The sequence below is a fragment of the Schistocerca cancellata genome, chromosome 9, assembly GCF_023864275.1.
Source record: "Schistocerca cancellata isolate TAMUIC-IGC-003103 chromosome 9, iqSchCanc2.1, whole genome shotgun sequence".
NCBI classification, from domain to species: domain Eukaryota; kingdom Metazoa; phylum Arthropoda; class Insecta; order Orthoptera; family Acrididae; genus Schistocerca; species Schistocerca cancellata.
This window is the reverse complement of record NC_064634.1, coordinates 391,646,170-391,718,258: the sequence shown is the minus strand read 5'-3', so window position 1 is coordinate 391,718,258 and position 72,089 is coordinate 391,646,170.

Below are 72,089 nucleotides of genomic sequence, written 5' to 3'. Positions count from 1 at the left end.
GTCGTCATCAGTCCCCTAGAACTTAGAACTACTTAAACCTAACTAACCTAAGGACATCTCACACATCCATGCCCGAGGCAGGATTCAAACCTGCGACCGGAGCAGCAGCGCGGCTCCGGACTGGAGCGCCTAGAACCGCACGGCCACCGCGGCCGGCATTTCAGTAAGAAAGTTAAGTGACCTTCACATAATGTGTCGAGGGCGCCCAGCTGTTCCACCTGCCTGGAGAAAAAGCCATTAGGTGGAGAAAAAGAGACCATAACCTGCTGTTGACATTCCTTCGTAGAAAGCATCGCAAATTCGACATGCTCATTACTTGGAAACATATCGTACTTTGTGCTACTTACTGAAATGCTTATGAACTGATGGGAAATATTTTTACATCTGCACTCCTGATTATGACAAGTGCCTTTCTACGAGAGTTGAGAGAATTTCTACTAACTTATGAAATGCCACATGACTATTGAATGATATTTTTATGTTTCGCTTTAGACAGTTGCTTATTTCATTTTATATCTGGTTTCCAGCTGTGTTGCAGCATTGGTTTTATAAAAGAAAAGTAAATGCATTTCCTAATGTGAACACTTTCTGTCAACAGATCTATTAAATAATAATTTTATGATCCACATTCTTCGAAAAAGGAGCACTTGGAAAGGAAAGACAATAAGAAGGGGCTACTAACAGTAACTGCATACATAATTTTCTTTTCAAGTACTTGGTAATATTTTTTGTGGAATAAGTTGTGGTGCACCACTTTAATTAAATAGACATTAAGACGTGAATGTACATTTCCCTTATCTGCATTGTTGCCTATAGTGTACTATTTTTTCTGCTTGTGGGTTTGTCATGTTTAGATATAAGTTATTGCTTTTGTTGCTGCTGTTTGCCAGGCATAGTGCTACTAAATTTCACTTTGTATTACTCTGTTAAGCCTGTTTTACTACCAATTTATTATTCTTGTTGCTGCACATTGGGTCATATTAGTTGTAATGTTGCATTTGCTCTGCTAATTTAGATATACTGCTGCTTGCTTTGCCAGTTTGCATTTTTTGTCTTGCTGTTTGTGTTAATTGTTTTGTGCTGCTGTATTGCCTCATCCCTTAGTTTAGCATCTGAGCTCAGTAGATTTAAGTTACCTTAAGATGGGGTAGGCTATATAAGAGGAGAACGAATTCTTATGAATTGGAAGATATGCATTGAGAAGCTATAAGAAAATGGTTTGGCCAAAAAAAGTATTTTGAAGGAGGATATGAACAAAAAAGTAGGGTTTAGGGACAACAGGCTTAGGTAGGATTTTCTTGGAAATAAGCGATGAGGTAAGATGATGGAAAATAAATAAAGAGGTAAGAAATATGTGAACATATAAATACAAAAAGCATGCTTGGATAGGATTTTTTTGGTGGAAACAAATGTTGAAATAAGAGGAAAGATCTATGGAATGAAGTTTTGAGTTGGACTGCAGTACCAAATGTTACACTGAAAACAAACCCTGTCCTTTCCTCCTGTGATATTCTGTTATGTTTTTGTGTACTCTTGTGTATTTGTGTTTTTCCCATCTTTATGTGTTTAGCTAATAAGATTTATGTTGTAGAATTTTTCTAGTACTAAGCTACATTCACTATGATGAAGTATACCGTTATCCTCAAATATAATTTGCATTTATAATATGTTATTTACTTTGTAAAGATGTTTAGACATTATTTATTATGTTCTGTTTCAATGCTCATGTGTGAAATTAATGTTTCGAAAACTATTCTCATTATTTTATTTATTTATGTCATAATTCCTGTAACACTGATGTATATGTTTATTTCTATCCTTTTGTAAAGCCTGTATTACTACAAATAGTATCTGTATTGTTATGTTCTTTAATGATGTATTTTGTACCTTTGTTATTGCATTCTCATGTTATAAAATTGTAATTGACGCCAGTTCATCAAATTAAGTAACTTGTAACATTAATTTCACTGCACATATTTCTGTTGGTCGTAGTATATTCACAATATGTGAAAAAAAGAGGACTGTTAGTGTTTGCATGTGTGTTAATAATTCAGCCAGGGACTGGTTAACAGCATTTCTGGTTCTAACGTCAACTCCAAAAACTTTGTGAGTGCACAAGTGGCGGTTTATGGACTTGCTATATTCTCCGCAAGACTCTTCAATGGTGATTGTGCACCCGCACAGTCACAACAGATGGCTGCTGGCCATCTCTACAAGGACTATAGTGGGTTTACATGTTTGATGGCCCACCAATACCGTTATTTCTACAAGAACTACAGTGGTTCTGCACCTATGGTGGCCCACCAATACCATAATCTCTACCAGGACCACAGTGGGTCTGCTCTGTGATGACCTACCTACCAGTATTCTTCAAAACTTCGACTGACTCTGCTGTGGGTTTGCTCTGTTGTGGCATATTACCTGTCTGCATGTCAAGCGTCAGCACTGTCTTTCCGTTGGAAGGACAACACTACTTCTTCAAGACTGTGTGGAAATTCACTACTTCTGTGTGCATTTTCTTTCACTGCTCAGACTTTGAGAAAAACACTGCAATTTTACTGTGATGAACGATCAGGACTATCTTTATGGACTGTGAGAAAATTTTAGCTTTTGAACAACATGGTATCAATAAGTGTGTGCATTTAATTAATTTTGTTATTGTAATTGCGAAGAAATTTTAACAAATATGTATTGGTCAGTGCCCAAAACGATTTGTAAAATTTTTTGTGGGGAATATGGTGGCTATTATGAAACGTCGCTTTAGAAAAATTATCAATGACTATGCTTAAACTGACACACAATCTATTTTTAGCGCAACGCAGTCTGACTTTCAATAATCCCAACAAGAGAATGACCCTGACTAAATTAACCTATACGTTTCAAAAATCACTTACCTCACAAAAATCTTCGTTACTTGCACTACTGCAATACAGCGAGCGCCACTACTGCCAGCTAAATAAAAGATTCAAACTACCGAAGGCACTAACTACTGATAAGCATAGTTCGCAAAAGAAAGATTTTGATAGAGAACAAACAATATATTTACCTTAATATATCAGTTCATGATATCCAATATTACAAATTTACGTTTTCTGAAGGACACACGTCCAGATCGTCCACTCTCAAAATTCCGCCATTTCTCTCTCCACATCCACCACTGCTGGCGGCTCACCTCCAACAGCGCAACGCTACGCGATGTTAACAGCCAACTGCCCAACACTTCAATAGCCAACAACAATGCAAACCAGCCACAGACTGCACACAGCACAGCCAATGATTTTCATACAGATCGCTACGTGGCGTTACCAAGATAACACCTAAACAGCCTACTTACAAAGTAAATAGGTGTATCAAAAAAGATCAATAAATAATGGAAGAGATGAAAAGCAGTTACGAGCGAGCTGTAAGACAGATATGATGCAACATAAAGTTTATGACGTTTATCACATAGAAAAAAATAGAGTTACCTTATTCTTTTTATATTTCCAGATAGGGGAAGGCGAGGAATGTGGTTACTCAAAAGGAAATTTCATTTTCAGTAAAACATGGTTACTCGTAGGAGACTGACGATTAGACATTTAAAATGTCCTTGTTATAAGGTTTTACATCAAATATGTGTAAGGGAAATAGAAAATAAGATATGTTAGTTATAAACATTTTTCTGAAGGCTTTGATGGTGGCCACTTTTCCGTACATGGAGGTTAATCTGGCCAGTGTCATAGCAAAAACATCGTATGTTTATTGGTCTGATTATCGTTCATATTTTTAGGCATATTGATCCACCGTTATCTGAAACAATCCCAAGCGGCTATAGCAGACAATTTTCACTGGGGTATTATATCGTGCAAAACATGACAGAACAGAGACGACTTTAAACAATATGAATTAGTTAATTCAAAGCCATCACAAAAGAATAGAGTGATGGGTGGCAGTTTTGTCTATAAAAGAGTATGGAAGTCAGTTTGATTTGTAATATTACACTACTGGCCATTAAAATTGCTACACCACGAAGATGACGTGCTACACACGCGAAATTTAACCGAGAGGAAGAAGATGCTGTGATATGCAAATGATTAGCTTTTCAGGTCATTCACACAAGGTTGGCGTCCGCCGCTCGTGGTCTCGCGGTAGCGTTCTCGCTTCCCGAGCACGGGGTCCCGGGTTCGATTCCCGGCGGGGTCAGGGATTTTCACCTGCCTCGAGATGACTGGGTGTTTGTGTTGTCCTCATCATTTCATCATCATCCAGGAAAGTGGCGCAATTGGACTGAGCAAAGATTGGGTAATTGTACGGGCGCTGATAACCACGCTGTTGAGCGCCCCACAAACCAAACATCATCATCATCACACAAGGTTGGCGCCGGTGGCGACACCTACGACGTGCTGACATGAGGAGAGTTTCCAACCGATTTCTCATACACAAAAAGCAGTTGACCGGCGTTGACTGGTGAAACGTTGTTGTGATGCCTCGTGTAAGGGGGAGAAATGCGTACCATCACGTTTCCGACTTCGATAAAGGTCGGATTGTAGCCTATCGCGATTGCGGTTTATCGTATCGAGATATTGCTGCTTGCGTTCGTCTAGATCCAATGACTGTTAGCAGAATATGGAATCAGTGGGTTCAGGAGGGTAATACGAAACGCCGTGCTGGATCCCAACGGCCTAGTATCACTAGCAGTCGAGATTAACCGGCATTTTATCCGCATGGCTGTAACGGATCGAGCAGCCACGCCTCGATCCCTGAGTCAACAGATGGGGACGTTTGCAAGACAACAAACACCTGCAAGAACAGTTGGACGACGTTTGCAGCAGCATGGACTATCAGCTCGGAGACCGTCGTGGCTGCGGTTACCCTTGAGGCTGCATCACAGACAGGAGCGCCTGCTATGGTGTACTCAACGACGGACCTGGGTGCACGAATGGCAAAACGTCATTTTTTTTCGGATGAATCCAGAGTCTGTTTACAGCATCATGATGGTCGCATCCCTGTTTGACGACATCGCGGTGAACGCACATAGTAAGCGTGTATTCGTCATCGCCATACTGGCGTATCACTCGGCGTGATGGTATAGGGTGCCATTGGTTACACGTCTCGGTCACCTCTTGTTCGCACTAACGACACTTTGAACAGTGGAAGTTACATTTCAGATGTGTTACGACCCGTGGCTCTACCCTTCATTCGATCCCTGCGAAACACTACATTTCAGCAGGATAATGCACGACCGCATGTTGCAGATCCTGTACGGGCCTTTCTGGATACAGAAAATGTTCGACTGCTGTCCTGACCAGCACATTCTGCAGATGTCTCACCAACTGAAAACGTCTGGTCAGCGATGGCCGAGCAACTGGGTCGTCGCAATACGCCAGTCACTACTCTTGATGAACTGTGGTATCGTGTTGAAGCTGCATGGGCAGCTGTACCTGTACACGCCATCCAAGCTCTGTTTGACTCAATGCCCAGGAGTATCAAGGCCGTTATTACGGCCAGAGGTGGTTGTTCTGTGTACTGATTTCTCGGGATCTATGTACCCAAATTGCGTAAAAATGTAATCACATATTAGTTCTAGTATAATATATTTGTTCAATGAATACTCGTTTATCATCTACATTTCTTCTTGGTGTAGCAATTTTAATGGCCAGTAGTGTATATTGATATATGGAAATAACTAACTCTTACTTGGTTAAACATCTTGGCCACTGTTCCCAAAGACTGGTGTGGACCCTTGTCCCGATCGTCTACCATAGCGCCCATAGAGGATCAACAGAGGAAGTTACAAACCCAAAGAAGCAGAAAGTAACTATATTTGTAGAACAAACGACGTTGGTAGAAAAGTATTACCCTACTTACAAAGGAGGCTACAGGCGAAAAAGTCATACATACATACATACAGGTGGCAGCACTATTCCATTCACAAGGGATAAAAGGGCAGTGCACTGACGGAGCAGCCATTTCCACTCAGGTGATTCATGTGAGAGGGTTTCCAACGTGATTATGGCCGCACGATAAGTATTAACAGACTTCGAACGTGGAATGGTGATTGATCTAAACGCATGGAACATTTCATATCGGACATGGTTATGGAATTTAATATTCCGAGAACCACAGTGTGAAAGCTTAGCGTTAATGTGATATGGCAACAGACGACCGACGCGAGTCCCTTTGTTAACAGCACGACATTGCCTGCAGTGCCACTCCTCGGCTCGTGAGTGTATCAGCTGGACCCTACATGACTGGAAAACCGTGGCCTGGTCAGTTGAGTCCCGATTTCAGTTGGTAAGACGTGATGGTATGGTTCGAGTGTGGCGCAGACCCCATGAAGCCTTCATCCCAGGTTGTCAACAAGATACGATGCAAGTAGGTGATGGTTCAGTAATGGTGTGGGCTGTGTTGCACGGAAGTGGCTGGGTTCTCTGATACCACTGGAAGTGGTTATTTGCAGCTAATTGGAGACCGTTTGCTGACATTCATGGATCTCATGTTCCCAGACAATGTGGGACTTTTATAAATGACAGTGCACCATGTCCCCTGGCCAAAGCTGTTGACGACTGGTTTGAAGAATATTCTAGACAATTCTAGTAAATGATTTGGCCACTCAGATTGACCTACATAATAGACAGAACTGTTTGTGCATGAAGTCCTGCAGTGGCAACACTCTCTGAATTATGACTACAGATGAAGTATGGCTCAATATTTCTGTAGGGGACTTCCAACGACTTACTGAGCCCATGTCACGTCGAGTTGCTGCAAAACACCGGGCAAAACGAGCTCCGACACGATATTAGGAGGAAACCCATGACTTTTGCCACCTCACTGTCTATTACAGCTATTATCACCAAGTCAGTGGAGCTCTTCATGGCAAAACAATCTTATGGTGACATTACCACCCGACCTGTACATGTCTGTAGTCCTTCTACAGATTGAAATCACGGTGACATAATTCTGCATGGTTGCAATTTAAGTGATGCTGCAAGAGAGGTCCAGTGTCGGCTGTAATTATCGTTTAGTAGCGAAACTTCGTGAGTATTGCAATGCGCTAACGCGGAACCAATTTAGGCTGGAAAAAATCAGCTCCACCTCGGGTCACCAGATATCTACATCTGTATCTACATCTACATCCATACTCCGCAAGCCACCTGTGTGGCGGAGGGTACCTTCAGTACCTCTATCGGTTCTCCCTTCTATTCCAGTCTCGTATTGTTCGTGGAAAGGATTGTCGGTATGCCTCTGTGTGGGCTCTAATCTCTCTGATTTTATCCTCATGGTCTCTTCGCGAGATATACGTAGGAGGGAGCAATATACTGCTTGACTCTTCGGTTAAGGTATATTCTCGAAACTTTGACAAAAGCCCGTACCGAGCTACTGAGCGTCTCTCCTGCAGAGTCTTCCACTGGAGTTTATCTATCATCTCCGTAACGCTTTCGCGATTACCAAATGATCCTGTAACGAAGCGCGCTGCTCTCCGTTGGATCTTCTCTATGGCTTGTATCAACCCTATCTGCTACGGATCCCACACTGCTGAGCAGTATTCAAGCTGTCGGCGAACAAGCGTACTGTAACCTACTTTCTTTGTTTTCGGATTGCATTTCCTTAGGATTCTTCCAATGAATCTCAGTCTGGCATCTGCTTTACCGACAATCAACATTATATGATCATTCCATTTTAAATCACTCCTAATGCGCACTCCCAGATAATTTATGGTATTAACTGCTTCCAGTTGCTGACCTGCTATTTTGTAGCTAAATGATAAAGGATCTATGTTTCTGTGTATTCGCAGCACATTACACTTGTCTACATTGAGATTCAATTGCCATTCCCTGCACCATGCGTCAATTCGCTGCAGATCCTCCTGCATTTCAGTACAATTTTCCATTGTTACAACCTCTCGATACACCACAGCATCATCTGCAAAAAGCCTCAGTGAACTTCCGATGTCATCCACCAGGTCATTTATGTAACTGTGAATAGCAACGGTCCTATGACACTCCTCTGCGGCACACCATAATCCTGACGCTATGAATGCAGGAAAGGCACATGTAAAGGTTTCCATATGTAATGTATTAGGAACGGGAAGTGAGCAGCAGAATCCGACAAGTAAAAAAGGCATAAAATTTGTCTTATTATTAACCAGTCACTATGAGCACCAGAAACATCAATGTGATGCCTTACAGCATCTCATTTGCACCTAGGTGTAAAAGTTGTACCTAATCTGTTTTCCAGCGTAAATCGGTTCTCATTAAGGTTTTAGCATGTCTACCAAATTTCGCTGCCGTACGGTATTTAAAGCCCACACACGACCTCTGTAACTAGCGCTACTTTAATTATAGCCGCATGGTACTATAGCAAACCGCTACAGCGACTAAAACAAAATGGTAAATCCCATTGATAAAGTGGAGATGAATTGTGGCACCTTTTTTTCTGTTCATCTAGCGATTTACCACTCTAATACTGCGCGAGGATTCATATCTGTTGCAGACCTGTAGCTGGAAATATAAAAAGATCTTTATATAGTTCAAAATTTTTCAGATTATAGTTAAAACTTCATGACTATCCATCGTGACAGCTAAAGCTTCGTATCACTAACGGAGAGTTACGTTCGTGAAAAGTGCGCCACCTATTTCAATAATTTGCAATTCTATCCAAGAATTTCCCAGCGGATCTGGCATTGAACTTGATATCCGAGGAGTCAAACTGTTTCTATGCACCTATTAATGCACATCAAAGCAAGCAGTCACTGACAACTGGCGCCGTACTGGGATATTCTGACGTTGTTGCAGACTTCCTATTCTGTTTCTGCTCTGCTGCGCTAACGAGCTGCACACGGTTTTCATACGTTAATGAGGGAAAGTTCTCTTAGCGTGGGCGCTGTTCTTCTTTCCGAAGGTCGGTACATTCTAGCAACGGTATGGTTTCGCTGACAATCAATTTCAAAGGCCAGTTCGAGTAACCAGGGGTAATATTCTTGAAGACGTCAAAGAATAGCTAACGAGAGGGAAGTTTAAGCTAACGAAAAGGAAGCAACGCAAAACTTTAAACGCTTTTAACTCGCTACTGTATTTTTATATAGGCGGGAAACATATCTTGAGGAGTATATACGCTTTGGATCGGAATTTGATGCCGGAATTCTAATTTGTATTCTCTATCAGCGTACGTAACCATTCTGTAATATCTTCTCGTTGCACGCCTCTGTCTCTATGTTGTGGGAGAGGAAAATGACATTTGTTTCACGCCGGCCGCGGTGGTCTAGCGGTTCTAGGCGCGCCGTCCGGAACCGCGCGGCTGCTACGGTCGCAGGTTCGAATCCTGCCTCGGGCATGGATGTGTGTGATGGCCTTAGGTTAGTTAGGTTTAAGTAGTTCTAAGTTCTAGGGGACTGATGACCACAGATGTTAAGTCCCATAGTGCTCAGAGCCATTTGAACATTTGTTTCACTTCGACACAATTTTATGAAGGATAGCGTGGTAGATGGTAGACTCTAATACTTATGTTGTTTATTAGCAGTGCTGGTGGTTGATTCCCTCAACTGAATCGGTTGTTTCAGAAAGAGCGTAGCATGATAAATGCATATCTTTCAGCAAATATAAAAAAAATATTTTTGGAAGGAAGTTCAACACATATCAAAAGGTGGTTCGTTCTTGTGAAAGAATACAGTTAGGTGAGAAATATAACATACAATTTAATCCTCAGTTGTTGGTAGACTCAAACAAAACAGTGATCAAAATGACTGGAGTTAAGTTATTTCTAAAATCAACTCAAATGCTTCCAAAAATTTATCAGTGAAACGTGCTATTATAATCAATTCAATAATAATTTTGTTTCAAAAGCTATGAATAATATAAAAATTGATTTATACAGCAAACGTAAACAAATGTATGACATTAGTAACATGTTGTCTTTAACATTAACATTAACGTCAGGCACGTAACATTCTTTTTAATTACGCAGTAAAAGTAATCTGATAATGTTATAACTTGATAATGCAAATGCAAGAACGAAAACAGTTAATTGAATTTACCAATGATTTCCAAAATTTCTAAGTGAGATTACTGATATTCATCAGGTACATACTGCAAGATTTGCTTCAGGTTAGCACATTCAGCTTCAGTGATCTACAGCCGTCTGTTGTACCTTCTTGTTTTGCGGTTAACTCTCATTACGCAGTCCAGTACCCCAGAGGATGAATGTACGCTCCACCGTTGTGTTGATGAATGGTGATGCAACTACTGCCCTTTGATGACTAAATGAATACTTGAAATGCCTTAATGTTGATATGTGGAATTCAATACACTTTTCTCTTGACAGATGAATGTACGCTCCACCGTTGCGTTGATAGAATGGTGATGCAACTACTGCCCTTTGATGACTAAATGAATACTTGAAAAGCCTTAATGTTGATATGTGGAATTCAATACACTCTTCTCTTGACAGATGGTTCGTTTTCCAATGAATTTATTATATTCCTATATAGAGAAGGCCCCAAATACTTGCAATAACTTACATCCTCAACACCTACCATAGTAACCATAAAATTTCCAGAGAGTCTTTTCTGTTATCTCACACATTGATTTTGAAAAATAAATTCGATCGCTCTTTATTCCACAAGACCAAAATCATGGTCGTTGGGGAGAAAAGAATGTACTCTCACGGCGAAATAGTGCTGGATTTTATGGAAACGCTTACTTACTACAATAGGCATTAGAAACCTTCCTGTGGAGTGATTTCTGTTTTGACATCTCAGCTATCACTGAAAAGGTGCAGTTCCGTCACGTACTCCAGAATGCATTTTTCTGTGTTCTGCTGAAGAAAAGAAGTTACTTCATTTCGTCCTTTGTTACCCTGGGTTTCATCACAGAGGTAAATGTGATCTTCTCTTGATTTCGCATTTTAAAATCTTTTAGGGTTATCTGTAGAAGATGGTACAATTTCTTTACCGGAATGTTAGGCACTGACGTGGTCTGCATGTAGTCAAAAGTTATAACAGCCAGATCCTCCCATTCTTTGCAACGATTTGTTGAAGCTTGAAAAGTATCGTAAAATTTTTAACTCTTCTTTTGTGGTTCATTAAGTTTGCTTCAGCAACCGTCTTTGCCTTTTTCATGGAATGGGGACGACAGTTTCTGTTCCAGAACATCCCACGTGCAGCAACTATCTACGAGAGGCCTACCAAATCTAAAGCGTAAATGGTCATTGAAGGATTTAGCATAGCACTGCTATTTAACGTGTACGTCAGTATGTTTTTCCCTAAACAACATGTAACTTCACATTTTGGTAACTTTTCACCTTGTGGGAAAGATATTGATGAAGGAGCACCTTAATTTCGGCAGGTTTTAAATTTGTTCCGAGGTTTTTCCCTCTAAAACAATTGGAGACTTACCAGCTATCGACAATTCTACTGTCATCCTTAAGTCCATGGGAAGCTATAAATGCCTTGTGGAAGACCCCCTTCAGTTCATCACTGAGTGTGATAAAGTGTTTAGAGCTGTGACTAATTTAATGGATGGTGCATTTTTAGTCGGACGAGGTCTTTGTACATTATTACAAGTGATGAGACATTGGTTGTACTTATCCTGTTCGTCTTTTGTCTTGAAATTATTAAATCTATCTAACGAAGATGTCTGACGAAATATATCAACATTAACAAAACGTACTTTCTTACAATTGCATTTTCACCTGTTTTTCTTTCTGGAATTGGTTTTTCTGCATAGGTTCAGAATTAACTTTCTAGAACTCGTGGTCTTTTAATTACGTCGCTCTTATATTCAGCTTTATTCATCACACCCTCTTCGTTTTGTGGAGTTTTCCATTATCACATAATTTTAAAATAAAACTACAATCAACGTGTACCTTGTATCACATAAGATAACCAAGTCCAAGAATCTTCTGTTGTCTTCACCAGTGATAAATGTTTTAACTAGAATCACACAGCATTGGCAGTAGAATCAACAGTGCCGGCACATTACTCATATTCCAGGAGTAACGTTGTTTCTAACACTAACTCATACTTACCAGACACAAGAAACATACACAGGTAGATGGAAATTACATCAGAACGCTGTGGATACCCTTAAAGAAGACCTGGAGATATGTAATTCAAGCGCATAAATTGGAGAGTAAAGTTGTTTGGAAGAATCCGATTCAAATGCGTCATTATCAAGCACATGTGGATGAACTAGATGAGTTACTATTTAATATTGTTCAGTTATCCTACATATGCAGATAGGATATGTATGAATAATGACTTATACAAATTTATTTTATGTAGACAGACTGACGCGGCGAGCGGAAATTTGTACTTTCACCGAGAATCGAACCCGAGCCTCCTGCTAACTAGGCAGGTGCCTTAGCTATTAAGCTACCTTGGCACAGCTGTTCAAACCACTGTATGGATTATCCTGGCAGGCCGTCCTTCTCTATCCAAATTCTGTACGTGTGAAAGGAGGAATTAACAGTAGGCGGAGGAGGCAACGAGAATTTGGATCGAGGTAGGGGGCATGCCAGGATAGTCCGTCCAGTCACGTAATCTGCTGTGCCAAGTTGCTTAAGCGGCTAACACACCTGCCTAATGAGCAGGAAATCCGTATTCCATTCCTGGCCTTGGTACAAATGGTCGGTCGCCGCTGCTGTCTGTGTGCACAAAATCATATCAGTTTGAGGCCAACAAAATATTTGAAATTGTTTCTTTTCAACATTATTTCTTAGGTCCAGTGGGAAGATTTTGGGGAACCACTGCCGGTGGCCAATGTTCCAGCTGCAAGTGGAGCTCCCTCCTGGCGCAGTGGTCAGTGGTTACAAGGAGCATCCGATGTGTACACAAAAGTGATACTTTAAAGGCGAAAGTGTAACTATATTATCAGATTAACCTTTAATTTTTATTTTATATCAAAAAAGAAATGACAAAATTCACGCACTTTTCATTGATTGAGAGAGAGCTTCTCCCTTAACACGAGTTCCACTGAGGTTTACGGAGTTCTGTGGTCTTGCATGTAGTTACTCTTTCTAATAATACTGATACGAAAACACAGAATTATTGATGCTTATCATATTAAGACAGCTTAATCTTATATTTATACTGTTTTTTTTCACATCCGTAAGAATACCATGACTTCTGCTGGAAAATATTTAAACACTGAATACGCCTTTAAAATATTCTTCGCTTGAAAGTGAAATTCTGCAAAAGATTTCGTTACAGACATAACGCTAGAGTTCTTCCTCGTCTTTTGTGCCCTGGGAGTTGTGTCCTATAAGCACAATGCACGCTCGAGCAGAGAGTTATCATGTTCTCAGTCGCTAGCCGCGTGCTGAGCTGTTGTCGAGCGCGTCTCTCCGGGCTACGATTCGCCGCTTTGCTTAGTTCAGTTCGCACGGCGAATTAGTGCCATTAACGTGGTTCGGTTACCTTATTGTTCCCGAGTCAATATCGGCCTGAAGCACCGCACCGATCGTGTCGAGTAGCGAAGTTGTCACACCTCCTGCAGATTTTATAGATGTGAAGTGTGTTTATATCCTTCTGAATTTAGCATTTTCCTAGTGGACCACACAATAACCATGAAATAAGCAATAGTGTACAGCGTACTTCACCATTACTGGTATACATGATGGTAGGTAAAGTTCTCCAATCAGCTGCCAAACCCAAATTCTTCCATCGGATTGCAATGCCGTCATTCATCACTGCAGATCACTCCTCTATGGTCAGCCGTTGTCCAGTGGTATCTCTCCTTATGCCACCTGAAGAGTCGCTTAGCATTGACTACAGAAGTGTATAGTTTATGAGAAGCTTCTTGGCCATTCTGCCCCTTTTTTTTAAGCTCGCTACTCACAGTCTTTCTATTTGCTACACTACTAGTAGCATTTTGAAACTCACCTGTGATTCTTTCTGCTTATTGCATCGAGTTTCTACAACCACCCTCTGTAATGGTCGACTGTCTCTGTCCGTCAGACCATGGCGTCTGCTTGGTCATGGTTTACCTGTAGTCGTTCATTCGCTTTTCCACACCATCAGCAATCGACGAGAGCAGCATTAGACGAGTTGAAATGCCCCTCATTGATTTGCTACTTACGTGATATAAAGCCTCACATTCCGTTGCTATGGTACAGCGACTCTAATGACATATTTCCACTAATAAAACAGTTGTAAAGGACAGAAAAGCTTTATTTAGGAGTTTCGCCTTTTTAAGGCTTGTTCAGGATTTCTCTGTTAACTGAATGTAACGTATGTGTCACAAATAGTCAACAACGCATTTTCGTGGTACGTTCTCAAAAGTTTCTTTTTTTCTCTTTAATATATTTACAAAGAGCGTTCAAAAAGTTTTGCGCAGTAGTCTCTAACTTTTTTATTTTTTGCAGGAGGTGAATGAAAATTTTTGTGAACATACTTGGAAGATTTAGCTATAAGATGGTGCATAAAAGTATTTTCTTTCATTTACAGGTGTGCCACAATGGACCGTGAAGAAGATGTCAGGTTGCGACAACGGTCGGTGATTGAGTTCCTCTTCAAGACCCGCGATGACTCTGCCCCATCGATTCACAGGAACTTGCTCCCTGTTTATGGGGAGGACACAGCGGATCGCAGCAGTATCCAGCGGTGGTTGTAGAGGTTTAAAGAAGGTGATTTCTCTCTAATGGACAATCCACGATACGGTAGACCATCGACGGTAGTAAGTGATGTTAATAAGGAGACTATTGATCAAGTCATCCAAAATGACAGATGTGTAACGACACGACAGCTTGCTGAAATGACTCGCTTGTCATTGGGTAGAGTGGTATCATTGGTACAGTCACTAGGCTACAGAAAAATCTATGCAGATTGGGTTGCTAGATTATTGACAAGAGAAATGAAAACGATGGGGAAGAATGTGTGCGAGGGCCTCATGAGGATCTTTACAGAAGAGTGGAAACAGGACACGAGGTACTGGCAGAAGTAAAACTGTGAGGTCGGGGCGTGAGTCGTGCTTGGGTAGCTCAGTTGGTAGAGCACGTGCCCGCGAAAGGCAAAGGTCCCGAGTTCGGGTCTCGGCTCGGAACACAGTTTTAATCTGCCAGGATGTTTCAGTGGAAACAGTGTTTTGACGGCGTCATTACCCAGGATGAAACATGGTTGTTTTTGTCCAACATTTAGCCTGGACCGTTACTGTTTGCCATTGGGCAAACTGCGACGTGCCATCAAGACCTACAGGCCACGGCTTTAGGATCATCTCATCAGACTACTCCATGACAAAGCCAAACCCCACACAGCCCTTATGACGTAGGAGAAAATCAGGAAAAAGGGTTAGAAAATTGTTCCTCATCCTCCCTACAGTCCAGACTTGGCTCCGTCTGATTTTTACATCTTTGGTCGTCTGAAGGCCCATCTGCGGGGTACAACATTTGATAGTGAGACAGAACGTATTTCCTGTGTCAAGCGATAATTTTACCAAAGTGCATTTACATCGTGAAAGGAATGTTGGGCCAGATGCGTCACAGCTGGTGGAGGCTACACTGAGTAGGCTCTATGTAAAGCTAAATGTTCCAAGTATGTTGACAAAAATATTTTACTCTCCTCCTGCAAAAAAAAAAAAAAAAAAAAATTAGAGACGACTGCGCAAAACCTCTTTGAACGTCCTTTGTACGTTAATCAGTATAGAACTGTGTACTCTTACGAAGAGGTATTACATATTTTTACGGCACTCGAAGAACGTTGTTGGAGCCGGTCTAAGGAGAGAAATATTTGGCTTGTACAGGCCGGTCGCTATCTGTTTCACGATGGTTGTAGGCATGAATTAGAAATGGGTGCCATGTGCAACCAGTTTTCATTATTAATAAACAAAAGAAATGGCATGTTTGCTACGACATAGGTGCGAAGGGTGTTGCTGCAATAATTGTGGAGAAACATCTGTCCACGTGAAGAACAGCACGCGATGTCTGAGTGAATAGAAATATCACATGCAGGATTCTACGTGGTTTGTGCTCGTATCGCATCCCCCTGCGCTTTAGGTGAAGATGAACTGCAAACTAGTACCTGCTCCTCAACTGGTTTCTGAATAAAAATATAGACTTTTAGATTTTCACATTGTGAGCTGTTCAGACAGTGCTCGGTTCTTACAGTGGAGCAAATATAAAAAAAAGATCAGTCTAAAGAAAACACCATATGTTGCTTCAAGAAGACAAGTAAGAAGAGTAGATATTCTTATAATAGAAAGAAGCGCTATAGGATGGTTCTCGACTTCACGATTGTTATTGTGGTTGCAGCAAGAAGGATCTGCGGCACATTGTTTCTTTGACCAGGCGCGTCTTAAATGAAATTTTTGTCGCAGGGTCTTTTTCTTCCGACGACAAAATAAAGACAGTTTTTGTTAGACGTGCGCTTCAATGACAGTTGATATGAAAGTTCAAATTCACGAAGCATTGCAATAGGTACCATTTGCAGAGAGACTCACAGATTCTCAGAGTGAAAAGGAAAGTGTTTTTATAACATATCAGAAAGTATTTTAATATAATTTACGGTAATGCGAAGCAGAAAAAATGTCTTTTCTTACAATGTTTATGCGTGTAGACATTGCAGCATTAAAATGCATTGCTCAGGTGATCAGTTTCCGCAAAAAGTTATTGATAATATCATCTAATGGGCACAAGCAACAAAACAGTTCTTTCGACGAAGTATTTTCGGTATTTACAGTTACAATCAACCGTACTTATCTCTTCTCAGCAGCACGTTGCAAGGCATCCCAGACATGCTCGATAATGTACATCTCTGGCGAGTTTAGTGGTCAGCGGAAGTGTTTAAATTCAGAAGAGTGTTCCTGGAGCCACTCTGTAGCAATTCTGAACGCGTGGAGTGTCGCATTTCATTCCTTGTTCTCATCATAAATTCTTAAGTTCGATATGTTTTCCTCATTTCTGAGCTGCTCGTACTTATGGCGATTGCATTTCGCAGACATTTTCACTGTTGTGAATGTATTTTAAAAGGGAACTGGGTAACAAGCCGAATAAGTTATTACCAATGAATGAGCCACTGGACGCCACGGGTTTCGTTGTACTGGGTATTTATAAATTACTTGTACAACATTAGTCCCTAATTGTGAGTATGGTATTTTAAGTAATAGAACCGTTAATGCAGCACTGAATGCAGTATGCTGCATCTTTAAGATTTAGTCCCGTCTAACACTGATAGTTCCCGACATTCCCGCTGGGTGGATATGGTCATTGAGTCGTATTATGGTGCTGAGGGTTCACAGTATTGTTCATCGTATCATGAATCCTAATTGACTATTGCAATTCAGACACACTTCAGGGCTAAATATCGCAAGCCACTACCTCGAAGACGAAGTGTTACTAACTTGTACAATCGTTTCACCGAAACTGGCTGTGTCTCAGATAGGACGTTGGGTCATGATCGGCCTACTTCATACGATTCAGCAGGAAATTAATTACAGGTGTGACATTTGTCGTGTTACAAAAGTTCTCCACATTGAACATTTGCTAATAAAAGTGAAGTTATTCTGCACTAAGCTCTGTATCAAACATTTCTGTAACTTATTTACCTGTTACACAGTTAAAGGTTACTTATGTATAACTTCAAAATGATCCAAATGGCTCTAAGCTCTATGGGACTTAACATCTGAGGTCATCAGTCCCGTAGAGTTAGAACTACTTAAACCTAACTAACCTAAGGACATCACACATATCCATGCCCGAGGCACGATTCGAACCTGCGACTGTAGCAGCTGCGTGGTTCCGGATTGATGTGCCTAGAACCGCTCGGCCACAACGGCCGGCTATGTATAATTAGGTACTCAGAAAATATCCCTGGACAAACTTCAAAATTTCGTAGAGGAATTTCGGGTACACAGTGTAAGAAGTTTCACCACCAAAAGTTACTATAGATGTATAAATGTAGAACTAGTCCAAGAGACTGACAACCAGTTTCTCATTATTCAATATACATCTCAAGAAACGTAGAAGTCTGATGCTCCTATAACGTTAATTGGTACTCACATCATTAAAATATTTATGAGCCACATTCTGTAGAGCTTATCGCTAAAGCAATGGTCAGCCGTGGTTCCCTTGTACAATTCTGAGAAAAACTAGTCGCGTTTTTCCGTAGAAAATGCTGGAACACTTCTTGGGGACTACTGGATGATTGTCACATACATATTTTCTAAATTTCCGTATGTGAGACAAATGTTATCTATGACTTTGACGAAAACAATCCTAACACTGTTAAGGATTTTCTACATAGAAGGGTTTGCCGGCATCAGTAGTTAAAGGTGATCTAACTCAATTTTTGTAGCAGAATTTTCTGTAGTCGAAATAGCGTAGCACATTTCAAAACCGTACCTTTCCATCCGGAAGCAAACTGACTGGCTGAAACTTTTGCAAGAACTTTCAGATCTCAAATGTCAAAGCTGAGTCAGGACTACAATAAAGATAACGCATTGTTGATTTTTATTTCACAATACAGAGCCACGGTACATGGTACAAAATCACCAGCGGTAAGATTGCGTCATGTCAAAACTGAACCCTCTCATGCACCTACAGACATAGCACACACGACAGTCAAAAACAAAGTTTTTCAAAGTCAATAAGCAAGTAATAATTATCGTGCAGGGAAAAGGAAAGCAATCGTGGGCACCAGCGAAAGGTATACAATAGATCGGAAATATAATGCACAGATTCCAAATTAATAATGGCGTCAGAACACGTCATAGAGACCAAGTGAATCAATACCGTGCGCATGAATATATACATGGCAATGCTAAGCTGTTTTCCTTTACAGGTTCGCACACTTTCGATGCAGCCAGAGCAGCCGCATCCAGCATTCGCCACCGACAGCTTGGTTGAGCTGCGGCTACCCGACAACGCCGCGGATGGAAATGGACGTCGCGTCTCAACCCGCAGCCGAAGATACGGACGCTGACGTGGCGGTTCAGCTTGATCGATCGCCCTCTCATGCAGGTTTTGAGCATGGTTTGCCTCAGGTGCCGCGGTTAAATGCCGACGCGGCAACAATAGTGCGCATACCGCGCTTCGCACGCTGGGAAGTACTGAGATGCGTTAACCTCGAACTTTCATGCGTCTAGCTTCCTATATGAAACCACTAGCGCTCGCTGCTTCGCTCGCGTGGACTGTATAGTCTGCATAGATTTTTGTTTTGTTTTTCTTAAACAGGATTTTTACATTAGTCACAACCTGCAACGCGTAGGAGACTTTAGGCGCTAATTAAGGTCAAAGAAGCATGATCTTATCAGAATGCACTTCTGACCCAAATGCGATTCTGGTAACTATAGTACGAGGTTTCTGTTGATCCTGCCTTTCGAGATCTTATGATGGCATTTCCATAGAAACATTCATCCCATAACACGATAACTGTTTTCATACATGTAGCTTTAAAAATGTTTTAATATCACTAAATACTTTCATAAATATTTTCGTCCACTATTTCACTCCTTAGGGGACTGAATTTGCAAAAACACTAAAGCACGTATTGTTTTTATTTGTGACCGAGAACTCAGATACCAGTTTTCATAGCTTTAAAATGCTTTTTAGTTCTTTAATAATTAGCTATTTTCAGGAAACATCCACCATTTTATTCCCTTAGTGGCGGAATTTGCGAAAATTCTGAAGCACTTATTTCTTTATTTCTGACCGGGAAGCCAAATACCAGTTTCGTAGTTCTAGCTTCAGAATTGCCTTAATAGTGACGTATTTTGGATAAACTTCTCATCTCCTACTTTCCACTCCTGTCTCTTCGGTGAGGAATATTGAGAAGTCTGTTACTAAACGATACCTACAGTACAATATCAACACCATCTCCAAATTTCAAATTTCTCTCCTTAGCAGTTTCGACGGAGCAAGGATGAGTCGCCCAACAAATCAAGTCATATTTCCCCCTTCAGGGGTTGAGTTTACAAAAACACTTAAACATGTTACTTTTTGAAACTTCCTGACAGATTAAAACTGTGTGCCCGACCGAGACTCGAACTCGGGACCTTTGCCTTTAGCGGGAAGAGCACTTGCGGGCGAAAGGCAAAGGTCCCGTGTTCGAGTCTCGGTCGGGCACACAGTTTTAATCTGCCAGGAAGTTTCATATCAGCGCACACTCCGCTGCAGAGTGAAAATCTCATTCTGGATGTTACTTTTTATTTGTAATCGAAAAACCAAATACAAATTTTCGTAGATATAGCTTCAAATATGCTCTCACAATGAAATATTTCCATAAAAACTTTCCTACCACATTTCATAACCTGAGGAGTTAAATTTACAAAATTACTGAAACACGTATTTCTTTATTTCTGACTGAGAAACGAAATGCCAATTTTTGGCAATCTAGCTTAAAAATTGTCTTAAAAGAGATGTATTTTCAAAAAACTTTTCATTCCTAACTTCATCCCCTCATTTGGGTGGAATTTCGATAAATCCGTTCTTAAATGATACCTACAGTGTAACATCAACGTCCTCTCCAAATTTCAACTTTCAGTTTCTAACAGTTTGGAATGGGCGAAGATATTTTTTTCAGTCAAGATATTTCCTTAGACAGAGAGAGAGAGAGAGAGGGGGGGGGGGAGGGAGAGATGGAGAGACAGAGAAGAGCTTAAGTGGGACTATGAGAGAAACTTTCGTATTCCAGCTTCCATTATGTGATGCGATTGATGCATAACTGTATTATCATTATGCGTAATATTTATAATTGTATTTTAACTTCTAACACAGAACCACATTGCAATGTATCTCAACCGAACGAACGTTTACAAATGTAACTATGGAAGATTGTTGCATCATGAATGCTGTGAGTGCAGAACAACACAATATATTTTTATCACAATACTCCGAGATCATAGTACGTTTGACCTTACTAAAACATTTGACAGGCAAAAGGATAAACATTTACTGTAGCAGAAGGTAATCTGAATCTGGGTAAAACTAATAAAAGCTCACTGTTTATTAAACACATTAAACAATATCTGAACCGGGTCCTGATACGGCTTACCCGTGCACCAACGAAATCCGGCTCAAATATGCAGTACACGTCTACCTTGACTATAATCACCTACAACTCGTCCAGCTGGAAGAAATCACGCTACTTTTGATATTATGTAAATAAATTTCGCTAAGTGCAATGCAAGTTATGAAAGTCCCATTACGCCGTTCACTAATAATAATCGTATCACTGAAGCCGCATTACATGTCCAAGTAATCGTACTTTAAACTTCTGATTAGGCAAGTGGGATGTGTAGGTTCATTAAGGAAAATCTTGAAAACTACTGTGATTTGTCTATGAACGACTAACAAGAACAGAATTATAAAATGTCAATATGTCAATAGTGACCATTCTTGTGACTAACTGTTAGTGTAATCAAGTATAAAACAGAAAGCTAATGAAGTGAAAACTTTTCGACAAAACTTCTGTTTACTTTCAGTATCTTAAAGAGAAAGGGGTAGAGAACAAGGTGATGCTTTGCTGACTTCATACATTGTGTGAAGTGCTTAAGAGGTTCGAAATCATTTATTCATTCACTTAGGGACCATACCGGCAGCGAAACGGAAGGTAACTAAGAGAAGACCGAAGTACTGATCTTCCGAAATTCATTCTCCGCGGGGGATAATCACATAATTCCTCCTTTCAATCATCGCGTGGTAGTTGATGAGTCAAATATTGAGATCTTCCTCCATGAGATCCATAGCACTGAAGACAACGACGCTCCAGATGTTGTTATGATTCGAACTTCAGGACAGCATTTAACACCGTTCTGAACAGCCATTTAGTGAGGAAAATACAAGCTTATGGAGTAGAAACAGATATGCGACTGGATCCTAGACTTCCTTAAAGGCAGAACTCAGCGCATCGCTCATTATAAAATCGACAATTTGATAGGACAATTACAGTTTACATTTTATTTAATTTACAAGATATATAAATGATGTAGTGGAAAGCGTCGGATACACTTTAAGTCTGTTCACTGTCTGTAGCAGAGCAGCAACGCCGAAAGACAGTATCGATTTGCAGAATGACCTGCAGATGTTTGATGAATGGTGCAGACTCTGGCTGTTGTCCCTGAACGCAAATAAATTTAACATATTGCGCAAACATAGGAAAAGAAAGCGGCCACAGCTACACTGTTGATGAGAAACTACTGGAAACAACATCTGCCATAAAATATCTAATGGTAATTATACAGAGCGAGCTTAAGTGGAATTATCACATAAACAAAATTAAGAAGAGGTGAATGCCAGACTTGCATTCATTGCAAGAATCATAAGGAGATGTCACTCATCCATGAGGGTAGTGGCTTATAAGTCCCTTGTTCAACCTATTCCTGAATAATTTTCATCAGTCTGGAACCTTTACCAGGCAGGACTGATAGAAGAGACAGCGATAATACAACGAACAGCGGCGCGTTTCCTCACGGAATCATTTAGTCTGCGCGAGAGTGTTACGGAAATTCTCAACAAACTCCAGTGGTCAACGTTACAAGAGAAGTGTTGTCCATCAGGGAGAAGTTTACTATTGAAATTTCGAGAGAACGCTTTCCGGGAAGAGTCGGAAAAGTTATTACTTCCAGCCACATACATCTCACGTAATGATTACGGATAGAAACTTCGAGAAATGGAAGCTAATACTGAGGCTTACTGGCAGTCGTTCTTCCCACGTCTCATTTTAGAGAGCAAGAGGGTAGGAAGGGAGGGAGGAAATCAGTTAATGTTGCCGAAAGTACCCTCCGCCACACAGCATTAGGCAGCTTTCAGGTTATGATGTAGGTGTAGATGTAAACCGATAATGTTCAAACAGTCGAAACACAAGTTTCAGTACTGAAAATGTTTAAACTGGAAAAGCTCACTATACTCGACATTGCGTTTCCTGCAATATTAGCGCACCCGAAGATGTTGCCAGCTGCACAAAGTGCATTCCGAAATCAAATCTTTAGACCAACGCAGCCAAGACAACACGTTCGAGTCTAGCAAACACTCGATAAAGAAGTGCTAGTGAGCGATAACATTGTAAACTTGAATATACAAAGAATATCCTCTATACATGTACTCTGTGTGCCAATTATTACTAACAACACTGAAACCTCTCAAAGCTAAAGATGCAAACTTCATCCCAGCCCCCCCCTAGATGGGGGAAGGTGGCTCTGTGGGAGACACAGGACGCAGACATCGTAGAAGAGGGCGGAGTTGTCTACGAATCAAATGCAAAATAAAGTTAGTTTCCTAAAGAGAGCGCACTCTAAAACGAATGTGTTACGCTTCTGATTTACATGACACAAATAGTTCCCAGATACACGCCCATTCGCCAAGTGTGGATATAAGTAGACGCAGAACTGTACTCACCAATCAGTTAACCATTGACTATGTCAAGGATAGTACCTGTACAAAGGACCGTGTCTCAGCTTGAGCCTTAAGAATAATTTACAGCAGCCCCCAGAAAGATCATAATTGGACATTATAAAAATTGATATTAATCACCAGTCACTGTATCTAGGACTATATCACTGGTTAAAGACAGATCGATGCAAGTGGCCATTGATCTACATTGTACACACAATCTTTATACCACTGTAAAGCTTCTATCAATAAATCATTGTAATTTGTTGCTAATCTGTGTCGTCATCTGTTTCTGCCGCAGCCATAACCTATACCTATCTGGCCCAATGACAATGCCGAATACTTACTGTGGTGTCACCGCCAGACACCACACTTGCTAGGTGGTAGCTTTAAATCGGCCGCGGTCCATTAGTACATGTCGGACCCGCGTGTCGCCACTGTCAGTAATTGCAGACCGAGCGCCACCACACGGCAGGTCTAGAGAGACGTACTAGGACTCGCCCCCAGTTGTACGACGACTTTGCTAGCGACTACACTAATGAAGCCTTTCTCTCATTTGCCGAGAGATAGTTAGAATAGCCTTCAGCTAAGTCCATGGCTACGACCTAGCAAGTCGCCATTAACCATTTCTATAGAGAGTCTCACTTGTATCATCAAGAACGCTGTATACAAATGATGGATTAAAAGTTAAGTATTCCAGCAGCTACGTACTTTTCTTTATAGCATTCATTACGTATCCTGCTCCAGACCTCACGCCCGTCTGCGTTAGATTATAGCGTGAATTTCGGCCTCCTCTATCTACAAGGTGTTGGCACATTTGCCAACACATCACTTACAGTGTGCAAGCAGCCCACCTCGCAAACAGCAACCACTTTCGTTAGTAGTGGTTTATATTCCTACCATGTTCATACAGGGTGGTTAGGATATCCCTACCATTGTGTTTCATACAGCCTGCACTCCGTTCAAATACCACAAATAAATTTCCACATTCTCTCACTATGTGCAAACTATTAGTCCTACAGAGAAAATGAAAGGACCTTTTAGTAGGAAAATTAAAGTAGTTAAATTTTGTGCTGGGATACGTTCTACCTGACGACAGTGGTTTTCGAATTATTATAAAATTGTGGCCTCTATCGGGAAAGCATATCAGCACATAATTTAACAACATTAAATTCGTTACAGCTAGTAGTGTTCGTTTTTTCTGTAGGACGAATAGTTTGCATATAGTAAGCAAGTGAATATGAATAACTTGTGGGTGGTATTAGAAGGCATTGTGGGTTGCATAGAACCTAGCAATAGGGGCAGGTTAATCACCATATATGTTTGATGAGAAGCAGGCTACATTTGGCGAATACAAAAGTCTGCGGAAGCGACTACTTAAATAACACTAGTACGGCTCATAATTGAGCAGTGGTCAAGTCTGTTATGCAGATATCATCAGGTCAGGTGACATCGAGTATACAGATTGATAGCCGACTTGCTTCGTCGGCGAGAGATGTTGAGACATGAGAAAGCTTAACGGGCAGGCACTCGAAGAAAAAGGCTTCGCATCTCGAGATAATTTGCTTAGAACACATCAAAAAGAGTCTTTGAGAGCAGAATCTGTAAATATTGTTCAGTCCCCAGTACTCTACGTTGCACAGATCGTGCGGATAAAATTAATCAGGCGTGACGGATGTCATGGCTTCCACTCTCCAGCCGTGAATGTCATAGGAACAAACTTTACAACAAGCTGTACGAAATTAAACAGGCCAGCTTACATCATCTGCCCTAGATGCGGGTAAAGTAAGATGCGTTGCCTGTGTTAAGGTGCGTGAAATATTATTCAGACCAATTTTGTAGCGGGCGATCAAAGAGCTTCTGTATGACGGCGTTGCTCCAGTTATACGCAACCAGCGCGAATAAAATGCTGGTATATAGGCTCCGAAATGTAGGGAAGGGGTTAGTGTGGCCTTTGAACTGGAAACATTTTGACCGCCCCTTACAAAATGGTTCAAATGGCTCTGAGCACTATGGGACTTAACTGCTGAGGTCATTAGTCCCCTAGAACTTGGAAGTAGTTAAACCTGGCTAACCTAAGGACATCACAAACATCCATGCCCGAGGCAGGATTCGAACCTGCGACCGTAGCGGTCTTGCGGTTCCAGACTGCAGCGCCTTTAACCGCACGGCCACTTCGGCCGGCCCGCCCCTTACATTTTCACATCCTGTACAGGGTACAAAAACGTTATTCCTAAACACGTAGTTAATAGATTCGCAAAATATAGATGCAGGTGAATTGCGTTTCGCAATAACAGATTACGCATCTACCTTGAAAATTTTTTGATGTGCTTAGAGGTGTTCATTAATAGATATATGCATTGGACTAGTTGAGTGGCATGTCCAGAAGGATTGGTAATCAACAATAAAATTGAAGTAACGTGCATGAAATAATAAAAAAAAAAACAGCCGTCTTCTGTCACAAATAGTTGTTTTTATTTCAATGCACGTATTCAGGAGCTTGATCAGTCTACGTTATTTGTGGTGTTAAGGTTAATACTGGCTCTGTTAAGTTTACATAGGTATATTACAAAGGGACACATTGTTACTACAGTTTTTACGATACTGAGACAAAACAAAATAATTACTTACTGCTTCCAACAGTAGTCACACGGTTTTTATGTACAGTGTGAGTAGGCATATTAACATACGTATACATATTTATATGTTTACCCACACTGTACTTCAAAGCCATGTAACCAGCAGTGGTAACAGTAAGTAATTTTCTGGCGGTGTCTTAGTTTTGTAAGAACTATAGTAACAATGTGCCACTTGTAATATAGTCCTCCCTTTATAAGCTTAACAGGATCGATGTTGAGCTGAAGTCGAAAAATGTTGTGGGCTGATCAGGCTCCGGAAGATGAGCCCCCGAACGCGAAATGCTGCGTGTATTGAAATAAAAATCACGAGCAGTGACTGATGGCAATTGCTTTTTATTTTTTTAAAGTAATATGGTCACGGTTCCAACAATGACAGCATTGGACAAGACGAAGCAGCTTCTTTCCTTCACCAAATCAGAATACTATGAAGCCTACGCAGCAAACTAACAGATTCGTTGTGTGAGCGGGAACTGAGATTCTGACAAGTAAGTAACGAATTTCACTCGAGTAGCTTAGACGAATCACGGTTCTCGCTCATGCCACACACTACGGCTGCTAAACGCAAGCTATAATGTCTTGTCAGGTCTTACCTTGCCGTTTGAGGCGACCAGCGGTGAGGTAGGCGGCTACGAGCAAAACCAGTGGTCACTTGCAGTCTTTGAGTTCCATATGGTGTTGCCCGAAAGGTCACAACCGTGCTCAAGTAACGAGGGTACGTAAGTAACGCATCACTGAGGCCTACTGATGGCAAAGCTGCGACGTTAATAAAGTACGATCAGAGTCAATCTTGACATTCAGTATCAGGCATCATTCCGAGTTCCTCAATGGCCAGAAGCGACAGACATTAAGATAGCAGTAACAAGTGGCACTGCGTTACGTTTCGCGCCCACGAAGCACGAATTGTAGTTTTTAGGGTGATTGACATTTTACTAAGACCGACGTAAGTGGTTAGTCCACAGTAAGAGAAATACAGCTGGCTGATAACGTAATGTGTGGAGTGCTGTTTGGAACGTTCTGAACAGGATAGCGTTGCCTGTACGCCACGTGGCGCAGCGAGACGCGAGCGCAGGCAATAAGCTGGCGCGCCGCTTGCACTGGCGGCGGCTGAGGCGTCGTTGCTGGCGTCGCGACGGCCGCTGACTGGCGAGCCGCGTGCGGCGTCGACGACGGGACGGCGGCGCTGCCACCGGCGCGCACGCGCCCTGGCCAGCGTGGCTGCGTCCGCCTCACCTCTCGACGTCGGCCCAATCACCTTCTTTCACACACGGGAGTCACCCATTCAAAAGGGTCCTTATCAGTCAACAACTGCGAAACATCGCAGTGGCAGTGGGTGTCGCCTGCGTGGCAAACCTGTACTGAGTCGCAACGGACAACAACACTCTGTCCTGACTACTCACACAGGGTGTTAATACGCTTTCCATCAATGTAGTGTATCGTCACAATACCTACGACACTGTACCAGAGAAAAGTTCAAACAAAGCACTCTGATGAGGCAGCATTTCCTCAAAAGTATAGAGATCCATGGAAGAAACATTCCACACAAAACTAAATTGAAGAAAACATAAAAGCACAACACCAAGAAGGAGCTATGCGACATGAACGAATGTTGGCAGGCGTGTTTATTCATCTGAAAGATGATGTCTATCCAAACTTTACGCCAGCTGCATGAGAGTGGTACTAGCAGCGCCACTCTGAGGATGCAAATCATTTTCGCTTTAAATACGCGCTGTGACGGTCGTGAGCGTTAGTTAACAATGACATGAGATGATAACAATGAGCTTTTTCCAAAGCTGTTTCATAGAGGAAGACCGCACTGCAGTTCCTTCTCTAAATCCTCGCACGAACGAAAAAATGGTTGACATCGAAATAAGTGACCAAGGAATAAAAAAGCAACTGTAATCACTCAACAGAGGAAAGTCCACTGGAGCTGGTGGGATACCAATTCGATTCTACGCGAAAGAACTTGCCCCCCTTCTAGCAGCAGTGCAATGCAAGCCTCTAGAGGACCGGAAGGTTCCAAATGATTGGAAAAGAGCACAGGTAGTTCCAGTTTTCAAGAAGGGTCGTCGAGCAGATGCGCAAAACTGTAGGCCTATATCTCTGACATCGATCTGTTGTAGAAACTTAGAACATGGTTTTTGCTCGCGTATCATGTCATTTCAGGAAACCCAGAATCTGCTCTGTAGGAATCAACAGGGATTCCGGAAACAGCGATCGTGTGAGACCCAACTCGCTTTATTTCTTCATGAGACCCAGAAAATATTAGATACAGGGTCCCAGGTAGATGTCATTTTCCTTGACTTCCGGAAGGCGTTCGATACAGTTCCGCACTGTGGCCTGATAAAGTAAGAGCCTACGGAATATCAGACCAGCGGTGTGGCTGGATTCAAGAGTTTTTAGCACACAGAACACAGCATGTTGTTCTCAATGGAGAGACCTATGACGTGCCACAGGGGAGTGTTATGGAACCATTACTTTTCACAATATATATAAATGACCTAGTAGATAGTGTCGGGAGTTCCATTCGGCTTTTCGAGAATGATGCTGTAGTAAAGAGACCAGTTGCAGCATTAGAAAATTGCAGCGAAATGCAGGAAGATCTGCAGCGGATAGGCACTTGGTGCAGGGAGTGGCAACTGGCCCTTAACATAGACAAATGTTATGTATTGCGAATACATAGAAAGAAAGATCATCTATTGTATGATTATATGATAGCGGAACAAACACTGGTAGGAGTTACTTCTGTAAAATATCTGGGAGTATACGTACGGAACATTTTGAAGTGGAATGATCATATAAAATTAATTGTTGGTAAGGCGGGTGCCAGGTTGGGATTCATTGGGAGAGTTGTTAGAAAATGTAGTCCAGCAACAAAGGAGGTGGCTTACAAAACACTCGTTCGAGCTATACTTGTGTATTGACCCTCAGTGTGGGATGCGTACCGGGTCGGTTGACAGAGGAGATAGAGAAGATCCACAGAAGAGCGGCGCGTTTCGTCACAGGGATATTTGGTAAGCGTGATAACGTTACGGAGATGTTTAGCAAACTCAAGTGGCAGGCTCTGCAAGAGAGGCGCTCTGCATCGCGGTGTAGCTTGCTGTCCAGGTTTCGAGAGGGTGCGTTTCTGGATGAGGTATCGAATATGTTGCTTCCCCCTTGGAGAGATTCGAGCGCGCACAGAGGCTTTCCGGCAGTCGTTCTTCCCACGAACATAAGCGACTGGAACTGGAAAGGGAGGTAATGAGAGTGGCACGTAAAGTGCCTTCCGCTACACACCGTTGGGTGGCTTGCGGAGTATAAATGTAGATGTAGATTATACGAGACGAGTTGATGTTAGTCAAGAATACCTTCAGGACGACAAAGAGGGCATTATCAACACCTCACTGAATTTGAATTAGATCGTGTAATAAGGATACTAGCTGCTGGATGTTCATTCTAAGATACTGCAGAAAGACTAGGCAGGAATATACCCACCGTGCATGGCTTCCGGCAGCCGTAGTCACGGGAATGTACGCTCGCAAGAAGCCCGGATTCCGCACGGTCTCATGTCACTACCGAGAGGGAAGACCGTCCCGTTCGGCGTGTAGTTCTGGCACACCGTACTGCAGCTGCAGAAGTAATCTGAGCACCAATTAGCAGCACAATGACACTGCGAACTGTTACGAATCATTTACTTCAAGGACAGCTCCAAGCCAGATGACCTGTAGCATGCATTCCACTGACACAAACCACCATCATTTTCGACTTCAGTGGCGTCATGTGAGAGCTCATTGGAAGGCAAGGTGGAGGTCTGTTGTGTATTCTGATGAAAGCTGATTCTACCTCGGTGTCAGTGATGGCACTCTGTTGAATAGAAGAAGGCCAGGTGAGGGCCTTTAACCAAACTGTGTGCTAGACACTCTGAACCTACACCGGAGTTATGGCCTAGGGTGCGAATTCGTATGACAACAGGATAACTCTTGCGTTATCCCATGGTCCCTGACTGCCCATTTGTACATCAGTCTGGTGATTCGACCCTTTGTGCTGCCATTCATGAACAGCATTGCAGGGGGTGTTTTCCAACTGGATAATACTCATCCACATACCTCTGTTGTAATGTAAGGTGCTCTTCGGAGTGTTGACATGTTACCTTGGGCTGCTCCATCAACAGATCTGTTTCCAATCGAGCAGATACGGAACATCACTGGGCCACAACTCCCTCGTCCGGCACAGTGTACAATACAAGGCGTGTACTTTGCGTGCTTGCATTCAACATGAAACTTCCTGGCAGATTGCCGGTCGTTGTGGCCGAGCGGTTCTAGGCGCTTCAGTCCGTAACCGCGCTGCTGCTACGGTCGCAGGTTCTAATCCTGTCTCGGGCATGGATGTGTTTGACGTCCTTAGGTTAGTTAGGTTCAAGTAGTCTAGGGGACTGATGACCTCAGATGTTAGGTCCCATAGTGCTTAGAGCCATTTGAACCTATTTTTCTGGCAGATGAAAATTGTGTGCCAAACCGAGACTCGAACTCGGGAAATTTGACTTTCGTGGGTAAGAGCTCTACCAACTGAGCTACCCAAGCACGACTCACACCACGTCCTCAAAGTTTCAATTCTGCCAGTACCTCGTCCCCTACCTTCCAAACTTCATCACTACTGGCAGAACTGAAGCTGTGAGTACGGTCGTCGTGCTTGGGTAGCTCAGATGGTAGAGCACTTGCCCCCAAAAGCCAAAGGTCCCGATTTCGAGTCTCGGCCCGGCACACAGTTTTATCTGCCACGAAGATTCATATTACCGCACGTCCGCTGCAGAGTGAAAAGCTCTTTCTGGATGCATTCAACATTTCGGTGGTTACTCCGGTTATTAATGAGTCGGCATGTCACCTTTGTAATGGCTTATCTCGCGCTTATATTACCCTGTGATCTTGCACTGTTAATAACTTAAATATGTTACCCGGACATATACATTACCGAAATTGATTACTCTGCATTAATTATTGTTTCGTGCTGCGATATTTATCCATAAGTGTATTCCACCTAGTACGCTAGCTATGCATTAATCCGACAAAATATTATGACCGCAGAGACGTCCCTGGTAATTGAGTGGTGAACACGAAGGAATGTCATTCCTAACGGCCCGGGTTCGATTGCCGGCTGGGTCGGAGATTTTCTCCGCTCATGAACTGTGTGTTGTGTTGTCTTTATCATCATCATTTCACCCTATCAACAGGTAAGTCGCCGAAGTGTCGTCAAGTCGAAAGAGCAGTCTACCCGACGGGAGGCACTAGCCACACGGATTTTCTATTTTACCACAGAGATGTTTCAACTTTTCGTTTGGTAATCGAATAATCAAACTTCACAACTCATCTGAAAAGATAGAAGAAAGATTACGGTGTAACGTCTTAAATCTAAATCCCGTAACCACCACCCACAACTATGGACTAGTCTCTCTGAATGTATCTCCAGTTCGTTATTAATTTGATGTAACCAGTCTGACAAACGACATTGGTCTGACCCCATTTAGTGAACTCTGCTGGTTAAAGGACTAGCACTAGTCCACTGCGCCACACGAAATTATTATGACTTTTCCTTACCCATACCGAAACTAACTTTATTGTGTCTTATCTCTCCCTGTCACTCTAGTAAAGCCCTGTAAAGAGTAATACGAATCTCTTTTATAGGTCTCTGTTAGCCACAATTTTTTCAGGAGTTAGTGACCCACATATTTTGTGTTTGTTGCTCTCCAGTGTTTCACAATGGAAAATTAAATGTAATTAGTTTTCATACCTCGTATCACATAGCCTATAGTTAGAGATCCTTCCTTTACTTCCATCATGTACAGATTTTTCTTGAAGTTCCCATCACCAGGAGTTGAACTTACCATGAGTTTGACCTGCCTCCAGTTCGATCCCAATATTAAAGAAATTCTCTTTAAACATGGCGTCTGATTCATTTGCTCGCCGTGTTTCTGTACTTAGTGTTTCGACCAATATTCTTCATGCTGTCTCCAGATGTAACTACCTAGTGTAGACTGAAGCGTTGCCATAGTGATAGTTAGGTCCTGATGCAACTAGTGGAGTCGCTGCTCCTGACATGGCTCCCCTATCAGCTTGTTCCATACCACTTGTACCTGAGTGACTAGGACCCACAGCAGCGTTTCATGACATTCTGCAAGGATCTCTAGCCTCGTTGCCGGCGCTAATAGTGATTTCATAATTGTTTGGATGTCTGAATGAAATGACGCGTTTGTGGAGACATTAATACACACCCCATCAGTCAAACACACACACACACACACACACACACACACACACACACACACACACACACATACACACACACCGTTCAGAAAAAACGCAACACCATGGACGTCTCTCTCTCTCTCTCTCTCTCTATATATATATATATATATATATATATATATACACTCCTGGAAATGGAAAAAAGAACACATTGACACCGGTGTGTCAGACCCACCATACTTGCTCCGGACACTGCGACAGGGCTGTACAAGCAATGATCACACGCACGGCACAGCGGACACACCAGGAACCGCGGTGTTGGCCGTCGAATGGCGCTAGCTGCGCAGCATTTGTGCACCGCCGCCGTCAGTGTCAGCCAGTTTGCCGTGGCATACGGAGCTCCATCGCAGTCGTTAGCACTGGTAGCATGCCGCGACAGCGTGGACGTGAACCGTGTGTGCAGTTGACGGACTTTGAGCGAGGGCGTATAGTGGGCATGCGGGAGGCCGGGTGGACGTACCGCCGAATTGCTCAACACGTGGGGCGTGAGGTCTCCACAGTACATCGATGTTGTCGCCAGTGGTCGGCGGAAGGTGCACGTGCCCGTCGACCTGGGACCGGACCGCAGCGACGCACGGATGCACGCCAAGACCGTAGGATCCTACGCAGTGCCGTAGGGGACCGCACCGCCACTTCCCAGCAAATTAGGGACACTGTTGCTCCTGGGGTATCGGCGAGGACCTTTCGCAACCGTCTCCATGAAGCTGGGCTACAGTCCCGCACACCGTTAGTCCGTCTTCCGCTCATGCCCCAACATCGTGCAGCCCGCCTCCAGTGGTGTCGCGACAGGCGTGAATGGAGGGACGAATGGAGACGTGTCGTCTTCAGCGATGAGAGTCGCTTCTGCCTTGGTGCCAATGATGGTCGTATGCGTGTTTGGCGCCGTGCAGGTGAGCGCCACAATCAGGACTGCATACGACCGAGGCACACAGGGCCAACACCCGGCATCATGGTGTGGGGAGCGATCTCCTACACTGGCCGTACACCACTGGTGATCGTCGAGGGGACACTGAATAGTGCACGGTACATCCAAATCGTCATCGAACCCATCGTTCTACCATTCCTAGACCGGCAAGGGAACTTGCTGTTCCAACAGGACAATGCACGTCCGCATGTATCCCGTGCCACCCAACGTGCTCTAGAAGGTGTAAGTCAACTACCCTGGCCAGCAAGATCTCCGGATCTGTCCCCCATTGAGCATGTTTGGGACTGGATGAAGCGTCGTCTCACGCGGTCTGCACGTCCAGCACGAACGCTGGTCCAACTGAGGCGCCAGGTGGAAATGGCATGGCAAGCCGTTCCACAGGACTACATCCAGCATCTCTACGATCGTCTCCATGGGAGAATAGCAGCCTACATTGCTGCGAAAGGTGGATATACACTGTACTAGTGCCGACATTGTGCATGCTCTGTTGCCTGTGTCTATGTGCCTGTGGTTCTGTCAGTGTGATCATGTGATGTATCTGACCCCAGGAATGTGTCAATAAAGTTTCCCCTTCCTGGGACAATGAATTCACGGTGTTCTTATTTCAATTTCCAGGAGTGTACTTTCACTATCTGACAAGAGGTCGGTCAGACCTGTTAATCACGGAGTTTGATGAGTCTTGATCATGTGTAGAGAGACATGTCCTGAGGACCTGGATAGCGCCTTTGCATGCCACGCCCCCAGTCCCCGAGACAATCGATGCGGAAGTTTTATGTGTACCTCCCACACATGTAACGTTAACCGCGTCTCGACCCCGTGGAAGTAGCGCTGTTGGTAAGGTTCACAGCTGTCACGCTGCTGGTACACTTTAAAATTCTGCTCCGTATGTTTGCTTTTTTTAAAATTCATCCTACAGAACGTATTAAATTCCTTATGTCATGTAAGATTATTCTATAACGGTTAGTTTCGCAGTTGTAATTTCATGAATAAATATGAATAAATCCATCACCACAGTAAACTTGAGTACTCCTTTTATGGTTTGTACTTAAATTCATTCAACATTTGCACAACGTTCGCTTTATTGCTACGGAGGCCACAGTGATCAAATACTTTAGCTTCAAAGATAAAAGAAGTGCATAAGCTGCGCCATAAAATCTATCAAATCGAAATGAACCCCACTTTCACAAGTTTAGGCTTTTTTTTTTTTTTTTTTTTTACAAGCAGGCAAAAATTTTAGCAAAAATAATTCATAATGCTCCCATCTTGCTAAAGAGGAATGAAGAGATCGTTTCGAGTGAAGATCCCGTAAAGAAACATCGCTCACTTGTGCCTCCATTTAGTGCGCTTGCTATCACAGGAATGATGAAACACGCGTGGAAAGCATCACTAGGAGAATCTCTTTGAATTTAAAAGTGACATGCCATCCGCATGAGTGCTAAAGGGAATCCGTTAAACTTGAGGTACACGATGGATCAGTCAAATCTAAAGTCCGTAAACTCAACTAAACTCATAGGAATTACGAACAACTTAAACTGGAAAGAACAAGTAGAAAATGTAGTGGGAAAGGAAAGCCAAAGACTGCATTTATCGGCAGAACACTTAGAAAATCTAACAGATCTACTAGAGAAAGTGTCTGCACTACGCTTGTCCGACCTTTTTGGACTACTACTAGGCGCTCTGGGGTCCTTACCAGATAAGATAAGCGGAGAACTCCGAGAAGGCTCAAAGAAGAGCACCACGTTTTGTATTATGGCTAAACAGGAGAGAAAGTGTCACTGACATGATACAGGAAGTGAGGCGTTTTTCGTTGCGGCGGAATCTACCCACAAAATTTCAGTCAACTACTTTCTCCTTCGAAACCGAAAATATTTTGTAGACTCGACCTGCTTAGGGAACAATGATTATCGCAATAAAATAATTGGAAATCAGAGATCGCACGGAAAGATATAACTGTTCGTTTATTCAGAGAGCCTTTCGAGAATAACAGAGAATTAGTCCGAAGGTAGTTTGATTAACCCTCTGCCAGGCACTTCAGTGTGGTTTGCAGAGTATCCAGGTAGATGTAGCTGTAGATGTAAAAGAACCGTGTATTCCAGTATCCTTTGTGAAAAATCAGTGTGCCTGCAAGGAATCAAATGGGTGTGGTGTCTTACGAAATTGTATTTTGGATAGTTATATGGCAAATGCCAACAGGAATTCTTTTCTAGCACAGCAAGCGATAACGAGTAAGACGATTCTTTAATTTATTCTGTAACACATTGAGCACATATTTGAAGAAATTTTACTCCCATGATTGATATATCAATGAAATTACATCGGCTGAAATGCCCATTTTTCAACAATTTTGCATGACGTTTATTTAACAATATTCCGTATGATGAAATTGGAAAAAAGGAAGTACACAGGCGGGAGTTGAAACTGTTCTTCAAGAACGACAGACAAAAGTTAAGCGCTGCGCTGCTTCCCGTGATCGAAACATGAGTGACGTTACAGTTGCAGGAGGTACGCATATAATTTCAAAATCAATTGCCTCTGAAACTAGGGTCCGTCGCATCAAACGCCCCTATCCAGATAGTGAGGACAGGTCCCACTACAACATAACGAAGACTCATCAAAATCCGTGTTTGACAGACCAGATAGTCCACTTGTGAGTCGCTGTCTACAGCAAGACAGACAGACACGCACACACACACACACACACACACACACAGAGAGAGAGAGAGAGAGAGAGAGAGAGAGAGAGAGAGAAAGAGAGAGAGACAAAATGATACAGAGAACCCTAGAGGTGTTATGGAACGTGAGAAGAGCAATGCTACTGTGTGTCGAAGCTAGAGAGTCCAATGCCTGCCTCGGCGCTTCACCTTCTACGCTGATGAAGCGTTGTGACAGACGTAAATGCGTCCGACAACAACCGAGGACCTGACTTTTGCCAAGAGCATTCCAGCTGTTGGCTTCTACAACTGCAACACTCCGTGCTACAGATAGATGACGTTTCTGGACATAAGTTCCTTTCCTCCGGAGGACTTCCAAAATCCTTCAACATTTATTGGTATCGTCCTGACACTTTCATATAAGCAAAATTAAATGCCTCTTACAAAACAAAGAGTGGTAACTTGACAACAACGTACTCACACGTTCAGCTTTCTACATTCCATACAATATAGCTGTGTTCCGCTATTGATGCAGTATACCATTTAACACTGCTTCTTGCTCCGAGATCAATGACCTGTTGGGAATTGGATACCAAAATAAACTGCCCCTCAGCAGCAGGACACCGTCTCGCGCAAATCGCACTCAAGCAATTCTTCGTGTTCGCCGAACACCATATCTGGTCAGTTACCACATTTGCTATATACACAACTGAAAAATTCATGTATCACCCTGAAAATCATAACTGTTGTTCTACATCTACATCTACATATATACTCCGCTAGCCACCAAGCGGGGTGTTGCGCAGGGCACAATTCGCGCCAAAGTCATATTTCTCCCCCTCTGCTCCACTCGCGGATCGCGCGGGGGAAAAACGACTGTCTGAACGCCTCGGTACGAGCTCTTATTTCCCTTATCTTTGATTGGTGATCATTGCGCGATTTGAAAGTTGGTGGTAATAATATATGCTCTACATCCTCGGTGAGGATTGGATTTCGGAATTTAGTGAGCATCCCCTTCCGTTTGGCGCGCCGTCCATCTGCAAGTGTGTCCCACTTCAAACTTTCTATGAGATTTGTAAGGCTCTCGCGACGGCTAAATGTACCAGGTGACGAATCTTGCCGCTCTTCTTTGGACCTTCTCAGTCTCTTAAATCACACCCAACTCGTAAGGGTCCCATACAAACGATATAATCCAAGACTGGACGAACTAACGTATTGTAAGCTATTTCCTTTGTTGACGGACTGCATCGCTTCAGGATTCTACCAATACACCGCAATCTAGAGTTCGCCTTACCCGTTACTTGTGTTATCTGATCATTCCATTTGAGATCATTTCGAATAGTCACACCCAGATACTTGACTGATGTTGCCACTTCCAACGACTGATCATTTATTTTGTACTCATAGATTAATGGGGATTTTCGCATTATTATACGCATTAGGTTATACTTACTAATAATGAAGGATAACTGCCAGTCATTACACCACGCATTTATTTTCTGCAAATCCTCATTGATTTATTCACAACTTTCGTGTGATACTACTTTCCTGTAGACTACAGCATCATCGGCAAACAGTCTAAGGCCGCTGTCAATACCATCAACCAGATCGTTTATGTAAATCGTAAAAAGCAGAGGACCTATTACGCTGCCCTGGGGCACACCTGAAGTTACTTTTGTTTCTGTTGAAGTTACCCCGTTGAGGACGACATACTGCTCTCTGTCTGTTAGAAAATATTCTATGCACCCGCTATGTCACTGGACAGACCGTAAGCGCGCACTTTTTCTAGCTAGCGACAGTGCGGAACTGAGTCGAACACCTCTCGAAAGTCATATGACATCAACCTGGGTACCGGTATCTACACCCTGTTGAAAATCATGCGCAAAGAGGGCCAGCTGTGTCTCGCATGACCGCTGTTTCCTAAGACCTTGCTAGTTTCTGCAGATATGATTTCAAGTCATTTGGACCATGTAAATGAGTTAGAAAGGGATTCATTCCCTCAACAGTTGTATTGAACATCTACTGAAGGATTATCATGAGAAAGAGTTTTCGTTGCTGGAATGATGGTATAAGGGACTGGTGGGAGAAGAATTAATAAATTAAAATTAGTTGATGAATCACGCTGTGTGCAGAATTATAAGTGGAAATAGAGAAATACAGATTAGATTTTAGAGAGAATGTCAGGTTGCCAGTGAATAATAAAAGAACAAGATCGCGATAACAGATCGGTGTGAGTCACTACCAACTACTGACGTCTATCAGAAAATGAATATACTGATCACTTTGTCTGCCAGTGGTCAGTGGTTCAGAAATATGGCGCCTCTACGCAGGAAATGGGGCATGGAATTGTTTTGGATGGTGATTCATCGAAGCTGACAGCGATTTGGATACACCGAGCCCTAAAACAAGACACGCAAAATTGAGAATGTTAAAATCTCTCGTGTTACCACTTTACTTTTATAGGACCTAAATGTGGACAATAACTGAAGAGGGCCAGAAGAGAACTGCTTTTGAGTTGTGGTCATGCAGAAGGTTCTTGACAATATTAACGAACCAACTAATCGTCAAGAGATCACATTGAAGAAGAGATCGTGCGCTATTTCTATGCAGAGAATCCAGCAGTTCCTTGGTGACGAACTTGACGTCAGAATGACACTGCGAAAAGATGAGCAGGCAGGGTAAAGTTAAATGAAAAAGATGGATGGATCACATAAAGGTGAAGACAAACTAAAGATAAGGGCAGCTACTTAGAGGTGCAGAAGACTGGGAACTCTAGATATCGACTTTTAAGAGGATCGTGTGTTGAGTCACCAACTTTCAGTTATGTTCGTATAAAAGACGATTGATATTATTTAATACCAGCACAGAGATAACAGAGCAGTGGTTTTGTTACCTTACTTGTAATTAGCTGTTTATTCTATAAGCATTCGGTCTGTTCGCTAGCCGTGCTCCAAGCTACTCCATAATTTCCGATTGTTTTACCAATCTTCAATATTACACTTTTCCGCAAATTAAAAGCACAGTATCTTTATTCAGCTCCTAAAATTAAGAGAAAAAGAAAACAAAAGTAAAACATGTAAACAGGTGTAATCGAACCAAGCACATCGAGCTCTCTAACCGTGCTTTCAGTTTATTGCAGTAACTGGAGACCGCCGTTACGCAGTACTTAATAGAGATACTTGTCGTATGTGGGACTGTAATGTTCGGAAATTCTTACTCAAAGAAGTCCATTTACGACATAAAATATGTAAAAAACTAAACTTTAGAATTCCTAGTCGATTTACCCTGCATCGAGAATCTGTGCATTGAACGAATGCTTCTATCGATCTCCTGCCTCAGGAGCCGTACAGGTGGAAAGTTTCAGAGAAAACTTGAAGAAAGTTACATGGAAATTACCTGGTCATTTTGTAGTCTTAGAGGAAGGTTTCGACTTGTCAGATGTGGACTAGGAATTTCAAATTAGTGGGGCGGATTGTAGAACAGGGACTCACATGAAATTTTTCTAAGTACTTTTAGTGGTTATCTGAAGATTATCTTGAGGAATTAACTAGAGAAAGGTTTAGTGAGGACGACATTTTAGATTTCCTGGTTACGATACAGGAGCCAACTTTTCTATTCACTAAGCGTAGGGTAGGATATCAGTGATCACTACGTGTATATAGTGAACTCAGAATTGTCTTCTGTAACTTGCTACGACATATAGATTACTAACGAGATTACCCGACCTAGCGAGGCGATACTATCGTACAGTCAAATCAAACAGCGAAAGATTATGAGATTAGTGGAATGATTTGCGATAGGAATACGTTATGTAGAGGATTAAGACATGAAATGGTTACTTTCGTGACCGTGCCTTCTACACAAATTACAAATCTTACGGTTGATTTGACTGAGTGTGGACATGACTCAAATATGAAGGGGAATGTGGGGGGATGAACTATCTCACCACTCTTCGTAGTCATTTGTTGTGATGGCGACGGTGAGTCGGCTGCTCTCTTCACTGTCCCACGGCTTTAGGAGAGGCCCCAGAAGGGTCTCCTCCGCCTTGATTTCTCGGCATGTCTTGTTTAGATGAAGCATTGTTGTCACTGTATCCAGGAGCGAATGTTACCAAAGGGAACTGTAAAGCTCAGCCCAGGGTTTCATACCCGAGCCCTGGACCATAAACATTCGTCCATTTAACATGGAACGGGAAAGGAATAATGTACAAAGTGATATTAGAATGGTTTAATGACCAGAATCCAAGTCAACAGACTAAGTAGGCGATGGGCGGAAGTGCTATCTTACTGATTGCCCGTCTACTTCCTCATCACTCCCCTTAGCTCATAAGTTCCTAGAATTTTTCCTCCTCTCGGCATTTTCAATGGAAGACTAAATCTGCAGGGCCACCCAGTGACTGATCATAATTTCTTGAGCACGGCTCCCGGTCCAAGGCAGGGATTTCCTATCTTGTGTGGGCTACAGTGGTACTTGGGAACTGGCGTCTTTCTCATGTGTTCGCTGTCGAAGATGTTTCCGGAGCTGGCCGCAAATTTTTCCGATATTCTTCCCCATTCCTTAGTTGCTGTGAAAGCAGCCACACAACAATACTTTACAATGACTCTCTCTGCATCAGACCTGGACAGTCTTATTGGCTGCCCTTCATCTAAGAAACTGCTGGGTTTCTTGATATATATGAAACCTTCTTACCGTCTAACTGCCAGCAGACTGATTCTACTCCCGAAGTTCCACAATTCCACACATTTTCCTGTGTGAGTTCTTGGTGCTTTTGTGTTCTATGCCTGCACGGGTTCTTGAACTATCAGTACATTTATTACTTTTCGTATATGCTCTTGACGCTTTTATGTCTGTTCTCCATCACAACATCCGCAGCGCTCCACAAATTGTCGTCTGATTTACATCGTCCACCAGACTCTTCGCAAGATGTCTATTCTTAAGTGAGCCCGGGGCATCCGAAAGCCTATCCCCTGCGTCGGTGCAAAATGTCCTTAGAACCGCGCCTATGATGGTTGCTGTATGATGTCTCACTTTTCCTCGTAGGTATTTTGGACGTCAACAGAATGGTAAAGAAAAATAGGAAGATAATTCTTCTTAGTAAGAGTGAAGAAAGAGAGTTCAGATTACTTGAGTAGTGAACACGAAATATTCATCTCTAAGATCGAAAATAATGAGTATAAATGGAAAAATTTTAAGAGAATTGTAAAATGTGCCCGTCTCGTGGGCAAAGTTTTGAGGAATGAGTAAGAGCCACCGTGGAGCAACAATCATTCTAGAAAGCTGCTCTGAAAGGAGAGCTTCATCGAAGATTTAAACCTATCAAAAGCCTCCAAGACTGACAAAAACTGACCTGAGCCAAAAGTAGCGTAAGGAGAGTAATGTGCCAAGTGTACAACGAATTATAAAATAAAATTAAGCTGCAGTCATTCAGTAACACACATAGATATAAGTTCTGTGATTTGAAGATGCCGCTCGGGGTAGCTTCTCGGTCTGGGGAGCTTTGTCACGGTTGGCGCAGCTCTCCCGTCGGAGGTTCGAGTCCTCCCTCGGGCATGGGTGTGTGTGTTGTTCTTAGCGTAAGATAGTTTAAGTTTGATTAATTAGTGTGTGGGCGAGAAGGAGGTGTTTCAGCACGTTGTTTTGGGTAGTGCTGTTTTATCGAAGCTATGTTATAAATATCGTAGGACAGTGTCCGAATAGCCCAGATACTTCTGCTACACATGTGGAACTTATGTAATAAGTAGAAGACATCTGAAAATAACATAAATCATATTTTCCTACCATATACGTCTACACCTACATTGATACACCGCAAGCCAATGTATGGTGCGTGGCAGAGAGTACGTGTGTCACAACTGGCCATTTCCTTTTCTGTTCCACTCGCGAAGGAGAGACGACTCTCTGTATGCCCTTGTATGAGCCCTAATTTCTCTAATCTTCGTGGACCTTACCCGAAATGTTCGCTGGTGGCAGTAGAATTGTTCTGCTATGAGCCTCAAATGGAAAGTATTGTTTCGGTATCAATGTCGTAGAACACAGCTAGACACTTATGTGTCATACAGGCATAGAACAGTCAAGGAAGTAGAGTGAAGGTAAAATGAAGTGTTTGAACTTCCCTGTTCCCATGGTATGGTAAGAACAGAAGAAGCTCGTCGATGATTGTTACTACTGCATGACGAAGGTCAAGGAACACAACAAAAGAAACATGAACAAAATCTTCTGTCAGAACTTACATTCGATGATTAGAACGGGCCATATCGTTTCAGAGCTGCTGATCTCCTCTCCACCAACATCAGTGACTACATTTCAATTTCTATACCCGGAGGTAAGTCATGAAAGTAGTGAATGGGACTATTCCAAGTGTGGTACCGATAGTAACCCAAACGCTCTTTCTTAAACAGAACTTAATCACTTTACAAAAGACTTGGGACTCTCAAAAGACGCTGCATAGCGTCTAGGATCACGTCTCTGTGAAAATAGATTACTTCCAGACGATACATAATATACAGTTCACAGAAATGTAAGCAAACACGTAGGGGTATTTTTTGTTCAAAACGGTTTAATGGTGTTCTGCATAGAAATCGCCAGATTGTGGGAGCACATAAGTATGACAGTAAGCAGTGGCGGTTATTTATAGATTCTGCAATGTGAAGTTTTAAACAATCTATCATCAGTTCAAGTAGCGTATTGAGAGTCATACAGAACCATGAAAGTACACTTGCAAAATGTGAAGTATGAAGAACTCCAGTAGCTTGTATGCGGGAACTTTCGAGTGGTTGCCTTTCTTCGTGACCAGCAAAGGTGAGGCACCAAGGTGTCTTGCCGAATGCGATTGGGACAGTAGAACGTATGAATAACATTTTAGTAGGGGAGAGTGGCCTAAAAACAGGATTGAAGAACATTGTGGATGAGCATTTGGTTAATGGAGATCAAAATTTATTGCCTCTGCTGCATTACATTAGGAGTTATGGAGGTATATGTGAAAGCATTGGACGAAATAAGAAACTGTTTCCAGTACCTGTGTAACTGCTCAAACGTCCCCTTATAAAAATTATACATGACTGTGCTTAAACTGACACACAATATTTTTAGCGCAACGTCCCTACAAAAGAATGGCCTTGACTAACATTAACCTATACCTTGCACAAATCACTTACCTCACCAAAAATCTTCGTTACTCGAACTACTGCAATACAGCGAGCGCCACTACTGCCAGCTAAATGAAAGATTCAAACTACTGAAGGCACTAACTACTGATAGGAATAGTTAGCAAATGAAAGATTTTGATGGAGAACAAACAATGTATTTACCTTAATAGTGTTCAAAAGTCATAGTATATATAGCAGTTCATGACATCCACTCTTACAAATTTCAAAACTCCGCTATTTCTCTCCCCACATCCACCACTGCTGGCGGCTCACCTCCAACTGCGCAGAGCTACGCGCTGTTAACACCCAACTGCCCAACGCTACAATGGCGAGTATTACAACATTGCCAACCAGCCACAGACTGCACACAGCACAGCCAATGATTTTCATACAGAGCGCTACGTGGCGCTACCAATATAAAAACCTAAACAGCCTACTTACATAGCCCCCATGCTCCCCACAAAAAATTTTACAAATTGTTTTGGGCAGTGGCCAATATAGATTCTTAATTACAATAACAAAGAAATCAAATGTACACAGTTATTGATACAATGTTGGTCAAAAGCTAAAATTTTCTCACAGACCATAAAGACAGTCCTGATCATTCATCACAGTAAAATTGCAGTGTTTTTTTTTTCTCAAAGTCTGAGCAGTAAAAGAAAATGCACACGAAAGTAGTGGATTTCCATACAGTCTTGAAGAAGTAGTGTTGTCCTTCCAACGGAAAGACAGTGCTGACTCTTGACATGCGGACAGGTAATGGACCACAACAGAGCAAACCCACCGCAGAGTAAGTCGAAGTTTTGTCGAATAATGGTAGGTAGGTCATCACAGAGCAGACCCACTGTAGTCCTGGTAGAGAATATGGTATTGGTGGGCCACCAGAGGTGCAGACCCACTGCAGTCCTTGTAGAAATAATGGTGTTGGTGAGTCATCAAAGGTGTAGACCCACTGTAGTCCTTGTAGAGATGGCTAGCAGCCATCTGTTGCGACTGTGCAGGTGCACAATCACCATCGAAGAGTCTTGCAGAGAATATAGCAAGTCCATAAATCACCACTTGTCCACTCACAAAAAATTTGTTTTAAATGTCCCTAGAACCAGCAATGCTGTTATCCAGTCCCTTGCTGAATTATTAACACACGTGCAAAAACTATCAGTCCCTACTTCTCACATATTTTCCATATACTATGACCAACAGAAACGTGTGCAGTGAAATGTAACTTTACAAATGTGATGAACTGGTGTCAATTACAATTTTATAATATAATAATACAATAACAAAGGTACAAAATACATCATTAAAACATAATAATACAGATAACACTTGTAGTAATACAGGCTTTACAAAACAATAGAAATAAACATACACAACAATGTTACAGGAATTATGACATAAATAAAAACATAAAAGATCAGAATAACTTTTGAAACATCAACTTCACACATGAGCATTGAAACAAAACAGAGTAAATAATGTCTAAGCATCTTTACAAGATAAATAACATATTATCAGAAAAATTCTACAACATAAATCTTATTAGCTAAACACATACAGACAGGAAAAACACAAATTCACATAGTGTAATAACACAAAAATATGGCACAGGGTTTGTTTTCAGCGTGACATTTGGCACTGCTGTCCAACCAAAAACTTTGTTCTGTAGATCTTTCCTTTATTGGCCAAACCATTTTCTTACAGCTTCTCAATGCATTTCTTCCAATTCATCAAATAATGGTTCAAATGGCTCTGAGCACTATGGGACTCAACTGCTGTGGTCATAAGTCCCCTAGAACTTAGAACTACTTAAACCTAACTAACCTAAGGACATCACACACATCCATGCCCGAGGCAGGATTCGAACCTGCGACCGTAGCGGTTGTGCGGTTCCAGACTGTAGCGCCTTTAACCGCTCGGCCACTCCGGCCGGCCAATTCATCACTACTCGTTCTCTTATATAGTCTACTCCATCTTAAGCTAACTTAAATCTGCTGAGATCAGATTCATTAATTAAGGGAAGAGGCAATGCAGCAGCACAAAACAATTAACGCAAACAGCAATGAGAAAAAATGCTAATTGACAAAGCAAGCAGCAAAAAATATAAATTAGCAAAGCAATTGTAATATTACAACTAATGTAAGGTAATGTGCAGCAAACAAGAAAAATAAATCAGTAGTAAAACTGGCTTAACAGTGTAATACAAAGTGAAATTCAGTAGCACTATGCATGGCAAACAGCAGCAGCAAATGTAATAACTTATGCCTAAATATGACATAGCTCAAGCATAAGAAATAGTACACTGAAGACAACAATGCAGATAAGGGAAATGTTTATTCACATCTTAATATCTATGTCATTAAAGTGGTGCAACACAAGAAGTTATTCTACCAAAAAAGATTTCGAAGTAGTTGAAAAGAAAATTATGTATGCAGTAACTGTTATTAATCCTTTCTTATTGTTCTTTCCTTTCCAAGTGCTCCTTTTTTTGAAGAACGTGGATCATAAAATTATTATTTAATAGATCTGTTGACAGAAAGTGTTCACATTAGCAAATGCATTTAATTTAATTTTATAAAGCCAATAATGCAACACACCTGGAAAACAGATATCAAATAAAAGAAGCAACTATGTACAAAGTAAAGCATAAAAATATCATTCAATAGTCATGTGGCATTTCATAAGTTAGTAGAAATTCTCTCAAGTCTCATAGAAAGACACTTGTCTTAATCAGGTGTGCAGATGTAAGAATATTTCCCATCAGTTTATAAGCATTTCATTAAGTAGCACAAAGTACGCGCCCTGCAATATAATCATATGTTTCCAAGTATTGGGCGTGTCATATTTGCGATGCTTTCTACAAAGGAATGTCAATAGCGAAATTAATGGTCTCTCTTTTTTTTCCACCTAATGGCTTTTTGTCCAGGCAGGTGGCACAGCTAGGCGTCCACGACGCATTACGTGAAGGTCACTTAACTTTCTTACCAAAATATTTACGACAGCAGTGACAGCCTCATATAAAAAAAATTTCACAGGTCGAGAATTTGCGTTACGAATGTGTAGAAACAAAACCCTATTAATAGAACAGTGTCCAAAAAATTTTCGTCGGCATTGCAATACTTTCACGCATTTGCATACATTTCATAACTCTTAAAGTACGATTCTTGGTTTCCAACAACCTTTTTCACACACCAGAGTCCCTAACCACTACTCATTATTCCTTACCTTATTGCACATATACATATTCGTCGACACTTCTTCAATATTTCATCATAACAGATACGTAGTAAATCAAATTCCTCATATAGCATCAGCTTATTGATCATAAACATACCTCAGCAGCACAATACACATCGTCGTCGTAATAATAACATCATTCAAAGCTCTCATAGTATCACAATGGTCCCGAAAAAATATGAACAGTTCACAAATTACAGACAAAATACAGTTTCATAAGTGTGAAATTATCCAACTGTGTAATTGTGTAAACATGTGTCACTGTGAAAGGTGGCTACACTGAGTCACAGCGCCAGAGATTGAGCCAAAGAGTATTATTCAGCCGCCTCCACTGGCAGTGCTTGTCGTGAAGTCGTCGTGGAGAATGCTTGTTCAGAAGCGGTGGTAGGCAGTTCTTGTCGAGAAGTCGTAGTGGAGTGTACTTGTTGAGATGTAGTAGTGAAGAGTCGTTGTTGAGAAGTTCCCATGGAGAGTGCTTGTTCAAATGTTGTCATATTGTTTTGATGGGCTAGACACCAGATATTGTTGGATTGGGGATGCTGTAATGATCAGAGTGTGCTTTTCGTCAATATATATGAAGGTAAAAAATTAAGCCCCCATGCACATGGCGACTGCTGCTTCGGATCGTCCCTTAGAATCTTCTGATAGTAAAAATAGCAGACAGTAGTATTGTTGAAGTAATTTGTAGTTTAGTAATTGTAGTCTATATTGCATGTGTAGATTTGGTAACTGAACATTTGTAGTTGTCTTGTCATTCTTCTAATGGTATTTTGGCAGAATTTAATTTTTGATGTCTTGTATACGGGTTTGACAATTTAGTGCAATTATAAAGATTTCAATTGTTTGTTAAGCGTGTTTGTCGGGATGCATTGCGTGTGAATGGTATTGTTGGTGATAAAGTGTCATATTGTGTTTATTTTTCGTATAGTGACGAGTTTTGTATGTTTTGTAAATGATCACGCGGTCGATGAAAAAGGCAAAAATGATGAATAGTGAGAATGACGAAATTGTTAACATGGCGAACTCGCCAACACAGGAGAACAGGATGATGAATAATGGAGTTGAAAACAATTTAATAAGTCGGGAAAATAGTCCAGAACCAATTCAAAATTTTTCACAATCGAAAAATTTTCAGAATACGAGATTAACGACAGACAGTTGATGAGTGTAATATTAAATTTGGGATCTGAATTAAAAACAGAGATAGGAACAATTAAAACTGATATGAGAACAATGGAAATACGGTTAGACTCACTGGGATCACAGATGGAACTTTGGCAACACGGTTAGAAACTGATATAGGAACAATTAAAACAAATATGGAAACACGGTTAGACTCACGAATAGGGACATGTTTCAAAAACATGAAAGATTAATCAAAGAAAGAAATTAGAGAAGAAGTACAACCGATTTTGAATGCTAACAATAATAGTTTAATTTCAATAGAAATTAGACAAGAGGAACAGGACAGAGAACAGGAAGAAAAAGATCGAGTGATAGTACAAAAATTTTCAGAGTTAAATTTACAACGTGCACACGATAAGGAAGAAATACTTGAAAGAATCGAGGAATCCGTACCAAATGACAGAATAAATAACCTAGCACAACAGTATGAACAGTTAACTACTAAATGTGTCAATACTGAAACCCGAGTAGCGACACTTACGGAAGACGTAAATAAACACAAAGAACTTACCGGAAAGAGTGGAGGGGATTTCAGATAAACTGACATATCTTAGTTTAAGGGGACAGAGATTCAGATGATACAGCTCCATTGCCATTTGCATAAACCGAAGAGTACCAGAACATAAATAAGCATGTTGAAAATCAGGGAAAATTTAATGAACGCGTTAAAAGGGAATTTGAGGCATTACAAAAGCAAGTCAAACATATTGAAAGCGAAGTCGAAGGAAAAGACAGCAGAAGAAATTTAGAATCACAGATAGCAGAAGGGTTTGAAGAAAGTAATTTATTTCATTTACGAGAAGCAACAAGAGAGCGGCAGGCGCGCTAACTTGACAGTAATCGATATTGGGACTGGGACAGACGCGGTAGGTCTTTGTCGCCACGGGGCGAAAACTTTGACTATAAACACTTCTTAACTGTTCGGAAATTTAAGATCTTTCGCAATTCTAAGAATGACATACATCCATGTTCATGGTTAGATCAATTTATGTACGTACTTCCACCAAACTGGCCACCAAGTCACAAACTGGAATTTATGTGCAGCTATTAATGTCCTCAGGGGATTCGCTACACTAAGTGAATATGTGCCGTAGTGTGCACAGGGCCCCGAGCTGTAGTGGTGCTATTTCCCTTTTAGTTTTCTGCACCGCTGCCTACTCTTTTACTATTCTTTGCATCTATCAAAACAGCTCTTCGACTATCAATCTATCTAGAGAGTCGGTAAAGAATAACCGGATATGACTATTTTACCCAAAAGCAATTTCGGAAATTACCGTTTGGACTTACTATATCTTCTGCAGCATTCATTCGTAGTTTAAATGAAATTTTACCTGTTCATCTTCGTGACAATATTACTTCATATGTTGACAATATTCTTATTGCTAAACGTTCTTGGAGTGAGTACAACAAAATTTTGGATTCATTATTACGTATTTTTGCAAGAGTTCGCATTACAGTGAACTTAAAAAAATCTGAATTTGGCCGTTTTCAGGTGAAATTTCTTGGTCATATTATTTCTACAGAAGGTATTCTTCCTGATCCAGAGAAACTAGACGCTATTCGTAATTATGCTGTTCCTACCACAAAACGTGATGTTCGTAGTTTCCTTGGTGTCTGTAATTTTCTTGGACGCTTTGTTAGATTGGACAATTTGGCCACACCTCGTTTATGTGAATTGTCTGGAAAGAAATCTAATTGGTGTTGGGGTGAGGAAGCTCAATGAGAATTTGAACAACTTCGTGATGCTTTAGTTGCTGCTCCACTTCTTTCACATCCGGATTTATCTAAAGATTTTTTTTTTTTGGCGACGGTGCCCATTTATTTCAAGAGATAGAAGAAAACAGCGTTGTAGTACAGAAAACTATTGCATTTGGAAGTCGTGTTCTCTCTAAATCAGAAAAGAATTATTCGATTACGGAACTTGAAGCCTTGGCTGTTGTATGGGCTTTCACAAAATTTCGCATCTTTTTGTATGGCAAACATACTAAGGTTTACACCGATCATCGAGCTCTGGAATTTCTTATGTCAACAAAATTAACTCATGGAAGATTGTCACGATGGGCGCTGTATCTACAGGAATTCCATTTCAGTATTGTTTACATACAAAATTCTTCAAATATTATTGCTGATGCTTCATCACGTGCACCAATGGGTTTGAAACAAAGTCCTGAAGAGGACTGCAAAGAAAACAATTATTGTTTGATGTATATTCAAGGTGTTGCGTTTGAGAATTTTATTTCGTCTTCGCTCCAGGACATCGCTAAGGAGCAAAATAAGGATCCAATCTGGAAGGACATTAAGGAGAAGTGGAGGAGAAAGCGTAGCGATTAGACAGTATTATTTACTTCGCAATGATATTCTTTTTAAACGAAAATCGGTCGACAACTCTGTTTGGTTAGTTTGTATTCCTGATGAGTGGGTTAATAAATTGATTTGGTACACACATTTCAGTTATGCACTCTTTGGTCCCAGAAAATGCTTTCATAAATTACGAGAAAATTGCTACTTCAGTAATATGGAAAGATATATTCGATGTGTTCTAGCCAAATGCAAATTATGTCAAAATGCTAAGCCGCCAACTATTTCTCACAGAGCACCGTGGTTTCCCATCATTCCAGCGACATTAAAGGACATGGCTGCAGTCGATTTGTTCGGTCCAGTGGTTCGTTCTGCTAATGGTTTTGCGTACATTTTGGTAGCAGTGGAATTGACATCAAAATACGTGTGTTTCACACCTTTATGCAGAGCAACAGCTTGTTCAGTATCTAATGCTTTCATCAAACATTTTCTTAAAGAAGTGGGTCATGTTGATAAGGTTATATCAGATAATGGATCACAGTTGCGTTCTAAAATTTGGCTTCGTACTCTAAGGCGTCGTAAGATTAAACCAATTTTCATTTCACTTTTTCACCCTCAATCTAACTCTTCAGAGAGATGGATGAAGGAAATCAATAAATTGTGTCGTCTTTACTGTCATCAGAATCACAGAACATGGGAGCAGTATCTTCATATTTTTCAAAACATTCTGAATGAACTCCCTAATGATTCAACTTCTTTACCGCCTATATTGATATTAAAAAATAAAGCACCGGCAAATCGCATTTCTGAAATCGTTCCTTTTCCGCCTACACGGAAACTGCGGCATTCTGAAGTTGTGAACCTGGCTCCACAAAATATTGCATCTGCGGCTGCTAGAAGAGAGAAATCAGCTAAACGTCTTGGTCGTTTAAAAACCTTGTCAGTTGGTCAAAAGGTGTTAATTAAGTCTCATCGTTTGTCTCACAAAGGAAAAGGCTTGTGTCGCAAATTTTTTCTGCTTTATAACGGTCCATATAGAGTTCGCAAAATTATTCATGATAACACTGTCGAAGTAGAAACTCTTAAATCTCGGCGCTCTAAGGGAATACATCATGTATCGAACGTTAAAATTTATGTGGAATGACATACTTTACGGAAACTAACAGTTATACGTAAACACACGGAGAGTACAAGGATACCGCGCCGTGTTCCGGCGGCGGCACATACTCAAAGCAACAGTCAAGTCTGCGCGCCGCACAAGGCAGTCGTTGACCGTAAACAATTACTTCCTACGTCACGTGTACCTACAGCTGATCGAGCGCTCAGTGCGAATGCACTGACAGCTGTAAACAAATACAGTCTAATTTCTCCGAATAAATTCAGTATAAAGCTATAGTGACTTGATAAATTATGTTATTAACGTTTAGTATTTTTCAGGGTACGGTTGTATAAAGTATTTAAGAACTTCAGGTAAATTCTGTGTGTGTCCGACGTAAAGAGGACTTGCTATCGAGAAAATTTCTGGAAGAATGTAATTTCGAAGAAGAAACTAGTAAACTAAAAAGGTAACTATTAATTGAGTTTATTTTTCAGGTAACATATTTCCACTTGGTACGTACTTTAGACGTAATTTGCTGCTCGCCACTACGTGATTCATACTTCGTGTTAACTGATATTGACAATGATTGATTAATGAACAGGGTTGTTAATTATGTATATTATACATCGCTTGGCTGCATTGCTTTTTCACTGATGTCACTTTCTTTTTATTATGTGTCTGCTGTGCTTATTTATTTAAATTATAATTGTCACCTGATTAGTTGTGCTGATATGGTAATGTATGTAAGTTATACTTTGTGATTTATCTGCTTGCGCCTTCACGTTTACTTATTAAGATTACATATGAACATTTATTTGCTTATGCTGATATGATGCTAATGACCTGTTTATTATGTAAGACATATATTTGCTGCTTTGCGTATGGATTGCATATTTACACATTTCTGTTTTGTTGTCATAACTATTCTTTAATTTGGTATATAGAAATGCTGATCTTCAGTGTACGAACATGGAGTTTGGGTCACACTATGGTATTAATTATAGATTGTTCGCTTGGCAGAGCCTCGTTGTAGGGATTGTGCTACATCCACTTGTTGACATTCTGTTCTCTACTGGTATATTTACTCGCTATTGCATGTTTTGCTTACGCTCAGTGCCTTATATTTTAAGATAAGAAAATGAACTGCTATAATTCTACGAACGTCATTGGTACAAGAAACGTCATTGAAGTCACATGAGCTGGAGGTTTTATGGAAGCCGTATAAATTTATGTTACTAGGAAGGAAGCTAACGACATGACACACCAACACTAGGTTTAGACCATTGACAGTTATTACACTGCATTCTTCGTGAGCAATTGAAATAGCAAATGACACTTGACACAAGAAATACTCCACATGTTTCCTTCTGTTTTTCCATGATTCTTGAAGTGGTGTACACACTGTGAAGTATTACGATTTATTCATTCAAAGTCTTATGTGATCTTTCATCCTACATACTCGCACCTACTTACTGAAACTTATTCAAACTGAAGGCTGCTAGAGGTCATGTATGCATTTCTTTTATTTAATGATGGACAAGGTAACCAAAATGTATTTTATAATTCATAGTGAGTAGAAGATTTGGTCCAGGTGGATTACACAGAGGTTGTGTGTGGACATTGTGTCTTCAGATTGTATGGGATGATGAATTGAAGTTTGCACTATGATTTTATCTGTACTTGTTCGAGGAGACTGACTAGAGGAAAGAGTTGTTATGGAAGTGAAATGATATTGGTGATAAGGTTTATATGTATCGACGTATTGAAGAGGTATTATTGAAGTATTGAGACTGTATGATGGTGATGATTATTGGAGTTTCGGTGGACAAGATATAAGGTAAATGATATTGATGATAAGGTTTACATGTAGAGGTATTATTGAAGTATTAAGATTATGTGATGAGATTGTGTGAAGTTGATGATTATTGGAGTTTTGGTGGACAAGAGGTAAGGTAAATGATATTGATGATAAGGTTTATATGTCGACGTAAGAGGTATTATTAAAGTATTGAGACTATATGATGGTGATGATTATTGGAGTTTTGGTGGACAAGAGATAAGGTAAATGATATTGATGATAAGGTTTATATGTAGATGTATTATTGAAGTATTAAGATTATGTGATGATAATGATTATTGGAGTTTTGGTGGACAAGAGGTAAAGTAAGTGAGGGGCATTTTTTTTTGTTGGTCTATATGGAACAAGGAGGATGAAGATGGCAGACTAGAACACTCAAGTGGAAAGAAGATTGTCTACACATACACTTTGTTAAATCAATAAGCAGTATCTATTTCTTTTGGAGAGAGGAAGTATTTGCATATCTTGGCACACAGACAGTTGTTCAGCAATCGTACATTTTGATTTGGCTTGGCAAACATTGGTCTTGACATGATGACTATGACGTTGACTAACTATTATTGACTGTTATACATTGCTGCCACTACTACTTGATACACAAGTTGGACATAAAATTTTGGACAGAATTGCATTTACACAGTTAACACTATTCAATTACACAGTAGTATTTAATGTGGATGAAAGATGAGTGAGTGTTTTTTGTGTGTTTTCCCTTCCTAATCCCAAATAATTGGCACCGACCTATCTCCTAAATATTATTTTACTTGTTTGTTGTGGCTCACACTGACACCCATAAATATTATAAGTTTACTGATATTTGTGTGCTTGTAATATTTAATATGACAATTATCTAATATCCTTCGTGTGTTTGATATTATTTGTATGTTTAGTGTAAGAGCATTGATAATGATTTTGTAAAAGCAATTGTGTGTGCATTCAAACTGTTGTTCGTGGTTGCACCTATTCTACATTGCTGGGTGCCACTGGAAATGTTTAATTTCTGCTGATAAACGCTGATTAACTGTCTAATTAGTGATACTGAATATTATGGACTGTTATGTACACTTGTTCAACATGAAGGGTGCCACTAGTAGATGTTTAATTTGTGCTAATGAACTTTGATGAACTGTCTGATTAGAGATAGTGAATATTATGGACTGTTACCTGCACCTGTTCAACATTACTGGGTGCCATTGATGGACTGCTTCTACTGAAATACCGAGCGAGGTGGCGCAGTGGTTAGCACATTGGAGTCGCATTCGGGAGGACGACGGTTCAATCCCGTCTCCAGCCATCCTGATTTAGGTATTCCGTGATTTCCCTAAATCGTTTCAGGCAAATGCCGGGATGGTTCCTTTGAAAGGGCATGGCCGATTTCCTTCCCCATCCTTCCCTAACCCGAGCTTGCACTCCGTCTCTAATGACCTCGTTGTCGACGGGACGTTAAACACCACTAACCTAACCTAACCTACTGAAATGATGTCACTTGTTGGTGTCTGCACCTGTTCAACATTACTGGGTGTCACTGATGGACTACTTCTACTGAAATGATGTCACTTGTTGGTGTCTGCACTTGCTCAACAATCTTGGGTGCCACTGATGGAACTGCTTCTAATGAAATGATGTCACTTGTTGGTGTCTGCATCTGTTCAACATTCCTGGGTGCCACTGTTGAAGCTGTTTAAATACTGCTGATGAAATGGTATGAGACTGCTATTTGCACCTGTTGATCATTGCTTGGAACTGTCAGCTACTCTGAGGAGTCCTACTTGTTTATTGAACTATTGAAAGGGTTCTATGTGAATATTTGTAAAAAACTGATTTTTTGTGTTTACTGTTTATGAAATGTTATGAGATTCTTACCTGCACCTGTTCGTCATTTCTGGTGCCATTGATTGAATATTGCTTATGTAAACTATTATGTAAAATCACATGTATGCAAGCATTTGTATTCCTTACTGTATTTCATATATTAGGTTATGGAACGGTCAGTGGAAAGCCAAAATATCTTTAATTACGTGATATTTCCTTATTAATATTACTTTTTGATTTTTGTCTGTATTTTTTGGACGAATTTGGTGGTATTTTCGCCACCAATGCTGGCAAAAATACCATAAAATTGTAGCCTGTGGAGGAGGGGCATATGAAAGGTGGATACACTGAGTCACAGCGCCAGAGATTGCGCCAAAGAGTATTATTCAGCCGCCTCCACTGGCAGTTCTTGCCGAGAAGTCGTAGTGGGCGGTGCTTGTTCAGAAGTGGTGGTAGGCAGTGCTTGTCGTGAAGTCGTCGTGGACAGTGCTTGTTGAGATGTAGCAGTGGTGAGTCGTTGTTGAGAAGTTCCCATGGAGAGTGCTTGTTCAGATGTTGTGATATTGTTTTGGTGGGCTAGACACCAGATATTGTTGGATTGGGGATGCAGTAATGATCAGAGCGTGCTTTTCGTCAATATATATGAAGGTAAAAAATTCCTTTTTTTATTATTTCAATGTCTTAAATAATAATGCCTCTTCATCACAGGTTCAGTCAACAAAGCATCTGGCTCGTGTTCTTGTATTAGACTGTATTTCTGGTTTCTATGTGCAGTTATAGTATTTCTGTTTTTTTTTAAATACTTCAGTATAAATGGTGTTTACAATATCTTGTCTTATTGAGGAATAACCGTGCCAAATGTGTACGTTGAATCACACTTCCACACACAGAACAGTTACACTTGTGCTTTGTTGTTCCGTAGGTTTTATAGTTGCTGGGGACTTAATAAATTAATTGTGTTAACGGAAGTTTTGTTTCATTCCTTGTTGTTATTCTATGCAGTCAGATTGCGTACTATACCAGACAGGGCCAACCGGTTACGAGACTGCGTAACCAGACAGTCAGCTACAAAATTAAAATTATTTGCATTTTTATTTAATTAAGCCACATGCAACTGATGTAGTAAAAAAAATGTTGCTTTCTCTGTTAAATAATCAGATAGCTGTGTAATTCTGTGTAAGAGGAATATGGTACCGATGTGTAAAGTTGTATAAGCAAATACCATATTAGCCAGAGCTCCTTGTGCTTGCCAAACACATGGTACACAAAGTAGGCGTGTACCTCACTGAGGATTAAAGTAATTATACCCTCAGGTGTTACAGATTACAGCAATGGAATGAAATGTATCACGGAAGACTCTCTTTGTAATTCAAAATTTTTTAAACATAAATGTTTCAAGTACAAAATTAATCACTCAAATGCGTGTCTGGTAGCGCTAAATGTGCGTCTTGCTGTAAGATAATTCTGTGGAAGTGTCGTAGTTATCGTCCTCCGAAAGCTAAGCTCTGCAGAAGCCAATGTACTTACCTCATCGTAAACAAAAGTGAAATGCTTTGCGTATAGATATCGTAATTATTATGCCTATTGCCGTGATGAAGAAAGTACTGTACTGCGACGTATTGTTGTGCTACGAAAAAGGCTGTCTCATTGTAGCTATACCACAAAAGTTACTACCAAAACATGTTTCACTCTCCAGAAGAACTCAGAAAACTGTGCAGATACAAAACAGATACACCAAACCGCAACAGCAATAATATAAATTGTGTTACTCATTAGTAGCATCATGATATAATCGTGTAGCTGTCAAAGAAACCAAATACTAAGTCATATTTAATATCACAGAAAGTACTTCAAATAGAGAATGTCTTTTCAAGTAAACCAAAATGTTGCATTAAAATCTCATTAGCAGTATATGTTCTAAGTAAGTAAGCCTTATAGACGTTACGTAATCATGCAAATAACAAGCAAGAATGTACACACACAATAACACTGTGTCGTCTGTTCACGATAACAATGCATTCGTAATTACTGTCTAAATATGTTCCCTAGGTTCTAGACTGGATAGTTTATTTTAAAACATAGTTGCATGTTAACAGTTTCTAAGTGTGACAAAGAGTACTAGAAACATGAAGTGAATAGTGTTATGGCAATGACAATGTTAAAAAGCAGATTATCTTTCAAGAAACGGTTTTACATGTGAAATGTGGTGTAAACCTTTACTCTTCCTAGTACGCAGAGTTACAACTTGAACGCAATTATCATGTTGTATACGTCGGTAAGGAATGCTAAAATTTTTCTCAACGTTATCATCTATGTTATTTTTCTCGGAGCCAGATGGTGCACGTGGCTGCCTACGGTGCGAGTCATTGTCTGCTATCTCTTTGTTGGCGTGCATCGTTATTGGGATTAGGAGATCTACAAGTTCACCTACTTGAGAGGGCCCTGCCCTGTTTGAATCCCGCCAGTTCTGATGCAATTCAGGTCTGTCGTTACGATTATATCGTCTCTCGTCAAGTCGGTAGATCCCATAATGTCTTTCTTGTCGGTCACGTGGTGGAGAATTTCTCCCTGAAACGTAACTGCGCGCTGAACTGTTGCGTCTGAAGTTATTCTGTCTCCAATGATAATAATAGTTCAGGTTGTCAAATTGTCTGTTTCTATGATTGTCTCTGTCATATTCATTACTACGGAAATTCGATCTTCCTCTGTAACTATTATTCTGCAAACGGTTGTCATAAGGGTGGCGTCTCTTTTGGTCACGATTTGTGTTGTGAAAATAGCCTTGTCGTGTCCAGTTATTATTTCTTTCATCGTGGTATTGTGACGGTTGTGACCTGTAGTTGTTGTGTTCTTGTTTTCACGTCCCGCGATTGTCAGTATCAATATCCAGTCCTTGTAAGAGTCCCTGGAATGCTTCAATGTCGTCTTTGCAACGTCCTGCCAAAATTATTTGTCGTAAGTGTTCAGGCAATTTGATTAAGCAGATGCGGATGAGTTCTGAGGGGCTGTATGGGTTTGACAGATACTGATTCTTATGCGACATGTCTTCGAAATATTTCACAAGCCTGGAAAATTCATATTGTTCAAAATGTTTCATCATTATGATGCTATGTTTTACTCGGTCTTGTGTAGCTTGAGACCAATATGCTGAGAGGAAGGCATGATAAAATTCTCCTTCACTGTGACAGTCGTGAATGACCGATCGCATTCTTTCAGCTGGTTCATTCTCTAAGTAGCCACATATAAATTCTAATCTGTGCTCTAATGACCAGTTGGGAGGGAAACAATGACAGAATTGACGGAGCCACGCTTGTGGATGAATGTCGTTGCCAGAATTCTTAAATGTTTTGAATCTACGTGTAGTAATGAACAGCTTATAGTTAAAATAATCATGTCGGCGAGTAGCATATTGGTCATTGTTACGTCGTGTCGGCGGTTGTATCTCAAAATTCGGTGCACCTTGCCAATTTCTTTCATACCCCTGTGTTATTATTTTGTGGCTTTTCCGTATTTCTAAGTCCCTCTTCCCGTGTTGGAGCGCGAGTGTCCTCTGAAATATGAAATTTTTGTATTACTTGTGCCAACTGATGTTGTACTTCCCGGATTTCTCTTTTGTTTTGCGTACTAATTTGATTCTGATTTTGTTTGAATTTCTTAATTTGTTCATACTCTTCTGTGTCAGTGATGGCTACAGGTCTTGTGTCATTCAGATCATCATCTACCTTTGCAGATAGTGAACTGATCCGAAAGTTCGGCTACTTTCTCCGATAGTGTACTTATTTCCTCAGTGTGTTTTTGTGAACCAAGTTTCAGAGTGTCCATTTGTGTTGAAATCGTATCTACTGTGTTCTTTAAGTTTTCCTGAGTTTTTGCAAGTAGCGTAACCAAATCGGTAGATGCAACTGAGTCAAGTTTAGCCCACAAGGTGTCATGATTTTCATGAACAATTGTTTGCAGTTCTTTTAGGGCTGCTTTCTGAATCTGTAATGCATTTTGATGCCGCGAAAAAATAGGTTGAAAATGCTCACAAATTTGTGTTTTTACGTCATTACAGACTTTTTGACATTTTGATTCAATGTTATGTAACTCCTTAGTTAAATCTTCACGTGTTTGTTCAAGTGTGGAGTCTAACTTTTGAAGCTTTTGCTGTGTTTGTCTCTGATTTTGTTCCATTGTGTCTAACTGTTGCTGTGTTTGTCTCTGGTGTTGTTTCATTGTGTCTAACTTTTGAAGCTTTTGTCCCATTTGTTGCTTTAATTGTAATAACAATGCACTGGTGTCTGAAACATGTTCCTCAGTGCTATTCGGCAATGCATTTGAATCGGCAATATTCTCATTCTGAAAAGCAGAAAATGTGTCTTGACTTATTTGAGAAAACGGCGAGGACGCAAAACCTGAATCTACAGTATTTGCAAGATTGTGTCTTGTCATTCGCGATTCCTGAAACGGGCTGTTGCCGACCGATCGATTGATAATGCTTCCCTGTTCACTAATTGTTTCACCGTCTATACCATTGTATACTGCCCGCTCGATTTCCGTATGCACAATTACCAAATTACTATGTTGGACATTAGTTAATTCATTACACGGTGGCGCTAACACACTGCTTTCGTCTTCACTGTCATTTCTCAGTTTACTTTGGAGCCTAGTATTACGTTTTTCACACGCCATTATTGTCACAATATTTCACATGACAACACAGAAAAGCACAATTTGAAGAGCAAAAATAAGAAAACACATTAACATAGCACTGAAAATAATATCTACTTAATTCCAAGCGCAGCTGCGAAATACTTGGTGCAAATCTACATGCATGCCACAACTGTTTTACTGTACAACAATGAAAAACTACAACTACAAAGGAGATTCTCTCTACAATTACGCGCTATCAATAAACAATAGCTACACTAATTACACAAACTACAAGAAAAAATCAGAAGATTCCAGTGAGGTATCCTAGGCTAAGGGTCGACATGTGAAACGTCCCCTTATAAAAATTATACATGACTGTGCTTAAACTGACACACAATATTTTTAGCGCAACGCAATCTGAGTTTCAAAAATCCCTACAAAAGAATGGCCCTGACTAACATTAACCTATACCTTGCACAAATCACTTACCTCACCAAATACTCGAACTACTGCAATACAGCGAGCGCCACTACTGCCAGCTAAATAAAAGATTCAAACTACTGAAGGCACTAACTACTGATAGGCACAGTTAGCAAATGAAAGATTTTGATAGAGAACAAACAATGTATTTACCTTAATATATGTATAGCAGTTCATGACATCCAGTCTTACTCCGCCATTTCTCTCCCCACATCCACCACTGCTGGCGGCTCACCTCCAACTCTGCAACGCTACGCGCTCTTAACAGCCAACTGCCCAACGCTACAATGGCGAGTATTACAACAATGCCAACCAGCCACAGACTGCACACAGCACAGCCAGTGATTCTCATACAGAGCGCTACGTGGCGTTACCAATTTAAAAACCTAAACAGCCTACTTACACTGCGAAGTTCAAAGCAGGGACGTTTGTTGGACTGGATACCCATAATTTTATGCCTGATGAGCAGTTTGATAGCACAGTGACGGAAAAAGAATAGCAACACAGTGTTTGCTCGCCGGCTAGCAGCGCGGTCTAACACGCAGCTTCCCGAGCAGAAAGGCGTGTCGGACAGCGGCAGGAATCCACCCGGCGAACTAGTGTTGAGGTACGGTGTGCCGGCCAGCCTGTGGATGGTTTTTAAGGCGGTTTTCCATCTGCCTTGGCGAATGCGGCTGGTTCCCCTTGTCCCACCTCAGTTACACTATGTCGGCGATTGCTGCGCGAACACTGTCTCCACGTACGTGTACACCGTAATTACTGTACTATGCAAACATTTGGGGCTACACTCTTCTGGTATGAAACTTTCCCTAGGGGCTCCATTGGGGGCCGAACGGCACAATAATGCTGGGTTCTTTGTGGGGTGGCGGTGGCGTGGGTGGTCTGCTGTGGCCTGTTGTGGGGTTGTGAACCACTTAGGGCTATGGCGGTAGGAAACATCTCAGTCATTTCTTGGTCCCCAGTTATATATATATATATATATATATATATACAAGACAGAATATTAAAAAAAAAAGTTATGTGCATCGTTTGCTTGCATAATATAGCAGCCCAGTTCCAAGGAAATAGTGGGAGATAATCCACAGTCGATTCAACAGGAAGGGTGCAAAGTCTCCATAAAACTACATTTTATAATTTTACAGCTAGGCAGCTTTCAGGATAATTTGGCTGACGCATCAGAGGAACGTGGATGACGGCTCCACCAGGAATTTAATACACTGCAAAATATTTATCAAAACATTGGGAAATAATCACAATGTCGGATTACGGTTGGTGTATCACACGTGAAGCAGAAGTGATACACAAAAGGAGGGACATCAGCTGTTCAACAATGGCCAAATGTAAACGGAATGTAATCGTCCAAATCACCATTTTCGATTGTTGTAATTTATATTTCTCTTACGTTAGTTATGCTCACCATTTTATTGTTCGATTTGGATTTCAATTTCCTGTAATTCCTTTCCCCTTACATTAGGTGCAGGTTTCAGTGGTGGTGAGATGATGATGATAACAATGATGATGATTGTGATGATGATGATGATGATGATGGTGATGATGGTGATGATGATGCAAAAACCTGACGTGATGTACAGTAACAGACTTCAGATTCGTCATTAATAGATTTAGTCAAAAATCCATACTTTTATACAGGCTCCAGACAAAAGTAAAAATATGTTGACCCGTGTGAGGAATGGACAAATGGGTTTACAGTGAAAATTGTTAATGAATTGTGTGTAATGTTTGTCTCTTTTTCCATACAATGTCCACTAATTTACTGCCACTTGCAACATATTCTTGTGGGAATTTTTATTCCGTCAGTGAAGATTTATTTACCTTGAGTCCTGTATTTTTACTTACCTCTTCGTTGGCACTGAAGCTGATGCCATGAAAAACATCTTTCGTCAGGTCAGATAGATAAAAGTCCGAAGAAGCAGTGTCAGGGCGATAAGGAGGATAAGAGAGGACCTCTTAACCCGCTTTGATAATTGGATCTATGTGCAGTTTTGCGCCATATCAGGTCGAGTGATGTCTTCAAGACGAAGCACACGTTTCCTCTGCCATCCAGGACATTCCGGCTTCCGCGCCGGCTTGACTTCGTTCTCAGTGTCGTTTCAGAAGCACAAGCTGTCCAAAAGATGGTTAAAATGATCTTATTAGCCAATAGCTGCGTTCTGAATTTCGTAAAGACTGACTGCATGCTTTGACGCTGGAGTCCGGTTCTAAATGATGCGTTCAGGTCTCTTCAAGGGTGAAACTCATATCCAAGAATGCATCACGATCACAACTTAAATGACTTTTCAGATCGGTGGTACTGTGAAATCCGCGTCCTATGTGATGAATGGTAAGCTTCCGGGAATCCACCTTGAACAAGCCTTGGGGCGGTTCAGTTTGTTTTGGAGAGTGCAACGAGTTGAGTCAACACTCACGAGACATTTTTTAGCAGTTTGTTCAGCTGTAGGTCCCCGACCTTCCGAGATAAGTGAATCAGCACGAGCACAGAATGCCCAGGTCGATACTGCTTCTGGACGCCCGGAGAGGTGGCCGCCGGCTGCGCCTTCGCAGTCACTTTTAAACTTTTCCACCGTCTCTTAGACTCTCTTACAGTCCATTATTTGCTGAGATATTGGCTGCTCAGCCGAGAGAGTGTTTTTGACAGTTACGTATTTACCGAAAGTGAAAATAAGATCACACAGCACAGTTCTTCAAAAGTACTTTTTTCGAGCGGACACGCCATTGTGACTAAGAAATTATGCGCTGTATTTTCGTAAATATTGGTCGATCAAATAACTAACACTTTTCGCAGGAGCACTATTCGTTGTCTTCAATTTATGGTCCTCTGTTTAATTACTGAATGACCCTCCTATCTTCTGTTTCGGCAGATAATACGTAGAAAGCATACATTTGGTGAGTATAACAGCTTCGAAACGCAGGATGATGAAGAGAGAATGTCATCACGCTAAATGCATTATTCCAAAACTATTTCACTGAGGAATATCGTAATACGGTTTCTTCTCTGAATCGTTGGTCAAACTCCAAAATGGTAAATTTCGAAATACGTTACAGCGGCATCAAGCTAAAATGCTCAACACCGGAAAGCCGACTGACCCTGAAAATAATACTTACACAATGTCACATGCAGTATACGCATTATACTACGCCCATTTAACAGCAGTGTACAGTACGTTCCAGGCGGAAAAAAGTGTTGCTAGTGATTTTCGCCTAAATTTCCAAATACCAAATGATCTTTTGATGGGCTCAATTTCGAAATTTCATTTCTTGAGGCAATAAATGAAATTGTAATTATATCATTTGATTTTTTAAGGTATGTTCCTCATTATCATCAACACTGTTACCGGCATCATTAATCAAGCATACCGGTCTGACTACCTAAAAAGTGGTAACGACAGGTTATTAAAGACCTGTTTGTTAACTTTCTTGTGAGGTTAAAACATCAAACTATAAATTAATAAATCTTTGGAGTCATCAGTCTGGGTTATTCTGTTTTGTTTGGATATGAGTGGGCCAAAAGCAAAGTGATAACTGTGACATTTTTGAAGAAAATGAAATAAGTGCACATATATGTTCTAGAACACTAATTCTGTTGTGAGGAAAACTAATATACGTGATGTTCCGTTCACAGCAGCACTCTGGTGTTCGAATACATGTACTACTTCGACTCTGAGGTTTTGGCTCCAAGGAAAAGTAATACAAGAGCATGGTTTACGTTCGTTGCGTTGTTCCTTGTTCCTGTTCGTGCATTGATTTGCCATAATGAACCAAGGTGAGTTATTGTTGATTTAATTATACGAGGTTAGTGTCTTATAGAGTGAACTTATTTGGTAAATATCTTGTGAATATGCGGGAAAATCGGTACAATGATGCAAGTTTGTTTTGTGTGATAATGTGCGAGGTTATTATTCAATTTTGGACAATGTTTCGTGATGTATTGTGTACATTTGCGTATTAAATGCAGGAAATGCGTACTTCTCCTAAAATAATGTGCAGTTATAAGGGAAAAGCGTACTTCTCCTATGAAATAGTGATAGTTTTACCAGATTAAGGTGTACGCTAAATTGTCATATTAGATGAGTTATTGTGTAATTAAATATCAGATAAAAATGACGCAAAGTTGTTTGTGTTATTTAGATGAGTCCAGTTCCGATTCTTCACATGTATCTGCCGATGATAGCAACTTCAGGCCATCGTATTGTGATTGTATTGATAGTGATAATGAATCGCTAGTAAAATCAGCATCATCTCAATCTTCAGACATTGAGCATTCTAGAAGAGTTTTGTCAGCAGAACTTTCTGGGTCAGAAGAAACCTAATCTTCTGCTAATGGTACTTCACCAAATGATGAGAATTCTAATAGAAGGGGAAGAAAACGCTTACGATATCCAGCTAAAAATAGACCTGAGGTCGTAAAACGCCTGCTAAATGCTGGGAAATCCTATGCTGGACACAGAGGAAAAGACCATCAAGCGAAATGTGTAAGACTATTCAATCGCAAGTGTCGGTGTCAATGTAAAAGCAGTTTTTCAGAGAGGAAGCGTGAAGAGCTATTTATTGCCTATTCGGCACTTGGATCATGTAAATTACAAATTGTTTTCTCCGGAGGTTTCGTTGAACTGAAGGAAGCAAAGCGAAGAAGGGGAAAGTCACAAAAAGGAAACTTAGTACCGTTATAAAACTTAATGGTGTACTCATTTGTAAAGAGTTTCATCTAAAGACATTTGATATATCAAATGAACGCTTCAGTAGAGTCGTGTCCAATAAATCCATCAAAGGAGTATCACCGAAGGACCTGAGGGGGCAAAGTGCAGCATCAAACAAAATACCTGCTGCTAAAATACAGGTTGTTGAAGAAAATATTCAGTCATTTCCCACTTTCATCTCACATTACAGCAGGATTCAGAAACCTAATAAAAAATAACTCCCTGGAGGCCTCAGTATTTCTATAATGTACCAACTTCACAAAGATATGTGAGTGGAAAGAATTGAAGACCCTGTGAAGGAATGGACAAATCGGCATGTTTTCAACACCCGTCTTAATTTGGGTTTTCATCGTCCTAGTACTGATACATGGAACAAATGTTACAAGTATAACAATTTGTTACGCAGCTATGATCGTAATAGTGATGAAGAAAAAGAAGTGAAGCGAGAACAGATGCTCCGTCAGCGCAAGTCTGAACGTGCACGCCAAGAAAAGAAATCTGTCAAAGAATGAGCATCATACCAGAATAATGTTGTGGTAATGTGTTCTGATTTACAAACAACTTTGCCATGTCCACACATTTCCACTAACAAGTGTAATTTCTCCGTAAATTGTGGACTTACAATCTTGACATTCATAACATAGTGTCTGACAAGGCCAATATGTACATGTGGGATGAAAGCACAATTCGTAGGGGTTCACAGGAAATCAGTTCCTGCTGTTTGAAGTTTGTAAAATCTTAGGATTGTGACGTTAGTACATCATAGCTTATTAACATTGTTGTTCTGGACAAAATCTCAGTCTAAATATTGTCAAATACTGAATGCATATTCTTTCTCACACGCATATTGAAACAGACCACCAGAAATCCTTAGAAACTGGGCACATCTTCAACGAGTGTGATCAACATTTTGGTATTATTGAGAAACGCAAGATGAATGAAACTCATGTGTACGTGCCTCAGGATTGGGTAGACGTCATTATAAGTTCAAGCAAACAATTCACAGATACCAGAATGAACCAGGCAGATTTTGAAGCTATCGCTAACATGAAAATCTTGACCGAGGCATCCCTCCAGGAGATAGTGAAAGGAATGCATTTGCCTGGCGGTCAATTGGAATGTCCACTCATCATGTATTTTAAGATTTCTTACAATAAGGATGTTAAATTGGCTACAGCTGACTTCTCCAAACCACTTCGTTGGAGATCACCACAGATTACACTGAATACAATCTACAATAATCAGTTACCCATAACGTTTGCAATTGGAAGAACCTGCAACAGCTGAAATGCTTCATTTCCCGTATTCCCCACGCTTTCTTTGATAATCTGAAGTATGAGGAACAATGTTAAAGTAAAAGAAGCTCAGCATATCGAGGACGACGAGGAGAGCTGGGACGACATGGAGAGGCAGAACGTCGTCAAGATGAAGAAGAATGTGTTGGTAGGCCTAGGGAAGTAACAACAGGCACAGAAGATTTAACAAATGGCTCTGAGCACTATGGTAATTAACATCTGAGGTCATCAGTCCCCTGGAACTTAGAACTACTGAAACCCAACTAACCTAAGGACATTACACACATCCATGCCCGAGGCAGGATTCGAACCTGTGACCGTAGCGGTTGCACGGTTCCAGAATGAAGCGCCTAGAACCGCTCGGCCACACCGGCCGAGCGAAGATTTAACAGATGTTGCTAGTTTAATTATGGAGAGTGACTACGACTAAAATGTTACGATATGTTATTTAAAATGTTTAAAAGTGTAGTAGTTACTGCATACTAAAATTATTAATGTGTTCATGTGCACCTGTATTACTTTTCCGCTGAACCTCTCCCATATCAAAATAATATAAGTGAATTTAGGCCGTTTGTTCACCCAGAATGGTGGTATGAACTTGTGTCATCTTTTGTCTGCAAAACACCTAAATTCTATAATGTATCTCTGTAAAGTTACAATGTTGTGGCCTCGAAACTGATTTTCTTATAACCAGGTGAACCTCAAAGCCGTTTATCTCAAAAATACCTGATTTGTACTTATATGACTTTGCCTCCGACGCCTCATAGGTGTAAACGCTTCTTGTTGCACATTCAGTGTAATATTTGCTTTCCTGTACAAACAGAGCCATTTAATTCATATGAGCAAACTAATAACAAAAATATTCAATGTGCTTAGATACATAAGGAGACACAAAAACGGATGCTACAAAATTCCTAATATTTTAGACGCATCTATTTTGACTCATTGGTGTGTGTGTGTGTGTGTGTGTGTGTGTGTGTGTGTGTGTGTGTGTGTGTGTTTATGTGCGTGGGCGTGAATGTAGCGTGGGGAATGTAATGTAAGGAATGTCACACAGTTTAACTATTTCACTCCAGTCCCTGTCACGATAATCATACACAAATAATCACTGAGAAATGACAGTTCGCGTTGTAAGCGCTTAATACTTTATTTTTTCCAAGTTAATCTGCATTTTACCTACTCTATTACTTCGAATTTATACCTCGGCGCCGCTTATTTCGTTTCATTTTTTTCGCCTTTCAAAATACGTAAATTTTTTTCTGCTGTTACCTGTAGCCTAAACTTACACTTACGCAGATGTAGTATTTCAATTGCTGTGTTGTTACTGTGGTCTTCAGTTTCAACATGGCTTTCATAAGCTCTCCACAATGGTCTGTCCCGTGAGAGCCTCTTTATCTGTGCTTAACTACCGCAAGCCATATTCAAATGAGTTCCTTTCTGTATCTGAGTCATAATCTTTCTCTACGATTTCTCTCTCTCCCCGCCTCCAAACTTTCTTCCATTAACAAACTCACAATTGCTTTGTAGTGATTGGGCGAAGCTATTTTCGTCTGGTCACAACTGTGGTTTCTTGCATTGCTCTGGAAGAAGGGTCATCGAAGTACAACATATGAGATTTAAGTTTATGTAATTACGTAACTGAAGAAAAGAATTACTTAACTTTGACAAACATCTGCCCCACACGATTGTATAAGGTACAACTGCCATTGACTATGAGAGCACCAGTTGATGCACAAATTAACAGAATGTTCTCTTTGGGGAAAATGTTCAACATTCGTGATAATACAGGTCCATCTGAAACTTCAACCAATCGTTGGCCCTCTACCTTGTTGCTGCCTACCGTATTTGACCTCTCGAACTTGGCTGAGCTCTTCAATGCTCGGCACTGTATTGACCTCAGCCTGAGGGCGCTGCTGTGGTGAGAAAGAAGGCGTAGTCTTCGGGAGCGCCTCCCATTTCTCGTTGCAGACTGCACCGAGACCTCACTAACGTCTGTGGTATCGATAAGCGTTTCCCACTTTGGTGTTGCGCCATAGTGTCTGGACAGTACTGCAGCATTGATGCTTCAAGATGTGTCCTATCAACAGATCCCTTCTTTTAGTAAATATGAAATGTATGTCCCTTCTTGAAACCCTCAAGTCACAGGAGGTTATACCTGTACATAGACTTGAAAACAGCGGAATTAATGGAGGTGATGTTCCGTCTATACAGGTTTATCATAATCTCTGTTACTAACGCTTATTTTCGAAAATTGAGGCTTATATCGTAAGAGTTTATTTTCCAAAATTTGTTGGTGTTAAGTGGGGATTTAACGGAAAACGAAACATTTATTTAAAAAATCAGTACAGCCACATTTATTAATGTGCTAATCTAAAATTTTGCTTGTGTAATGAAAAACAGCAGTTTTAACGAAAAATATAGTAAAATGTGCAGGATTAATATTTTACCAGAAATTTGAATTTTTTGCTTTTTTTCTGTCTTTTTTATAAGAATCCATAACTAAAATTCTGATCCTGCAAATCTGAAAATTTTATTGTAGTGTCCTGAAAATGCTATAAGACCACTGAAATACAGTTATTAATTTATGGTACAAACTGTATCATTAACAGAGTTTTTAATTTAGCACATCCGAAATTAGCTTTTCATCTACATACAATAAATTATAATAATCAGAAGGTAATTACAGGATCTCGTATTTTTTAGTTACAGGGAGACAGCAACACATTGCGAACTGTTCCTGAAAATTTCATGGCATTAGCGTATGAACATTTTGAGAAAAACATTCTAATAACCTAAAAAATTTAAAACAGAGTAAATGAGGTTCAAAAATTTGCTTCTCATACTCCTACCTGTAATAAGCTTACCTCAATACTAAAATCCTCCATAGTGATTCTCCTCGTCCTCCATGTTTCTCTTCTCTCCTCTTCGAATCTGTCTGGACGGGTTTGCAGGTAATACATTCAACTGTTAGCTTTCCTCACATTGCTCTCGTCGATGGTGTAAAATGCTTTTGTTGTGAACACATCTGGATCCATACTAACTCCCTTCAGCACTTCGATTCTGCCATTACTTCCGTTATGGTAACATAAAAATGCATCATAGACACCTATTTTTAGTACTTCAAGTCCACAGAATGTCCTTTTTGAGCATATAATCAAAATTAATTTATTGAGGCTTTGATTTGCATGTTGTGTCTTTTCATAAAGACACTTCCTCAATAAATTAAGGCTTTCAAGAAACCTCAATACGGGCTTAATTGCAATCGTAACAGGTTCTGGCAAGGAGTGTTAATGTGAACAAGTCTTATTTCTGTTGTTGATCTTACACCAATGGTCTTTCGAACTCAGATTGTGCATTGGTGTTTGGTCAGTGGATAGTTTGTGGGAAAAAATGGCCCACACAGCACACCTCATTGCCTCTCTCATAAAATAACTGAAGAGACTTTCAGAGTAAGCCTGTCTTTTCCTCCTAGTAGTTTTCCGCCCTCAAGTACTTCACTTTTCTTCTCTTTCAGCAAGCAACGAAGCCTACAACCAAGCTTCCTTTGGATGTGGCGAACACATTCCAACTTTTCTATTGTTGTATTGTATGGATTTTTATCTGTTACAGCTTTGAACGAAGAGGAGTCCCCATCACCAAGGTATTTAATGTATCTAACACCATACTGGTCCTCATATCTGGAGAACACCCTCAAAACTGTAGCAACCTCCATGCCCCACTTAAGCCACTACAATTTTTAGAGCATGCTACTGCATGCCTCTCTAGCCACAGTTTCTGTCCCCGTCGTTGGACATTTTCCTTGTTACACACTGGTAGCAGTATTTAGACATAATTTCTGCGTCTGAAACTACATCTGAATCAATACCAATAACTTATTGAACTCCATATAGATATGTATGATCCCTTTTTATCCAGGTCCCATCTACAGACACAAACAGGTCAGTAACATTTGTAGGAGATTCACTCAGATGAATATCTACCCCAGGATCTATTTCTTTTTGGTTTATTTGCACCAATTAATCCATTGCTTTGTTCATAGAAATTTTGACAGTATAGCATACAGCATACACACTTATTTATTTATTTTTTCAAACCTTGCACAAGGTGGAAGCATGTTCAGAAAACCACACATTAAATTATATCTTTCTCTGCCTTGTACAAGGCATCTCAGAGTAAGTGCTAACCTAAAATTGCTTTCATAGGTACCAGTATCAAATTTTTTTGGAGGAGGAAAATGAAAATTCATAGCCACACGAATCACAAATTAATTTAAAAGCACAATCTATTTCCGCTCGTCTTTCTTCAACAATAATCATGCATTCCATATGTTTACAGCTAACATATGAACATGAAAACCTTATAGCCTGGTAGGGAAGCTCTAATCAGTAAGTTTGAATCCAGTGAAATCCATATCAAAATCATTCACGCACCTGTACAATACTCCTGTCCCAGGTTTCCATGCTGAAGCTGAGAGCTTATGTTCTTCATGTTCAGCTGCTTCCTCTTTTTTGTTGTTAAACCGATTTCATGAAACCTCCGTTTCCTAAATACAATTTTTCCACCACCCACTATGCATAAACCTTGACGTCCACGTAAAGGTATGCAAATTCAACGTTCCACCTACTAATATGTGTCAGTATTGTCATTTCTAAAGGTGCTATCACTGTAAAATTCACACACAGCATTGATTAAACTGTGTATATCAAGAAAATAATATTTTAGAAAAATCAATATTTAGGACCAAAATCCACTATATCCTCCCTGAAGATGTCCATAATTATGGTACGAGGGTCACCCTCCAAACTGTTCTGTAACTTTGCATTAATAGGCTGTGACAGCAGACGACTGACGCAGGTGCCTTTGCTAACCGCACGACATCGCCTGCAGCGTCTCTCTTGGGCTCATGGCTATATCGATTGGACGCAAGATGACTGGAAAACAGTGGACTGATCAGACGAATCCCGATTTCATTTGGTAAGAGGTGATGGTAAGGCTCGATTTTGACGCAGACCTCTGTAATAAATGGACGCAAGTTCTTAACAACGCACTGTGTAAGCTGCTTGCAGCTCCACAATGGTTTGAGCTGTGTTTATATAGAATAGACTGTGTCCTCTGATACAACTGAACCAGTAATTGACTGGAAATGGCTATGTTCGGCTACTTGGGGACCATTTGCAGCCATTTATTGACTTCTTGTTCCCGAGCAATGATGGCGTATCACGGTGATACAACTACTTGCGATATGTTTAAAGTACATTCTGGACAATTTGAGCGAACTATTTTGGCACGCAAGTCACCGGAGATGAATCCCAATGACAATTATTCGAGAGCTCGGCTTGTGCACAAAAACGTACACTGGAAAAACTTTCACAATTATGAACGGCTATCGAGGCAGCATGGCTCAATATTTCTGCGTGGGACTTTCAACGAGTTAGTGAGTCCTTTCAACGTCAAGGTGCTTCGCTACGCCCGGTCAGTGGAGGTCCGGTAAGGTATTATGAGGTATCCCACGACTTTTGTCATCACATTGTACACAGAATCCGTGTAATGAACTAAAACTCGCTTTTTGTAGCCTAACACCTATTCACAATTAATACAGATCACAACAATCTCTCGGAACATATTGACGACCAGTAGGATTTTTCAGCAACACGAATCTCATCTCTCTTACAATTGTCGTCAAATGAGTACAAATAATTGAAAGTATTTCTGCTGAAAATAGATTCTACTGAAGACTGAATGTGTCTAGTAAAGGGACACCTCAGGACACAAAAGGAATAATGTCGGAAATGGCTCTAGCATCAAAAATAATTAAAATCAAACTTTGAAAAGATTATAACAAAATGGTTCAAATGGCTCTGAGCACTATGGGACTTAACTTCTGAGGTCATCAGCCCCATAGAACTTAGAACTACTTAAATGTAACTAACCTAAGGACATCACACACACCCATGCCCGAACCAGGATTCGAACCTGCGACCGTAGCGGTTGCGCCCTTCCAGACTGAAGCGCCTAGAACCGCTTGGCCACGCCGACCGGCAAAAGCTTATAACAACTTTGTATTATTGTTCAATAAATGGATGAGAAACTCCAGTAGAATGAATTCGACGAGGTATTATAATCGGAACAGAAAGGATCACCATAAAATTTAAATTACCATAGTACGAATCCTCACATCTGCATTGTTTTCGATACTATTATTTTAGATTATTTTAGAAATATATGATTCATTCCCTTTGAGTTAATTGTTTCCAATGACGTTTGTTTAGTTTAATATCTACAAAACATTCAGATTTGCTTATGGTTTTTTGTACTGACTGCTACTGGGGTCAACATGACCCTAATTAAATGTCGTTTTGTGTCTTGAATGTGACAATATTGATAGTAGCATGATGTTATTTTCTTTCTTATTTTAGTTCATTGAAGTACCGCCAATTGATCGGGTGTAAATCCCAGCGGTACTCAGTGATACAATACACCAATGTGGTAGTGGAAGGGTCGTGTAATAATGTACACCATAGCTCATATTTACGAATGCATAAATATAG